Genomic DNA, 61,305 nt, shown 5'->3' with positions numbered 1-61,305 from the left:
TTCTTTTATACATGGACCCCCTGACGAAGTTTTAATACCGACGAAGTTTCACATGGGCCCGACGAAGATTGCTGTTGGGCCAAGGTGAATTAGCCCACTTTTGATCTTTGACGAAGATTGAAACTTCGTCAACCATGGAAGTTTGTCGAAGACCTTAATGAGTCTTCGTTGACCAGTCAACACAAAAACACAAATGTTTGAATTTGAAAAGATTTTGTCTGGTGTTAGATTTATCAAATGCAAAGGACATTTTATGAAGAAGTGAAATCACCAACACATCGATTTCGGGCTTTTCGGCAGAAAACTTTGAGTTTCAACTTCAGCTAATCAAAAACGAACTTTACAACTTATACTAAAACAAAACTTAAAATGCGGTAAACTAACGAGAAGCAATAATAAGCATACAGACACTGTACAAAAGCAAACTTTTTGCGAGTTTCAAGTTAAGAGAATCATTACCAGCTTACGGTCTTTGTCAAAACGGTTTATGATTTCTGTTTAAAGCTTTAGATAAGTATCCTACCACAATTATCGGTATTGTTATCCACATAGGCTCAACTTATCAGATGTAATCATAATTAGGAGATATGATTTATGGTAGAATTATACTTACTTGTCAGTGTTCATCCACTCACGACAGATTCCCGTATCAAGGTATGCACGAGAGTTCATCTTACCGGTGAGTATACCGCTTATTATTCGTTTGACCGTATAAAAGATGTGAGAAACTCACTTATTTTTTATTGAAAACAAGCCCTGTGATAGAATCACTTATTGATGAGGAACTTGATTTTTAGATGCATGAGGGCATAGGAGCAAGTCCGTGAACAGGTTAGCACCAACGTACAGATAAAGAGACGAACTTGACTCCCGCAAAGAATCTGTGATATATTATCACCTATTTTGTTTGGACATGTGATTGTTGATCACTTATTGAGGTCGTATGCAATATGTACACGTATGTATATTATCATGGAAGATCTAGACTAAGTCTCCGTTATATTTCGGTAAAAGATACAACCATGATACCTGGATGATAAGACAACATAAAGACCGCATATCTCAGAACCTCGGCAATCTCTCAAACGAAATTTCGGTACTAAGACCATATGCCAATGAGCGGTTCCCACCTGACTTGAAGTCTGTTAGGTTTATATCATCCTGCATATTTTAGTCTGATTGTGAGTCTACCGATACATCGTTAGTAGAGCTACTTATCATTTTTCAATTTTTTTTTTTGTTTTTGACCATATTGACAGACCACACCAGTGTATATCATCACTTTCCCTTCTTTTATCCAAGAAACTCATTTTTTATTTTCTATTGTTTTTGAATTTTTCAAAATTTTCAAACTTAAGAACATAAAGTAAAAACATATTTTTGGTTTTTTGAATTTTTCACATGTTTTTGTATTTTCTGAAATTTCTCCCCCTAAAATGCGAAAAGATAAATAAACTAAAAATCTTTTTGTATTTTTGAGTTTTAAAGAAAATATTTACGAAAAACGATCTGCCGAAAGAAGTTTTACTCTTGTTTTACCTTAATGCCATTAACCAACAAAAGATAGTCAAAACGAGATTTGTCAAAAGCTTTTGTAAACAGGTCTGCAAGTTGTTCATCGGTGTGGACCTTAATGACATCGATAAGTCTTTTTTCAAAACAATCACGTATGAAGTGATACTTAATTTCGATGTGTTTGGTCTTGGAGTGTTGCAAAGGATTTCTAGTAATCTGTAAAGCAGCATTATTATCAACAAAAATAGAAGTAGATAGGAATTCAATACCGTAGTCGCGTATTTGTTGTTGAATCCACAGGACTTGAGAGCGACAGCTTGAGGCAGCAATGTATTCAGCCTCACAAATTGATGTAGCTACACCAGTTTGCTTCTTGCCCATTGCCATGTGACCAGGAGATTTCCTAAGAACTGACAACCAGCAGTTGTTGATTTGCCATCGATTTTACAGCCACCAAAATCAGAATCACTGAATGCAACTAAGTCAAAGCTATCATCCCTAGGGTACCAGAGACCGGTGTCCGGGAAACCCTTCAAATAGCGAAAAATCCTTTTAACAGCAGCCAGATGAGATGCCTTCGGGTTGGCTTAATATCTTGCGAGCAGGCACGTTGGATACATTATATCAGGCCTCGAGGCAGTGAGATACATTAAAGATCTGATCATAGCGCGATAATAAGAAGAGTTGACACTTTCACCCTTTAAGTCCGGAGTAATCCCGTGATTAGTCGGAAGTGGGGTACCAATGGGTGTCGCTTCTGACATCTGGAACCGGCTCATGATGTCACCGACATACTTAGTCTGATGGATGAATATCCCAGACTTAGTTTATTGAACTTGTAGCCCCAAAAAGAAATTCATCTCCCCCATTGCACTTATTTCGAATTTTTCTTGCATAACACGCTCGAATTGCCTGCACAAAGCATCGTTAGTTGAACCAAAAATGATATCATCAACGTATACCTGTACCAACAGAAGATCTCTATATGTTTCCTTGACGAAAAGAGTACAGTCAATAATACCACTTCGAAAACCATTTTCCAGCAGATAAGTAGATAAGGTTGCGTACCAAGCCCTTGGTGCTTGATGTAAACCATAGAGAGCTTTATTGAGCAACCAAACCCGATCAGGATGGATAGGATCTTCAAAACCAGGAGGTTGTTCGATATACACCTCTTCTTCAACAATACCATGAAGGAATGCGCTTTTGATGTCCATCTGATAGACTTTGAATCCTTTGAAAGAAGCATAAGCTAAAAAGATCCGAATAGCCTCCAGACGTGCAACATGTGCATAAACCTTGTTGTAATCAATTCCTTCAATTTGTTGAAAGCCTTGAACAACTAATCTCGCCTTGTTGCGAATGACCACTCCATGATCATCCTTTTTGCATTTGTATTCCCAACGAGTAACGATTTTCTTGTAATTGTTGGGTTTTTCAACAAGTCTCCAGGCACCCAGTTTCTGGAATTGCTGAAGTTCTTCTTGCATCGCTTCCACCCAAGAATTTTCCTTTAAAGCTTCTTTCCAAGATTTTGGTTCTTCTTGTGAAACATGACACGCGAAGGACCAATCATTTTGTTGTCCCGATTCTCTGATAGCTGAATACATACCAAGATTCTGGTTGTTTCTCAGCTGATTACGTGTCTGCACTCCAGTTTGGACATCTCCTATAATTTTCTGCTGCGGGTGAGTATCATGAATTCTCGTTTCAGAAACATCAAGAACACGAGTATCAACACCCAAATTGTTAAGATTAAGATCAACAACCAAATCCATGCCTTGCATAGACGTAGATGTGGAAGCATTTCCTTCAGCAGCGTCTTCATTCTGCACGTGAGAAGTTTCTTTAGAAGTACCTTGAACAGGAACAACTGGAGCTGAAGAGCCTTCAGTCGTATCATTTACATCATCTTCCGATGATACATTGTAATCAGCGGCACCTTCAACTTCCTTATTTTGAGCAATATTGTTAACCGAAGTAGAAGCTTGAGGGTTAACAACAATTGGTCGAACCAAAGATGAGTCAACTGCATTATCACATTCAAATAACATTTGAGCAGCTGCAGATTCTTCATCAAAGGTTGGCAGATTAAAGGAGTCGAATAGTCCATCATAATCGAACATCCAAGGATCACCTGAAGCTCTTACAGAGTTAGTATACCTTTTAACCCTTACTTCACCCCATAACTCAATCTTTTTGGTTGACAAATTCCACACGCGAAAATTCGGAGTAGCATATCCAAGGAAGAATCCCTTGATAGCCTTTGCGCCAAACTTACCATCTGGATCAATCATAGTACATGGGCCTCCAAAAGGTTCTAAGTAAGAAATGTCCGGTTTCCTTTTGTGTAGTAGTTCGAAACATGTCTTGTCATGCCTTTTGACCGTAAGAACTATGTTTAATGTATAGCATGCAGTAGCCACAGCTTCCCCCCCCCCATAACTGAACAGGAAGCTCCAACTCTACCAACATCGTTCTCGGAGTCTCCATTTATCATCCGATTCTTCCTCTCTACCACACCGTTTTTTTGTGGAGTGTAGCGAGAACTATACTCATGAAGAATGCCCTTAGAAGTACAAAACTCATCCATTATGCGGTTTTTGAACTCGGTGCCATTGTCGCTTCGGATCCTCTTTACTTTCAATGTGTACAAATTTTCTAGCAAAGTAAGAAGATTCTTGAGGATTTCTGGAGTTTCACTCTTGTGCGCCATAACCGATACCCAAGAAAATCTGGAGTAGTCATCAGTAACTACCAGACAATAAGCATCTACAAAGGTCATCTTTTGTTTCATTGGTCCAAAAAGGTCCATATGAAGATGTTCCAAAGGTACGCTAACAGTGTTGACTTTCTTAATCGGGTGGGATTTCTTCGTTTGTTTTCCCTTCTGGCACGAAACACATACATCTTGTAGATGGAAATTTTTGACAGGCACACCATTCACCAGATTGTTCTTCACCAAATGGTTCATTTTTCTCAAGTGAATGTGCCCCATTCGTATGTGCCAAGATATTGACTCCTTCTCTGTGGCTTTTGAGATAAAACAAGTGACTTGTGCAGAAGTTGTAATCGCCTGGCTCATATCAAGAATATAAAGATCGTTAATCCTTGGAGCCTTCAAGAGAATCCATTCTTTTGGAATTTTAAACCCAGGCTTCAGCACATAACAACCGGCATCATCAAAATGCATGGTGAACTTCTTATCGCAAATTTGTGAAACACTCAGAAGATTGTGATCAATTTGTCGAACATAATTGATCTTATCGAAACACACAACACCATTGGAGATCATTCCTTCTCCAGTGATGTATCCGCCCTTGTCTCCAGCAAACGCGACATAACCTCCCCTAATGTTTTTCACATCATACAGAAGTCGTAAGTCGCCAGTCATGTGCCTAGATGCTCCACTATCAACAATCCAATGACTATTAATAGTTCCTTCTGGAACACCCTACACAATGCATTTAGGGATCAGTTGGAGTTGGGGACCCAAGCCTTAGTGGTCTTGGGTCTTCTCTAAGAATTAAGAAATGTAATTTCAATTTCTTGATGGTTCTGAAATTGTAAGCCTCCCTCCGAAACCTCACCTGTCTTAGGTTTCCAAGTATTCTGTTTACGAGAGTTGTCACACCCCGACCACGTAAAACAACAAAACGTGGCGGAAACGTTGGGGAGTGTTGTAACAGAATCATTGTTTCACAACCATGGAATAAATAGTTTCGTTTTATTAAATCAAATGTATTACATTACATTGGAAATTGAAACAAAACATAAACAAATAGTCTTTCGTTGTTATTAAGTCACTAAGGCCTCGTCCATTCCTATGTGAGCATACACCAATATCATCATCAAATATCATCAACTATTGTACCTGAAACACATGTGAAAATACGTCAGCATAAAAATGCCGGTGAGTACATAGGTTTTAGTTGAGTGTCGGATTCATGGCAAGTTTGCATGTTGCAATACTTAATTAAAAACCTTGTTTTTGAAAAGTATAGTATTGCGACAAGATTAACCAACTCAAATCAAGTTGGTTATAATTTATAAAATCCCATAGCCATGATTCTTAACTCCAGAACATTTGTTTAGTTAAACCCAGAATGTAAATCGTTTTTGAAATAAAATCTCGAATAGTATATATATATATATATATATATATATATATATGTATATATATATCGTTAGAAAAACCTTGCAATATAACTTTGTTTTGATAACCTTGCCCAAGTGATCTAGATAATGCGACGATATATAATGTGTTAAAAGAACTTATATATAGGAAGTACCAGCGGCGTTTCCACCATGCTTTTAGCACATTACACCCGGCGTGTTACCTAATCACTTCCCTAACCCAACGGTTCAAATAGATTTCAAACGGTTCATGTCAATCAACAGATACAAACGGTTCACACGGTTCAATAGTTACAAATGGTTCACATAATTCAACGGTTACAAACGGTTCATAAAATCAAATGGTTACAACGGTTCACATAGTCAAATAGTTAAAAACGGTTCAAAATGTAATTTAATGTGTCCATATGCTGGATGAGCATATCAGCAAAATGTAATGAAAAACATTGTACTAAGTATGCACACAATGGACATACATAGCAAAACATAATGAAATCATGTACTACTAGTGTACTAATGAACATAGCAAGTATATGATATGAAAACATGAGAACATGAAAGTAACAAGCAGGCACATGTGTTTCACCCCAAAACAGTTTGAAAAACAGTAAAAGAGGGGACTTTGTACTCACTTGATGGTGCTTAGAAGTCTTGAACAACAACCAAGCAAAGCTAGAGGGATCACGGTGTTGGGTTTTTCACATGTTTATCAAAGTAATTTTATCCGAATAAAATTAAAACGCAGCGGAATAAGGATTTAAAACATGTTACTTTGCAAGATTTAAAACCATTTTAAATGTAAAAACCCAAGATCGGATCCATATATGACATGCATGCTATCAAAATACAACCATAGGGTGTTTAAGAATTCAACCTTTCTTTGGAGCAAGGAGATGAAGATGATGATATTCTTGAATGGAAATCTTCAAAGGAGAAGATCTCAAGCTCGCATACCCCAAGCTTCCAACGAACACCTTATGTTGCTAGGATTTCTACACTTGAAACACAAAAAAATCCCTCTTGATCAACACACTTTGGCCGAAAATTTGAGAGAGTTCTTGTGTGTTCTTGCACTTGAATTCTTGAAAAATGATAGATAGTTACAAGTCTTGGAACACCCTTTTCTTAAAAGGATAGAGTTGCCACCCAAAATGGCCAATCAACAATCATCTATTTATGCAAAATGCATGCACTATGATTGGACCAAAAAAAAAACTTGTGAGTTCCCATGAGGGGGGCGGCCCCTAGCTTTTATTTAAAAAAATTCACAATTTCTTTTTTAAATTTAAGTCTTGTTTATTTTATAACCTTTTATAAAATATAACATCTCATGTTTACAAGACTTATGCAACCTTTTAAAATTGTTATTTAACCCATTAAATAACAAATAAAATATTCTCTCAAAATAAATTATCCATATAATTTACTAGCTTGTCAAGTGCAATTTATTTAGAAAACCGATTTCTAAATATTGTAAGTGTTAATATTTATTTGTTTGATCATATCATAAATAAATATTGTAGGTGTTTGTCTAGCTTGTTATTGGGTATGACCCGACTTGGATCATAACGTACTAGCCACATCAATTTAATATGTGTCTTGGGCATACAGAGTCCAACAATCTCCCACTTGCACAAGATACATAGAAGATTGATGCAAGCAGTAAATGACGCCTAACAACGGTTTACTACCCCTAATACGTATGACGAAGTGCCATTCAATAACATCATCGCCTTCAAGTCCCTTACTTGAACATGATTTAAGTGAATCTATCATTTATCCTTTCGTTACAGATGTCATGTTAAATCCAGAGACACAGTGTGATCATTCTCTGTTGATTTAACTTTAACAGGCCTTAGACATCTTACTCTTAATGAATAAGAGGAACAAATCCCTTCTTGACTACATACGTCTCTCACAATCACCTCGTACCACACCTGAGCTTAGCCTTATGTACTGTCTTATTACAGACAGCGAAGAACTAAGTCAGGGTATAATATTTGGTGAATATCAAGACCCAATATGTATCTCAGGTCAGAGGATACTATGATATTCGCCTTTGCTCAAATTTACTTATGATCAATCACAAGTGATTCCATGCAGTAACTTTTGAGAGCGGGTCAGTCCAATATTTGTATCCCACAAATATCTATGAACTTTGGCAGCAACACTTTGCTCTATATTCATACCTAATGAATATCCACCAATCCAAGTTCATAATCGTCTTACATTCATATTTGTTCCCACAAGTATGATCGACTACGGACATTTAGAATAATTAATTTATTCACGGATTTAAACATGCTAAAATGGAACATAACTCAAAATACCATAAAGAGTTGAAATAACAATTGTTCCAATATCCTAATACAAAATAGATCAAATCCAATCACTAGAATATCGAAGTCCTAAGGCACAAGTATGACCCTCATGTTTTGGCCGTTCAAGGAGCTTCGTGAGTGGATCCGCAATGTTTTGATCGGTGTGAACTTTGCGAATACATATCTTTCCCTTTTCAACTTCATCCCTTATGTAGTTGAATCTCCGCTCAATGTGCCTTGTCTTTTGATGTGCACGAGGTTCCTTGATTTGAGCAATCGCACCCTCGTTATCACAAAAGATCTCTAGGGGGTCTTGAATGGTAGGGACTACCCCTAGGTCGGCAATGAACTTCTTTAACCATGCAGCTTCTTGTGCTGCCAATGAGGCGGCGATGTATTCTGATTCTGTAGCGGACAATGTTACAACATCCTGCTTCGAGCTCTTCCAAGAGACTGCAGCTCCATTCAAAATGAAGACATACCCAGATTGTGATCGAGAACCATCTCGATCAGTTTGGAAACTCGCATCCGTGTAACCTTTTACAACGAGTTCCTCTTCACCAGATCCATATATTAGAAACATGTCCTTAGTCCTCCTAAGGTATTTCAATATGCTCTTAACAGCCATCCAATGACTGTTACCTGGATTTTGCTGGTATCTGCTTGTCATGCTTAAAGCGCATGACACGTCCGGTCTAGTACATATCGTTGCATACATTATGGATCCAATAGCAGACGCATATGGGATTCCTTTCATTCTTTCTTGCTCATCCTTTGAGCTTGGACATTGAGTTACATTCAATATTGTCCCCTTTTGAATAGGTACCAAACCTTTCTTAGAGTTCTCCATCTTGAACCTTTTCAAGACTTTGTCAATGTATGCACTTTGGTTTAAACCTATCAAGCGCCTTGATCTATCCCTATAGATCTTTATTCCCAAAATATAGGCAGCTTCTCCAAGATCTTTAATGGAAAAACATCTTCCAAGCCAGGCTTTTACACCCTCCATGGTTGGAATGTCATTTCCAAATAGTAGAATGTCATCGACATACAATACTAAGAAGGTGACGGTGCTCCCACTAGCTTTCTTATACACACAAGCTTCTTCGCCGTTCTTGATGAACCCAAAATTCCTAATCTCTTCATCAAAACGGTGATTCCAACTTCTCGATGCTTGTTTCAATCCATAGATTGATTTCTTTAACTCGCATACTTTGTTAGGATGTTTTGGATCGACAAAACCTTCAGGCTCAACCATATAGACATCTTCATCAAGATATCCATTGAGGAAAGCCGTTTTGACATCCATTTGCCAAATCTCATAGTCATAATATGCAGCTATGGCAAATAATACCCTAATCGACTTTAGCATTGCCACTGGCGAGAAGGTCTCATCATAATCAACCCCTTAAGTTTGAGTGAAACCTTTTGCTACAAGTCTCGCTTTATAAGTATCCAAGTTACCATGCATATCTGTTTTCTTCTTGAAAACCCACTTACTTCCAACTACTTTGGAGTTAAGAGGTGGCACAACCAATTCCCAAACTTGGTTGTCATACATGGATTGCATCTCTACGTTCATGGCTTCAAGCCATTTGTCGCAATCAGATTTTGACATTGCATCATGGTATGTGGTTGGCTCATCTGAATCTACCACATAGCATCCATCCATGAAAAATCCATATCTTTCAGGTGGATTACTAATTCTACCAGATCTGCGAACGTTTTGTGTATGTTGATCAACCATTTGATCATTTTCAACAACCTCTTGTTGAGTGCTAGTATCAATCAAACGTGTATCGGGTTGTGGTTCTTGATCCTCATCAAGTTCCACTGTTCTATTAGTTCCTTCCATAAGGAACTTATCCTCTAAGAACTTACCCTTTCGAGCAACAAATACTTTTTGCTCTGTTGGATCGTAGAAATAATATCCTATATCATCTTTAGGATATCCTACGAAGATACACTTAATGGATCGTACTTCTAACTTGTTTGGGATGTATTGTTTTACATAAGCATCACAACCCCATACCTTCAAATATGATAATGATGGAACCTTTCCATGCCATATTTCAAAAGGTGTCTTATCCACTTTCTTGGTTGGGGCCATATTTAATATACGAGCCGCGGAGAGCAAAGCGTAACCCCAAAATGATAGAGGCAATGTGCTTCTAACCATCATAGATCGAACCATATCCAATAAAGTTCGATTCCTCCTCTCAGACACACCATTATGTTGTGGTGTTCCAGGTGGAGTAAGTTGTGAGATGATCCCACAACTCCGAAGATGATCTTGAAAAGCATCACTAAGGTATTCACCTCCTCTATCGGAATGAAGAACTTTGATTGTCTTGGTGAGTTGATTCTCTACTTCATTTTGGAAGACTTTGAACGTTTCAAAAACTTCATCTTTGTGTGTTAGCAAGTACACATAACCATAACGACTAAAGTCGTCGGTAAAAGTTACGAAGTATCTTTCACCATTCCTAGTCATTGGCTTAAAAGGACCACATACATCTGAATGTATGATGCCTAATAAATCTTTTGCCCTTTGGTTTGTGCCACTAAAGGGTTTCTTGGTCATTTTTCCTTGTAAACAAGATTCGCATGTATCAAATGAACCCATTTCATTTGTTTCCAAAAGACCATTCTTTTGAAGTGTTTGCATGCGATTTCTGTTTATATGACCAAGACGACAATGCCAAAGATAGGTCTCACTCAAATCCATTTTGAGTTTCTTGGTGTTTGCTTGGTACATCGAATTATCAAATGATGTATTATCATGAACCAATTCATAAATACCATTTGAAGGCGTAGCTTTAAAGTAGAACATGTCATTCATCAAAGCATAAATTTCATTGTTCACAAACTTCAAATCAAATCCATATTGTCTTAAAAGGGAAACAGAAATAATGTTCCTAGTTAAACTAGGAGCATACAAAACATTTTTCAAACATATTTCCAAACCACTTGGAAGTTTTAAAACATAGTCTCCTTGGGCTTCAACTTGAACCTTCGCTCCATTGCCCATGAAGAGACTAGTGTCTCCCTTCTTGTAATGCTTATTTCTTTTGAACCCCTGCAATGAATTGCAAATATGAGTTCCACATCCGGTATCTAATACCCATGTGTTAGAAGAAATAACATTTAGATCAATATGTATCATAAATATTGTACCTGAGGTTTGCCCCGCATCCCTCTTGTTTTTCAACTCTTTGAGATAGGTTGGACAATTCCTTTTCCAATGTCCTATCTCTCCACACTCAAAGCATGGATCGCTTGTGGCAACTTTTGCCTTCTTCTCTTTTGGTTTTGGTGGTTCTGCTTTTGCCTTTCTTTTTCCCTTCCCTTTGACGTGTCCCTTTCCCTTGGCAACATTTGCTTTGGTGTCGGGGTGATGCCCTTTCGTGCCTCCCTCATTGATCGTTAGAACGTGTAAAGCCTTTTTACCCATTCCTGCTTCGACCGTTTTGAGCATTGCATGAAGCTCACCAATGCTCTTGTCCCATCCGTTCATGTTATTGTTCATAACAAAGCTCTCAAATTTCTTTGTTAAGGAGTTGAGGATCAAATCCGTAGCCAACTCTTTAGAGACGAGACAATTGAGCCTCTCGAGGCGATCAATGTGGCTTTTCATTTTAAGGAGGTAAGATGAGACCGATTGGGTTTCCTCCATTCGACATGCATGAAGCGCTCGAACCGTTTCGAAGCGTTCTACCCTTGCTTGTTGTAGGAACATTTCCTTCAATTGGGTAATCATGTCGTATGCTCCATGATGTTCAAAGTCCTTTTGAATCTCGGGAATCATTGTTCCCAACATGAGGCATGAGGCTTGCATGGAGTCCTCGATATACTTAACCCAATCATTGTAGGCTTCTATATCTTCCTCGTCAGGTTGATCGGGAATAGGATCGTCCAATACATAGGATATCTTCTCTTGCTTGAGAACAATTCTCAAGTTTCGAAACCAATCCATGAAGTTGTTATGGTTGAGATGATCCTTTTCTAGGATGGTTCTTAGTGATAGGTTACAGACGGTTTGGGTAATCGGGTTTGCATTGTTAGCGGCCATCTACAAAATTTAACAAAGTTCAATTTTAGTATTTTCGATATTATTAAAATTCTAATTATTAATACCCTTTTAATGTCTCATAGACAATTAATAATTAAAATCTAGAATCCAACGTTACATTTAAATATTGGTTAGGTGACCTTTATCCCATTATTTAAATTAACAAGGTAGTCAACGTTTGACGATTGCAACCCTTTGCAACTTCTAGCTATATGGGATCGGTTAAACATCTTTATGTTTAGTTGGCATGTTTAATCCCATTAACACCTTTGTTCCCCATGCTTCGGTGACCCTAAGTTCATGGTTTCCAAATCAAGTCGTCCAACTTACACACACATGTGAGTTTACACACATAAGTGGTTAGGTGACCTTTATCCCACAAACATGGTGAACCCACCTCAAATATACAAGTTTCCTCAAATGTGGTTAGGTGACCTTTATCCCACAAAGAGTTCCCAAGTAATTCGAGTGTTGTATAAAAGGATGGTGTTTGACTTGTTTTATAAAAGGGATTTTTATTTTTCAAAATTCTAGTTTAGAAAAATTTTATGTACCATATATTTGCATGCATTCAAATCAATGGTACTTTAGTGAAAACCAATTTTCAAGGTTCTTTTAATAAAACCATTTTATTATAAAATCATTAATTTTTAATAAAACCTTTTATTAACCGTTTTAATGATTTTGTAAGAACCAATTTTAGGCTTGTTCCGGATTATTTGTTGTTAAGCATGCATATCCAAATATCATCCAAACAACCATAAAAAAAATAACCATACAAGCACACAACACATATCTATACTACTTTAATAAACATATGTGAAGGACAAGATGGTAATTGAACAAGGTGTTGAAAAAACACTTAATGCACAATGTACAACTGTTAAGGCACAAGAAAACACAAACCCTTTTACCCTTTACAAGGTTATACATCTTCCGTCCAAATGTTTAACTTTCTCACACGGATCAACATCGGGACCGTCCATTTGACTTCACACGGATCACCATATGCTTTCTCTCTCAATGCTCACACATCTCACAAAACAACATCAGATCTTCTCTCTCTCTTCTCTCTTTCTTCTCGGCGATCTAGGGTTTCATGAGATCTATCACCAGATCCGTTTGAATCTATCACCAGATCCGTTTGATGAGCAGATCTATCTATACTACTTTAATAAACATATGTGAAGGACAAGATGGTAATTGAACAAGGTGTTGAAAAAACACTTAATGCACAATGTACAACTGTTAAGGCACAAGAAAACACAAACCCTTTTACCCTTTACAAGGTTATACATCTTCCGTCCAAATGTTTAACTTTCTCACACGGATCAACATCGGGACCGTCCATTTGACTTCACACGGATCACCATATGCTTTCTCTCTCAATGCTCACACATCTCACAAAACAACATCAGATCTTCTCTCTCTCTTCTCTCTCTCTTCTCGGCGATCTAGGGTTTCATGAGATCTATCACCAGATCCGTTTGAATCTATCACCAGATCCGTTTGATGAGCAGATCTAGGGTTTCATGAGATCTATCACAAGCTTTATCTGGCAAGGGATCCACAGATATGAACAAGGGATCCGTTTGATGTTCTGATAAGTTGCAATGAGTGTTATATATCTTACCATGTTCTTTTGTGATTCTTACTTTTCTGGTGAAGCAGTTGACGGATGTTCGAACGACGAAATCTGAGGTTTACGAAGGATTTTCGCATGTGTTTTGTGATGAATCGACTCAGGTTAGGTTCTAAATGTTGATTTACCTTTAATCTTGATGTGGATTTGTTAGTAGATGCGGTTATTTCAAATTAGGTTGAAAGTTTTGTGATATTTGAATTTGTATTTTTGGTGATGATAGTTAGGTTAATTTCAGATATGACATAGTGAAAGGATAAATTGTTTTTGTAGTTTTGATTTTACTTTATTCTGTTATATTTTGATCTTTTCCTTCATTTTTGGGACTGATAAGTGTCATGGTTTTGTGAAAATCTGAGGTTTACGAAGGATTTTCGCATGTGTTTTGTGATGAATCGACTCAGGTTAGGTTCTAAATGTTGATTTATCTTTAATCTTGATGTGGATTTGTTAGTAGATGCGGTTATTTCAAATGAGGTTGAAAGTTTTGTGATATTTGAATTTGTATTTTTGGTGATGATAGTTAGGTTAATTTCAGATATGACATAGTGAAAGGATAAATTGTTTTCGTAGTTTTGATTTTACTTTATTCTGTTATATTTTGATCTTTTCCTTCATTTTTGGGACTGATAAGTGTCATGGTTTTGTGAAAATCTGAGGTTTACGAAGGATTTTCGCATGTGTTTTGTGATGAATCGACTCAGGTTAGGTTCTAAATGTTGATTTATCTTTAATCTTGATGTGGATTTGTTAGTAGATGCGGTTATTTCCTACATCCGATGTTTTAGTAAGGATTTACCTTTTTAATTTTTTGTATGTTTACTTGTTTGTTTATATGTCACATGCAGATTAGTAAGACAAAGGTGTTTCTAAGGGCCGGACAGATGGCAGAGTTTGATGGTTGTCGGACTAAGGTCCTAAGTTATACGACCTAGATGGCTTGGATGTTTCCCAAGTGTTCTATGATGCATAAGCTGAGCCTGTCGACTCTATGATGCATAAGCTGAGCTTGTGTTCTTAATATGTATGAATTGAAACTGTTAAGGCTATGATGCATAAGCTGAGCCTGTGAGGTTACATATGTGTTTCTTGTGCTTAAAACACTTGTACATCTTGCTTTAAAGGTTGTTTAAGTTTAGTGGAAAATTACTCTTGTACATCATGCTTTAAAGCGGGGTTACATAACACAATAGACTGTGATGATGATTGTATTTTGAGGGTACATAGAAGATCCGAGTAGCATCTTGGCGGGGCAATATCCAGGTTGCATAGTTCTCACTTTGCAACCGTGTGTTGCAGCCATGGCTTTACCCGTAGTTGTGTTCATCTCTCAATTACATGTCTGAGTCTTCCAGTTGTAAAAGTATTATCACAGATTCACAGATCTAAAAGTACATGTCTGAAAGACAGCTTGCTTGCTGCAGTCTCTATAAAGTACTATACGATATATCACTTGGATGTTTCCCAAGTGTTCTATGATGCATAAGCTGAGCCTGTGAGGCTATGATGCATAAGCTGAGCCTGTGAGGCTATGATGCATAATAGACTGTGATGATGATCCAGGACAAGATGGTAATTGAACATCCGTCAAGCTCTTCCTCACTGTGATGATGATCGATAGAGAAGATCTGATGTTGTTTTGTGAGATGTGTGAGCATTGAGAGAGAAAGCAATTGGTGATCCGTGTGAAGTGAAATGGACGGTCCAGATCTAGATCCGTGTGATAAAGTTAAAAAAATGGACGGCAGATGTAGATCCGTGTAAAGGGTAAATGGTTTTGTGTTTTCTTGTGCCTTAACAGTTGTACATTGTGCATTAAGTGTTTTTTCAACACCTTGTTCAATTACCATCTTGTCTTTGATATATGTTTATTAAAGTGATAGGAAGAGCTTGACGGATGTTCGAAGGACGAAATCTGAGGTTTACGAAGGATTTTCGCATGTGTTTTGTGATGAATCGACTCAGGTTAGGTTCTAAATGTTGATTTATCTTTAATCTTGATGTGGATTTGTTAGTAGATGCGGTTATTTCAAATTAGGTTGAAAGTTTTGTGATATTTGAATTTGTATTTTTGGTGATGATAGTTAGGTTAATTTCAGATATGACATAGTGAAAGGATAAATTGTTTTTGTAGTTTTGATTTTACTTTGTTCTGTTATATTTTGATCTTTTCCTTCATTTTTGGGACTGATAAGTGTCATGGTTTTGTGATAATTATGATATTTAGGTCATTTTTGGGGATGATAAGTGTTGTAGTTCAATGAAAATTATGATAGTTAGGTCAATTTTAGATATGGAATAGTGAAAAGATAGATTGTTATGTACTTTTGATTTTAGTTTGTTCTGTGGGATGTTTTGATATACTTTTTCATTTCCCAACTGTTAAGGCTATGATGCATAAGCTGAGCCTGTGAGGTTACATATGTGTTTCTTGTGCTTAAAACACTTGTACATCATGCTTTAAAGGTTGTTTAAGTTTAGTGGAAAATTACTCTTGTACATCATGCTTTAAAGCGGGGTTACATAACACAATAGACTGTGATGATGATTGTATTTTGAGGGTACATAGAAGATCCGAGTAGCATCTTGGCGGGGCAATATCCAGGTTGCATAGTTCTCACTTTGCAACCGTGTGTTGCAGCCATGGCTTTACCCGTAGTTGTGTTCATCTCTCAATTACATGTCTGAGTCTTCCAGTTGAGTGTAGTTGAGAGTTTGTAAAGTGTGAGTAGAGTGTAGATATCTCTGAATTATTTATAGAGACTGAAGCAAGCATGCTGTCTTTCAAGCATGCTGTCTTTCAAGCATGCTGTCTTTCAAACAGTGTATGGAAGAGTGTTGATATATTATAGAGACTGCAGCAAGCAAGCTGTCTTTCACACAAAAGTAAAGTGTTGCTTTTTCCTGTTGATTGTACTTCCCTGCTTTTGGCATCCCTTTTTGTGAGATGTGATGTTGTTTTGTGAGATGTGTGAGCATTGAGAGAGAAATCATATGGTGATCCGTGTGAAGTCAAATGGACGGTTTACGTAACACCCAAGCTATGACAGGTCATCATTCCAACGAGCTATCTTAGCAACCCAGTGTTAAAGGTCTTCCTTTTAAAAGGTCAAAGAACAGTTCAGGCTTGACCATAGATGCGGTCTCACCATCCCATGTCAGATTCAACAACAGTTCAGGTATGTCACTCGCAACTCGCAAGGAAACCTTTTTTTAGGATCTGAATTTAATTAGTTATACCTTTGGTTAACGACTATCACGATCACTATTATTACAGAACAAGCTCACTCCGATCTTCTGGCTGCCGGAGAAAGTGTATCTGCTTGGAGAGTCTCGGAATCGGCTTTAGTGACGCTGAACGCTGCTTCATTCGAATCGATGGGGGCTTCATATGCAGAATGTTCCCTCACTTAGTGGTCTCATGCTCACTCAAGCAGAGGTAAAGTAAAGTTTATCATCATTCATCAATTTTCTTTTCTTTTTTTTTTTAGAATAAAGGTTTTTATATTTGCAACTTGACAAAATGTGATTTATATTAAATTTATTTTAAGTTAATAGTGTACTGGTTATAACTAATATCAAATCTTTACTAATACTTGATTTCTTTTTATGATGGTTGACTTTGCGAGAACTAACGGAGCTTGTGTTCTTAATATGTCTGAACTGAAAGTGTTTGAGGCTATAATGCATAAGCTGAGTCTGTCAGGTTACATATTTGTTTCTTGTGCTTAAAACACGTGTACATCATGCTTTAAAGGTTGTTTAAGTTTAGTGGCAAATTACTCTTGTTGTGTACTCCGGATTTTGTGTTCTTAATCTGTCTGAACTGAAAGTGTTTGAGGCTGTGATGCGAAAGCTGAGCTTGTGTTCTTAATCTGTCTGAACTAAAAGTGTTGAGTCTATGATGCATAAGCTGACCTTGTGTTCTTAATCTGTCTGAACTAAAAGTGTTTTGAGGCTGTGATGCAAAAACTGAGCCTGTGTAATCTATCTGAACTGAAAGTGTTTGAGGCTGTGATGCAAAAACTGAGCCTGTGTAATCTATCCAACAACTCAAGCAAATGTTTTCTTTGCATTTTAGGGGGAACATGGGTGCTTCTCTCCCAGGGCATACAAAACATAGGTTATTGGCGGCAGCTCGCCATATTTAACATATAAAAAAACTTTATATGTTAAATTTGGCGGACTGCCGCCAATAACCTGTGTCTTGTATGCCCTGTGGAGAGATCCACCGATTCGAGGCAAACGGCTCACTTATAAAAAGAGTTAAAGCCTGATTTGCCAAATGATATCCTTAAAAGGGACCTGGCAGTTTATGTAACACCCAAGCTATGACAGGTCATCATTCCAACGAGCTATCTTAGAAACCCAGTGTTAAAGGTCTTCCTTTTAAAAGGTCGAAGAACAGTTCAGGCTTGACCCTAGATGCGGATTTTGTTGTTCTTAATCTGTCTGAACTGAAAGTGTTTGAGGCTGTGATGCGAAAGCTGAGCTTGTGTTCTTAATCTGTCTGAACTAAAAGTGTTGAGTCTATGATGCATAAGCTGACCTTGTGTTCTTAATCTGTCTGAACTAAAAGTGTTTTGAGGTTGTGATGCAAAAACTGAGCCTGTGTAATCTATCTGAACTGAAAGTGTTTGAGGCTGTGATGCAAAAACTGAGCCTGTGTAATCTATCCAACAACTCAAGCAAATGTTTTCTTTGCATTTTAGGGGGAACATGGGTGCTTCTCTCCCAGGGCATACAAAACATAGGTTATTGGCGGCAGCTCGCCATATTTAACATATAAAAAAACTTTATATGTTAAATTTGGCGGGCTTCCGCCAATGACCTGTGTCTTGTATGCCCTGTGGAGAGATGCACCCATCTTCCCCCTAAAAACATAGAAAACATTTGCTTGAGTTGTTGGACCGAGCGAACCTTGCATAATGCGTCAAGGGAAACTATTGGTCGAGCGAGACATTTGTTCAGGTATCCTTATTTCATGATAAAATGATTATGAATAGCTGTGCATAAACTAATCGCAAGTTTGTTTGGTATATGCAGGGTAATAGGGAACAGAGGTTGAACCTGTGGTTTGACGCAACAAAGAACTTCCGTACTTACTCTATTCTATGACTACTGCAGTGACACCGGTCGGCTTGAATCGAGCCCAAATCAGTTTTCTGGATTTGAAATGATAGCCATTCAAGTTTATAATAAAAAGCAATCATGCTGTAGTGAACTACTTTTAAAAAAAAACAGATGTATGTATGTATGCATGTTCTGATTATATATTAGAAACCACCTACATATTTCTGATGCTTGAATGGGAACAACTATTGGACCAACAAAAACAAGATAATTTCATATTTATGATGCTAGCTACCAATATGTATTCATAATTGATTATCTTGTATACACTTGTACGAAGTGTCATGCACAGCAAAAGGTAAAGTTATTCTTTGTGTGCATTGCCACTCAAGTTCATTGTTTGGGTCCTAACGGGTCAAAATAGGCTTTCGAACTCTAAAAATGGATCTTCGGAATCAGTTAGTTGTAGCAAGAAAATGGTTGGTTGGGTTATGTGGTTAACTTTACTAGATATGCCATCACTTCATCTGTTATAAAACACAATATTGACCCATCGGTTGGCAGGTTTCAAATCTTGACTTGACCTTTAGAGCATATGTATTGGTAAATATCTGCCAACGTGCAGTAAGTAATCAGACAGCGTTACCTTTTCAACACTTAACATTTTAATGTTGTTTTTGTAGTTATGTTTAATACAAGTATAAATAGTTGGATAAAGGAACCTAAAATCTTGACCCGGATTACAATTTAAATTACATAAGGTACTAATAGATCCTACTTGACCCGGATTACATCTCTAAACAATGAAACCCTAAAATCTTGAGCCATTTTTCTCTCTAAATTCACTTGCTACAATTTATCGCGCCATATTGAAATCGAAGAACAACAAACCTATAGGTGATAAACTAACGGTAAACGAGTATCCTATTGTAATTCGTCACTCCCGCCAAACCTATAGGTGATAAACTAACGGTAAACGAGTATTCTATTGTAAATCGTCACTCCCGCCGCATCGCGCGGGTAAATGGCTAGTGATAATAGGTGCATAACCATAGCCAACTATTTTGACCACACTTGTTAGCCGAAATAAGTGTGTCAAAAGGTTCTTCCTAAAGGGTGAAGATAGACACAAGAGGGGTGTAGGTGAACTCCCACTTGATCCCGCATCCAAATGCTCCAAGTCTTCATCTTGTGTTGTGATTTCTTCACATTCTTTGAACTTCCAAATGTCTTTAATATTCAGCTCCAAACTCCTTTGGATTTCAAAATGTGTTTTGGTTATCGGGCTAAAATCCCGTTAAGAACTATGAAGTCCTTTATGCCCGAAAATGGCAAAACCCAAAACCGCATTTTTGTGTGCATCTTCTTTTACATAAAAGTATCCTAATACATTTTTCTAGTAAAATAAAATGCATCTAATCTGTTTACTTACATACCAAATGAAAATAAATAAATTACATATTTTTACAAATGGAAGACAAAAAAATAATTATTACAACCCATTGAATAATTAACTAAAATCACAAACACAAACATATTCATACAAGGTCATGGCTAGGTTATGAACACCAAAATATATATCCGAATATATATAAATTTCAAGAGCAAAATGGTTTCCTTTTACAACCTATATTTTTCGGCCAAGAATGAAAAACCGAAATATGTGGGTTTTTGTCCAAACAAAACAAATCATCCATATGACATAATTTTTTCAAGATTCCTTTATGCATGTAGGAAATAAATCTTGAAAAAACAAAAGGAAAACCATGGTTAAATTTCGGCCATAGGGTTTCTACAAACCCGAAAACCCGAAATTTTAAATCCGATGAAACAAGCACTCATATAAGCGGCTCTAGATGCCATTGTTGGGTTTTTCACATGTTTATCAAAGTAATTTTATCCGAATAAAATTAAAACGCAGCGGAATAAGGATTCAAAACATGTTACTTTGCAAGATTTAAAACCATTTTAAATGTAAAAACCCAAGATCGGATCCATATATGACATGCATGCTATCAAAATACAACCATAGCGTGTTTAAGAATTCAACCTTTCTTTGGAGCAAGGAGATGAAGATGATGATATTCTTGAATGGAAATCTTCAAAGGAGAAGATCTCAAGCTCGCATACCCCAAGCTTCCAACGAACACCTTATGTTGCTAGGATTTCTACACTTGAAACACAAAAAAATCCCTCTTGATCAACACACTTTGGCCGAAAATTTGAGAGAGTTCTTGTGTGTTCTTGCACTTGAATTCTTGAAAAATGATAGATAGTTACAAGTCTTGGAACACCCTTTTCTTAAAAGGACGAGAGATAGAGTTGCCACCCAAAATGGCCAATCAACAATCATCTATTTATGCAAAATGCATGCACTATGATTGGACCAAAAAAAACTTGTGAGTTCCCATGAGGGGGACGGCCCCTAGCACTTTCTCGAAAAACATCCTTGCCGCATCACTTTCTTCAACGGCTTCAAGATTGATCGAATTGAAAAAGTCATCGTACTCAAACATCCAAGGCTGACCAGGACATTTGACTGGCAAAGTGTGCCTTTGTACTCTGACCTCAGACCATTCCTCGACCCTTTTAGTCTCTAGATTCCAGACTCGTAAGTTAGGGGTGGCACCCCCAAGAAAGTATCCCTCAATTGCTTTTGCCCCAAACTTTCCATTAGGATCGATGATTGTACATGGAGCTCCAAACGGTTCAAGATAAGACAAAACTGGTTTCCGTTTGTGAAGAAGCTCAAAGCAGGTCTTGTTGTGCCTTTTTACTGTAAGGACTCGGTTCAATGTGTAACATGCAGAGGCCACAGCTTCAGTCCAGAATGGAATGGGCAACTGCGACTCTACCAACATTGTCCTAGCAGTCTCGATCAGTGTGCGGTTCTTACGTTCAGCGACGCCATTCTGATGAGGAGTATAAGCTGCACTAAACTCATGAAGAATACCCTTTGAAGTGCAAAACTCCGCCATGGCATGATTTTTAAATTCAGTACCATTGTCGCTACGTATCCGCCTAACCTTCAACTTATACAAATTCTCAATCTGAATGATCAAGTTTTTGATAATACCAAAGGTTTCACTCTTGTGTGCCATGAATGCCACCCAAGAAAATCTTGAATAGTCATCAGTAATCACGAGACAGTATTGATCATTCCGAATACTCTTGTGCTTGACAGGACCGAACAAATCCATGTGCAAACGTTCAAGAGGAACTGCCACCGTGTTGATCTTCTTAGTAGGATGTCGTTTCTTCGTTTGTTTTCCTTTCTGGCACGAAACACAGACGTCTTGAAGATGGAAGTTTTTAAGAGGAACACCATTCACCAATTCATTTGAAACCAAATGATTCATTTTGCGTAAGTGAATGTGACCCATGCGTCTGTGCCAAGAGATAGAGTCTTTTTCTGTGGCTTTGAAAACGAAACAAGTTGCTTGTGCAGACGTAGTAATAGCTTGGCTCATATCAAGGACGTACAAATCATTTATCCTTGGAGCTGACAAGAGAATCCATTCTTTTGGAATTTTGAAGCTGGGTTTCAGCACATAACATCCATTAGCATCAAAGTGTACTAAGAATTGCTTGTCACAAATTTGAGAAACACTAAGAAGATTGTGATCAAGTTGTTGCACAAAGTTGATCTTGTCAAAGCTGACAATCCCGTTGGATATCATTCCTTCACCCATAACATAACCACCCTTATCTCCAGCAAATGCAACATAACCTCCTCTAATAGATTTGACGTCGTAGAGAAGCTTCATGTCGCCTGTCATGTGCCTGGATGCCCCACTATCAACAATCCAATGACTACTGATAGTTCCTCCTGGAACACCCTGCACATGAACTTAATTGATTAGTTGGAGATGGGGACCCAAGCCATTGTGGTCTTGGGTCTTCCATTTTCATCAATAACAATAACTTCTTGTCTTTGATGATTGGTAAATTGTGATGGTCCCCCTGATTCAGTAACCGTTTTTGGTTTCCAGGTCTGTTTTGTTTTACCGGTGTTGTTATTTAAAATGTTAACTTCATGGTTGTCTGAAGTTTTTGAATTGTCTGGTTTGACAGAAACAAATGTTTTGTTAACCACATCGGTTTTGATTGCCCTTTCGATTTTCTTGACCTGTTGGCGTCTCTGTTTCATTTCCCTTTCTTTTACAAGGCGGGGATCTTGTTTTACCGAAACAGTTTGTCTGCGGTCAGTTTGGTCACGGGGAACATCAACTTTTCCTTTTTGTTTATGAAGATATGGACAATTTCGAATTATATGTCCAATTGTTCCACACTCAAAACATGATCTTCGTTCAACAAACCCCGAAGTATCATGTGATCGTCTTGCCGATGATTATGAACTTTGTGATCCCGAGGTACTAGGTTTTGAACTACTTGGTTCATTTCTTTTCTGTACAGTTGCTTTCTTAACAAAATCTAAGTTAGATTTGTTTTCAAACGTTTCGATTTTGTCCGTTCCCGTCGATTTCACAAAGTTTACATTTTTGTTCTTCTTTTGATTCGGCTTCTTTTGTGCTTGAGCCGGTGATTTTCCTTTTGGCTTGATGTGATTTTGCTGTTTTTGCACTGTTGGTAATTTCTTATTGCCATATTGTTTTCGAATTTCGGCCTTTGGAATAGGAGGACACTGTGTAACTGTAACACGTGGTCCTGTCTTTCCTAAAAACTTACTTGTCGAATTTTCAAAGACTTTACTTATTAAAGATTGATTAACATTCTTAATAGGAAAATCTTTGTCAGAGTAGATTTTATCATCACCAACAAGAGTGTACAGCAAGTTCACACTCTCTGACTCTTTTGCAGACGAGGACTCGATTGCAACAGTCTTAGCGAGTTTTGCAGGAGGATCACATAGAGTGTAATTCTCGAGAGGTATGTCCTCATCTTTGACTACCGCATCAGACTTTGCTGGGACAGCATCATCAGAGGAATCAGCATCCTCAGTAATGACTGGAGGATCCTGATTCAGTTCAGCAGAAGACACACATGTATCTGCTGATACATCTGAATCTGATGATACTTCTTTCTTGTATCCGAGCCCTTTAGCAAACTCCTTTACATCTAGAGGAACAGATGGTTCAAAGAACACTCTATCCTCCTCGTCAGGCATTGCATCATAATTGTGTCTCACTGGTGGTGGACATTTCTTGTAACCTATGCATGTGACATCCCGTTTCTCTTTCTGAACGTCAATGATGTGATCCAACACATAGCTAGAGCTCAAATAACTGTCTAGCTTAAGTTGGATCGCCTCACTTTCGGTTTTCACATAAGCCATCTCTTTTTGCATAATCTCAAGGCGAGATATATACAAATTAATGTCAGTTTGTTTTCTAGAAACCATTTTAGTTAGCTCGGTTTTATCTTTCTTTAACTTTTCAATTACCGATTTAAACTCCTTTTCATGGTTTTCATAAAACATATTGGCTTCAGTGCATTTTGAAAGATCCACGGTCAACTTTTGATTGTGGATGAATGTCACATCATACTTCTCTTGCAAAGCCTCGTGTTTGCTTTGCAATTCACACCACTTGGCATTCAAAGAAACATGTTTGTCTTGCAAGTCAAACAAACTAGCTTGTAAAGCATCATGTTTGCCTTGCAACTCAGACATGTTTGCCTCTAAATCAGCACATTTAACATGCAAACTATCACAATTATCACAATTAATAGCAGTGGGTTCATCGACACATACCTGACTTGATGAACTGTCGATATTAGCCATAAAGGCTGAATGGAGAGAAGACGAAGAATAAGCAGCTTGATCCACTAAGATAGATTTTCTTTGAGTTCCTGCTGCAGCTTCCTCCAAAAGCTCATCAATATCTGCATCGACTGATGCATTTGATGTCTCACCCATATGATCATCGCCTGAACTTGAGGATTCTTCATCTGAACTCCTGCTATATCCCGAAGAGTCTTCATCCTCAGAAGATTCACCACCATTGGAGGAAGATTCTCCACCACTGGTGTGAACTAAATCCTTTACAATCTTAGCAAAACATGTTGTTCCATCTGGAGCATCACCACTCAGTTGTATTGACCAATCACAACCTTCATTAACTTGAACCACAAGTGCCTGGTTGGCATTTGATGGTCCCGCTTGGCTCTGGTTGTTAATAGGTACCAATGTACGCTCGTTGTTCCTCACTTGGTTCTGATTTGCCCTGTTGCCTTGACCTCTGAAGGGATTCTGGTTCCCATGTTGTGCTGGCCTTGTGCATTCCCTTTTAAAGTGACCCCGTTCACCACAATTGAAACACTTTACTGCCTGTTTATCGAACCCATACTTGGTGTCTTTCTTACTCTCCAAGCTGGTTCTGCCAGTTCTTTCCATGAAATCCTTTGCCCTTCTTACAGCACTAACAAAGGCCCACTTGATGTCCATCAACTCCATCTCTTCCTTGTCAATCTGCTGATAGTCTTCTTGTGTCAGATTAATGTTGCCAATCTGACCTTCCACTAACCCACAGTACGCGCTCACTAAAGTGTTAAGCAGCTCCATGTGTTCCCTTGCTACTTCTACACTGACCTTAGAGAAGCTTGAAGTGTCGAGCCGTACTGTATTTGGTTTTGATTGCTGACCAGCAGATGATGTCCCTCCATAACATGCTTGTTGTTGAGCAGGAGGAGGTGGTTGTAGTGGATTTCCATACATGTCTGTGGTGGGAGCCGGCTTAACAGGAACTTGTACTGGATTGCCATACATATCCGTGCTTGTGACAAACGCCGTTTGAAGTGGAGCATGTGGACCGGTTCTTGCAGACGAAGAACTGGAAGTTCCATAATACATCTCTGGGTTGCATGGCACAATGGATTTTGAAACAGAGGTACTAGGAGTTCCATAATACATTTCTGGATTTTGTGGCACTGTAACTCTTTTTGCCTTTAAGGTTTCCTCCTGATCCTTGTTTTCTAAAAGCTGCACGAAGTCGTTGATGTTTGTAGTACCCAAAACTCCATTATACTTCAAGATCTCCAAGAAACTATTCCATTGGGGAGGCAATGCATCAGCAAACTTCTTCACCACCTCTGCTGTAGTTGTCACTACTCCAAAATTGTTCAACTCTGTAAGCAAGTGATAAAACCGGCTTGTCATATCTCCCAAAGACTCCTTATCCATACACGTGAAACCGTCAAATTCTTTCTTGAGAAGATCATGACGCAATTGACGTGTTGCTTCATTCCCTACCCCTCTGGTCTTCAACGCGTCCCACAGTTTCTTCATTGTCTTGAAACTGACAAACTGGTGGTAAATATCCTTGCTTAATGCCTGAGTGAGAATGGCGTATGCTTTCTTTTCCAAATCATACGTTTTCTTTTGATCTTCTGGAAGATCGGCAAACGTAGCAGTAGATGAAGCAGCAACCTCTATAGCTTGATCGAAATCTGTGGTGAAACGTATCCACAGTTCGGTGTTTTGACCAAGAACGTATGTACGGAATCTGTCAACCCAACCCGGATACTCGTTTAAGTGCATCAACTTTGGAGGTCGATTCAAACTTCCGGTTTCGCTTTCGCTTAAGAGAATACTTTGAATACTTGGAGTTTGATTCGATACGAATGCCCATTGACCGGTTGATATGGCATTAGTTTGTGAAGATGTCGACACCGGAGATTCGGCCCATGATGGAGATAAACTTGTATTTGTGTACTTTCCACTATCTGGAGCCGGAGTTCCCCACCAACTTGGGTTCATCTTTGATGTGATAAAATGAATTCTATGTTAATATCTCGAATGATAACAACCAGCCGAAGGATCCCTGATCGAAAGACCTGAAAAACACAAACTTGTTAAACCTAAACAGACTAGGATCGAAGGATCAATACTTGTTCGAAGGATCAACAGTGTTCGAAAGATCACTGTTGAATTTCGAACAATGATTTCGAAAGATTCTCCAATTGAAAGATCCTTATCTTTCGAATAAGAACTGTAGATCGAAAGATATATCCTTCGAAAAGATTCCGTGGATCGAAGGATAAGTCACAGACTTCGAAGGATGTTCGAAGGATGATTATCTATCGAACTTCCTTTGATCGAAAGATGATCTTTCGACTTCGAAGGATATCTTTCGATCTGTACTGACACAGCTAACACAGAGTGACAGGTTGGTGAAAAGGTGATTGGTTGGTAGAAAGATTTCGGTAGAAAGGTATGTTCAGACCATACCCTTTTACCAAACCAGATTTGACCAATAAAATATACTTAAAAAAGAAGGTTCTTATCCAGAAAACCGGTCACCAGAGTAAGCCGGAATTTGGCCGGAAATTACCAAACTTCTTAAAAACAAGTTTTTAAGTTACCCAACCTGTCCTTTAACACACCCGGTTAGTTTAGAACACGTTTTTACGTCTAGAAACGCGAGAAAAACACTAAAAACGGGTGCTAAACCATGTGAGTTTTTGTCCAAACACTCCAAAGTCTTGTATAAACTCGGTTTTTAACAAGGAAAAGAGCCACGGCTCTGATACCACTTGTAGGTCCCCCGGAGGTTGAGGTTAAACCTTATCCTTGTTATGTTTAACACACTAGCAAGTGCGGAATCCAAGCTAGAATGCAAACCGGTAGTTTATATGAGAACACAAGCTACAAAGAGAAAGGTAGACACACGAGATATCAAAGTTTTCTCTTGTATTTCAGTGGACACGGTTACAGCCCTTGACCAAACTGAAAATACACTCTCTCTACAAGACTAAGTTCACTCACACACACTCTCAAGTGAACACATTACATGAGTATATATATACCCATCACAGCTCGTCTGGTCGAAGGATCAGGTAGACTGATCGAAGGATCATCTATCGATCTGAAACCTATCGAAGGATCCACATATACCTCGAATGATGATATCCTTCGAGGTCCATCAACATCCATTGAAGGCTTATCCTTCGAGCTCATCGAAGGATCTAAACAATCCTTCGATGACTCATCCTTCGATGACTCATCCTTCGACAACTCATCCTTCGACACAAACATATTACAATCAGGTTCTAATTGTTTGGCCAAGTCAAACCAGGAGGATGGTTGACTTGGTCAAACTTACAAGACTAACAAAAGACATCGTTTTATATCATGACAAAATACAGACAAAGTACAGACACAAGTGCACCAACACAAAGAATAGAAAAGAGAGGTGATAACGGAGTGGTGTTGCCCTTAGGATAGTCGTTTCGTCTACTAAAAGAGAAAGGTCGGGGAAAGAGAGCAACGATGAGATGCGTTACATGTTATAGTCCCTGATTGATGATGAGCCACTGATCCAATAGTGGGCAGGGTAGAAAGGGCCCACACATAAGTTGGGATACGATTGGAGTTACGAGGCTCATTACGAACGAATGTAAAGGTCTCGACGGATCAGATCATGTTGCAAACGCCATATTCTGATATTTTAGGACTTATTTGTTTGTCGTACAAAAAAAGTTTTTGAACTCCCGGTTTCCCTAATGACAACGTTTTTAACGCCACCCCACATCCTTTCCTTTTCCAAATATTTTTACGAATACGCTTTTTGATATTGAAGTACATTTTTTTTGGAACTGCCATGGTTTGGCCCAACTCTTAGACCCAAATTTCTTGATTTAAAACTCCAATTTGGCCAATTAAAATATTTCCCAATATGGCTATCAGTATTTTCCATTTTTACCCTAAAACATGTAGATCACTTATTAGCACAATTTATGCATCTATTTAGAGCTTTATTATCTAGATTTCTCTGTAATTTGTAATTTTGAAAAGTTGGCAAACCTATCAAATTAAGAATTAGCCTATCGTATGGCACATGGTGTAGTACTTTATTCTTTCATAATTTCAACAACTTTTGTTGAAATTTATTTTATGTGTTTTTTTGGTTTTTTTTTTGCTTTGGCTCTATGTCATTTGGTATCAAAGCTCATTAGCAACTTGATTGTCAATGATGGAGGAGTTCAACAACCAACTAAAAATGGTGCACGGGTGGCGTAGAAGGGTCGTGGAGAGCAATGGATGTTCTCATTGCTAAGTTTGACAAAATACTCACAGCTATTGAAGAACTACATACCATGATCGCATATGGTTGTAATGGTCATGAAAATTTTGTAGGTCCGTTTTTCTCAGAGGATCTATTACGAAACCTAGTCCCTGTTTATCACAAACACGGTCACGAGTGTGGAAACTACGTGACGGTTCAAACCAAACAAAGTAATGCTGGCAACACAATAGATAACCAAAGATTCACTTTAGATTAAAAGGACGAGAACAACATCAAACATATACACACAATGCTTGAATGATAAACTCTCAGTAGTCTCTCTATGCTCTCATACCTTAACTGTTAAACACACTAAGCTATATATACTGTCCTCAGACGAACCTTGATTGACGAAGATTCATGTGTGACGAAGATAGAACCTTCGTCACACACAAACAATGACGAAGATTGAAGGTTCTCCAAGCATGGGTTTGACAAGGATTGACTCTTCGTCAAACACTAAACAAGGACAAAATATATGACTAAGTTAACAGAAGACATAAGATAAGACTAACTATATGTAAACATTATGCACACAAGCATGTGTTTAACATACATTACAAAATACAGAGACAAACATCATACCAAGTAGGATAGGAGGATATCCGACTAGGTAGATTTCACGAAACTTACAGACTCGATAATAAAAGACTAAATAACATACAACGTAAACAAGACAAAGTTATAGAGACATAAATGCACCAACATATTTTGAGGGTGGTGACTACGTCAACAATCAGCGTCAAACCACAAACCAAATGGTCAAATAAAGATGCTCCATCGCACACTTGGTAATATGATTCATTGTCTATGTGTAGTAGCCAAATAGGAGGGATGCAACACTTTCCCAAGCTGAATTTGCCTATAAAAGTGTGGTTCACAGCCCTCTATAAAAGGTTCACCCTTTTCGTTGTTGGGAATCATGTTCATATGCAGCGGATGTTTGTGGTATACTCGAATCAGTGTTTGTCACACCCCAACCGATGGCGGAAACATCGGGATGAGACGAAGTGTGTATAGATTGCAAGAGACGTCATAACACTATGTGACAATATTTAATTTAATTCAAATTTCATTGCAATACTAAATGTCATACAATATCAAAACAAAATACAACATTGTTTCAACAAATAACATAACATTAAAAGATAAATAGATTAAAGGTGTGTATCTAGTCCACCCTAAACTTGTTTCATCAATCATCCATACTTCATTAGTCAACCTGCAACATGTATTAAAATAGAGTTTCAATGCAAAGGCAATGAGCGAGTATACAAATTTGTTTACATAGCATAATAGAATAAAAAGGCTCAAATCCAACATGAACATAATAAAATAGTTTCAGCCATGCTAGTTCACGCAGTCCAAGTGATAGCCCAAGTTTCCAATGCGTTAAAGTACCTGTCCCAAAGTTTCACAGGAGGTTAACATGTCTCATCCTAACAATACCCCTCGACTACAAATGGGGGAGGTGCATTACCCCTATAGCGCTACTATTGTTAAGGCGGAACTACACACAGGGATTAAACGTTCACATAGCACAAAATAGTCTCAAGTATCACAAGTTTCATGTTTAAATGGATAGAGCATGTTTCAAATAAGTTTCAAGTGTCACGTGTTTGAATATAGAATACATGTTGCATCCCAAAAGTGTTTAAAACAAAAAGGGATCGAGTATACTCACATAATTGCTAAGTCTTCCGATTATCCAAGTGTTGACGAGTGTAAGAGATTAGGGGGTTGGAACACCGAGGTCACCCTATATGGGCAAACGTAGGTGTATGAGTAATCGGGATTACAATGGAGGATTTGATGTCACACCCCCAAAATCCACCTGCGGAGTATCACCGCTTGGGAGCGTGACTGACCAGGATCAAGCCACCAATCATATTGAACATGCATTTAATATTAAATAAAGTAAATGAAAACCATCCATTCAATACAAAAGGTGTTCAAACATTAAATCGTTTCAAAAGTGTTGCGGAAGCATAGTAAATAAACCAGTATCAATAGTTTTAAGTATCACAATAGTAAAGCGGAAGAGCCACGATCCTTGTCCACAACGACCCGCATCTCCAGTGCAAGCTCCAAGTACCTAGCGATCTGCAAGGCATGCAACAGAATGATCAACAAACTAGTTGAGCGAGTTCACATACAGAGAATGCGTAATAGTAAGTTCATTTGTAATAGGTGGCTCTACTGGGCCGTTTGTATATTTTACTGTGGTGGGTTCCACGTTTTCCTGTGGTGGTGTTCCACGTTTTCCTGTGGTGGGGTTCCACGTTTTCCTGTGGTGGTGTTCCACGTTTTCCTGTGGTGGTGTTCCACGTTTTCCTGTGGTGGTGTTCCACGTTTTCCTGTGGTGGTGTTCCACGTTTTCCTGTTAGTTCGCAACCATAGTCTTTACCGACCAGGGTGTGTGCGAAGGCAATTTATCAGTTCGTTCGCGACCATAGTCTTTACCGACCAGGGTGGGTGCGAAGGCAGTTGAGTAGTTCGTAAGCATCAACAGTTTAATCGTTCGTTACAGTATCAAAGTATGCACAATTAATCATCCAACCCATTCCCACCCTGGGAACCCATGCCTTGGCTGTGTGAACTCACCTTGGTTTGCTCGGTATGCTAAGTTATGCGCTCACTAGTAATTAATCACGTCCTACTGTACGCACGTATAACAAATCAGTTCATGTTCACAATGATTCGCATGCAATATAATGTTCACGTAACAGTCAGTTTGTACATCGGCGCAACACGTACCATTTCCTAGTTACTCATCAGCTAGTGCACACAATTACAAATGTAAACATTCATCATCAAGCATGGCATGTCAAATAGTTCATGTATACATTCCATCCTTCGAAGGATGTTTATAAATGCTACTATCCTTCGATCCACTGTTAACTTTCGACACATCAGTGATCTTTCGACACTTACAAGTTTTCACAGTTATCTTTCGGACTAGTTGGTATGTTTCGTACCATCAGTCATCTTTCGACCTAAGGTATCTTTCGGTCAACTTAATTATGTTTCGGTCATATCTATCCTTCGGTCAATGCTATGTTTCGACTACAAGCATCTTTCGATCAATCAACAGTTACGTTTTCACAATCAGTTACGTTTTCACAGGAACAGCAACCCTAATCATCTGTACAGCCGTCATCATCATTACCAAAACATCAGAATCATTTAGCACATCTAATCATAACGCAATCATCCAGAAATCATTGTCTAGCATGAACCTAGTTTAAACGTATCACGAAACCGGTTAACGCACATTAACACATCATCAAACCCTATGTGAAATCTATATCGATATTCAATCGTATTCAAAATCATAATATTCAGGCATGTATCAGTTCAGGTTACATCAACAATCAAGAACACACTACACGTGAACACATACGCATATAAACGAACGATCGAATCAAATAGATTTTACTAACCGAAATGAGGGTTTGGTCGCAAGGGTCTCCTGTGGTTACTAGCTTGCCGTCACAGTTTGGAGAGCTCTAGGGTTGGGAATATGATAGAAAATGACAGCCGATACATGCTGATACGTATTTATACGTATTACAGAAATGGGCCAAGCCCATCTGAAAGACTGGGCCGAAGGATCTGGGTTCCAGTCGAAGGATATGGTCTTGGTTCGAAGGATATGTTTCGAGATCCTTCGAACCGGCAGTTGATCCTTCGAATCGAAGGATATCTTTCGGGGTCCTTCGATTGGCATAACATGTTTCGATCTAAACTAAGTGTTTTAATAATATTCTAATAATAACTTTAATACCACAGCAAGTAATCACATATGTGCAACACGACAATTCATTTCATCAAAACACAACGTGTACAATTACAAGTCCATAATCCAAACAACTAAACAGTCAAAGTCAACGCGCATTTAATGCGAAAGTGAAAGTCAGAAACTCGAGTTGTCACATTATCCCCAACTACTTGGAAATTTCGTCCCGAAATTTGGTATGCACTCACTGAGGAAGCTAGGTAAGCTGTATCGTTTACTGGTTTTCCTGGGGTGTCACATCATCCCCCCGTTGATTTGGAATTTCGTCCCGAAATTCAGTAGTAGTAGCTTCAGCCTCAGTAGTGGTTGCATTGGTTCCGAATAACTGGGGGTACTTTTCTGTCATCCTATCTTCGCGTTCCCAGGTGTACACTGGGCCACGTTTGGAGTTCCAACGAACTCGAACAAGAGGGATTCTCTTGTTTTTGAGGACCTTCACATCCCGGTCCGTGATTTCTACTGGTTCCTTGACGAACTGTAACCGCTCGTCGATAGTGGGTTCCTTACAAGGAAAGATAAGGTTTTCATCTGATAGGCACTTCTGTAAGTTCGATACATGAAAGACATTGTGAACTGCCCCGAGTTCAGTTGGTAGATTCAATCTATAGGCTACCCTGCCTATTCGTTCTATGATCTAGAATGGTCCGACATACCGTGAATTTAGTTTGCCCCGTTTGCCAAAACGTACTACATCCTTCCAGGGTGAAACTTTTAGTAAAACCCGGTCCCCGACCCGAAATTCCAATGGCTTTCTACGCTGGTCCGCGTAGGCTTTCAGAAGGTCGCGTGCTGCCGCCATGCGTTGTATCTGTGAAATCTTTTCTGTGGCGTCCACTACAATCTCTGGACCCGTGATTTGACTATCCCCCACCTCTGCCCAACAGAGAGGTGACTGGCATTTACGCCCGTACAATGCCTCGAATGGAGCGGCTTGAATGCTGGTGTGATAACTATTATTGTACGAGAACTCCACCAAAGGGAGGTGCTTTTCCCAGCCGTTGCCGAAATCGATAACATACGCTCGAAGCGTGTCTTCTAGAGTTTGAATAGTTCGCTCAGACTGCCCATCCGTCTGAGGGTGATATACTGTGCTCATGTCTAATTCTGAGCCGAAGGATTTGTGCATCGCTTGCCAAAGCTCTGTCGTGAATCGTGCATCGCGATCCGAAATAATAGAAATGGGCACCCCGTGCCTCGAAACAACTTCCTTGAGGTAGATATCTGCGAGAGTGGAGAACTTATCCGTTTCCTTAATAGCTAAGAAGTGTGCAGACTTGGTGAGTCGATCCACGATCACCCATATTGTGTCGTTCCCACGCTGAGATCTCGGTAGGCCTGTAACAAAGTCCATGGAAATTTCTTCCCATTTCCACTGTGGTATCGTAGACTGTTGAAGTAGGCCAGCTGGTTTCTGATATTTGACCCTGACTCTCGCACAGGTCAAGCATTTTCCAACGTACGTAGCAATGTGGGCCTTCATACTAGGCCACCAATATGCAGTGCTGATGTCGTGGTACATTTTATCCGACCCTGGATGTACCGAGTAACGAGACTTGTGTGCTTCGTCTATTACGAGTTCGCGTAAACCGCCATAGAAAGGGACCCAACTCCGGCCCGTGACATAGTAGGCGCCGTCCGCCTTTTGTTCCATTTGTTGTCGTGAGCCGCGTAAGGCTTCAGCCTTGACGTTTTCGGGCTTCAGGGCTTCTGTCTGAGCAGCTCGTATCTGAGCAGGAAGGCTAGACTGAATCGTAAGCTGTAGCGCTCGCACGCGCCGTGGTAAAGTGTCCTTTCGACTAAGGGCATCCGCCACAACATAGCGCATTCGTAATCGTTAAGTAACTCGACCCATCGTCGTTGACGCATATTCAAATCCTTCTGCTTAAGGATATGCTCGAGACTCCTGTGATCGGTGTAAATCGTGCACCTGGTACCGTACAGGTAGTGTCGCCATATCTTAAGCGCGAAAACAACAGCTCCCAGCTCTAAATCGTGCGTCGTGTAGTTGCGCTCGTGAACCTTGAGTTGACGAGAGGCGTAAGCGATAACCTTGTCGCGCTGCATTAACACACATCCCAGTCCCCGAATGGATGCATCACAATAAACCACGAAGTCGTCTGTGCCCTCTGGCAATGAGAGGATAGGTGCACTGCAAAGTCTATCCTTTAGGTGCTGAAAAGCAGTCTCCTGGGGCTCTCCCCAGCGATAGGTAACACCCTTCTGTGTCAGTAGCGTAAGTGGTTGCGTGATCTTTGAAAAGTCCCTAATAAACCGTCTGTAGTAACCTGCCAGACCCAAGAATTGACGTATTTCTGTCGGTGTACGCGGTGCAGGCCAGTTTCTGATCGAATCTACCTTGGATGGATCGACATGTATCCCATCCTTGTTCACTACGTGGCCTAAGAAGTGGACTTCACGAAGCCAGAAGTCGCATTTTGAAAACTTTGCGTACAGTTGCTCCTTTCGAATAAGTTCCAAGATAAGACGTAAGTGTTGCTCGTGCTCCTCCTGACTCTTGGAGTAGATCAGAATGTCGTCGATAAAGACAATAACGAACTTGTCAAGATAAGGTTTGCGCACCCTGTTCGTAAAGTCCGTAAATACGGCAGGTGTGTTCAATAATATCAACCCATCCATCACATCAAGCATAAAATATAGTAGTTAAAATAATTCATAAAACCCAAGACATTTGATGTTCAAACCAAACTTTGTTCGAATAGCGGAAACATAATAATGAAAAAAAAAACCCAAAAAGAAGTTATAAGTTCAAATATCGTTCATTGCGTCTCCCTGACCAATCATGTACACGCTGCCCCGGCGTCATGGTTTCCATTGCTTCCCCCAACACTTTCCCCGTTGTCATCCCTGTTTCCATGGTCGTGGTTTTGAGTCTGATCCTGGTTTAATTGAGGGCAATCGCGTTTAAAATGACCTTCAGCCCCACACTGGAAACATCCCCCGTTTCCACGCTGTGGCTGCTGCTGTGTGCTCTGTGGAGCTGGTAGTTGCAGTTGCTGGTTCTGTGAAGGTTGAGGCAGTCGTTGTTGTTCTTGGGTTACAGGACGTGAGTTTCGACAATCCTTTGCTTCATGACCAATCTTGAGACACCGCTGGCAACGACCCCTGTTGCACTGGCCACCGTGGTGTCTGTTACATTTGTTGCACCATGGGTGAATTCCTCGATATCTTTTCTGCCCATGACTACTAGAAAACTGCTGTTTGGGGCTCTGGTAGTCATCTATCTCTTGCTGCTGCGTCAGAGGTTGGACCAAAATTAATCCCGTGCTCAGGTTTTCATCCCACTTGCGTTTGTTATCTCTAGAAGCACATGCAGTATCAGTCTTAGCTCGTTTCGGTAGTTTGTTCTGTTCTACAGCCTGGTCTGTGAGACGATGAGCCAATCGAGTGGCTTGCTGGATAGTGCCAAGGTTAGCTGTGGTCATATGATTCTGAATTTCGGGCACCAGACCCTTGAGATACAGTTCGATGCGTTTGGTGGGAGGGTCTACCATAGTAGGACAAAATGTGGCTAATTCATTCGATCTCCTCGTATAAGCTTCAATTTCAGACCCCACCATCTGTAGGTTGAGGAACTCTACCTCTAGTTTGTGGATGTCTTCACGACTACAAAACTCTTCCTTAATCAGTTCCTTGAACTCGTTCCAGGGGGTGGCATTAGCAGCTGCCAGCCCTAACATCTGAACCTGTGCTTTCCACCAGGTAAATGCAGCACCTTCGAGTGCTCCAGCAGCAAACTTTACCCTACGTGACTCAGGGCAATCATGCACCTCGAAGTCAGTTTCGAGTCTCTCGAACCAATGGAGGAGGCCTTCAACCCCCTCAGTTCCGCTGAAGGTACAAAGCTGGCAATCCTTGAGATTTTTGAAGGTGTAAACAGGGGACTGAGCGTGTTGACCTCCCGCTTGTATGGCTGCAAGTGCCGCAGCAATTCGTTCGTTAATGAGAGCCGTCAACTGGGCTTGTGTCATGTTGATATATTCGGCCATGACCTTTATGGCAAATGTAACGTAAGTGAGAATGGTTCGCGAGTAGGGCGATGACAGAAAAGTGTAAGCACATAAGTATTCTCATGCAATGACAAGTTGTGAGCAAAGTAATGTAAGCATACTACGAGCAAAGTTCTATGCAATTCTAGCATGTAGGCAATAAACATAAACCTTATTACCTAGGATGTCGAGTCTTGCACGTGGAGCGAAGCGTCGTTGTGGATCGTTGAGAGCACTGTTCTGGTTATAGTCTGGTTTTAATAAAAACGTTTTCCCATATTAAAACCAAGTTCTCTATAACCAATGGCTCTGATACCAATCTGTCACACCCCCAAAATCCACCTGCGGAGTATCACCGCTTGGGAGCGTGACTGACCAGGATCAAGCCACCAATCATATTGAACATGCATTTAATATTAAATAAAGTAAATGAAAACCATCCATTCAATACAAAAGGTGTTCAAACATTAAATCGTTTCAAAAGTGTTGCGGAAGCATAGTAAATAAACCAGTATCAATAGTTTTAAGTATCACAATAGTAAAGCGGAAGAGCCACGATCCTTGTCCACAACGACCCGCATCTCCAGTGCAAGCTCCAAGTACCTAGCGATCTGCAAGGCATGCAACAGAATGATCAACAAACTAGTTGAGCGAGTTCACATACAGAGAATGCGTAATAGTAAGTTCATTTGTAATAGGTGGCTCTACTGGGCCGTTTGTATATTTTACTGTGGTGGGTTCCACGTTTTCCTGTGGTGGTGTTCCACGTTTTCCTGTGGTGGGGTTCCACGTTTTCCTGTGGTGGTGTTCCACGTTTTCCTGTGGTGGTGTTCCACGTTTTCCTGTGGTGGTGTTCCACGTTTTCCTGTGGTGGTGTTCCACGTTTTCCTGTTAGTTCGCAACCATAGTCTTTACCGACCAGGGTGTGTGCGAAGGCAATTTATCAGTTCGTTCGCGACCATAGTCTTTACCGACCAGGGTGGGTGCGAAGGCAGTTGAGTAGTTCGTAAGCATCAACAGTTTAATCGTTCGTTACAGTATCAAAGTATGCACAATTAATCATCCAACCCATTCCCACCCTGGGAACCCATGCCTTGGCTGTGTGAACTCACCTTGGTTTGCTCGGTATGCTAAGTTATGCGCTCACTAGTAATTAATCACGTCCTACTGTACGCACGTATAACAAATCAGTTCATGTTCACAATGATTCGCATGCAATATAATGTTCACGTAACAGTCAGTTTGTACATCGGCGCAACACGTACCATTTCCTAGTTACTCATCAGCTAGTGCACACAATTACAAATGTAAACATTCATCATCAAGCATGGCATGTCAAATAGTTCATGTATACATTCCATCCTTCGAAGGATGTTTATAAATGCTACTATCCTTCGATCCACTGTTAACTTTCGACACATCAGTGATCTTTCGACACTTACAAGTTTTCACAGTTATCTTTCGGACTAGTTGGTATGTTTCGTACCATCAGTCATCTTTCGACCTAAGGTATCTTTCGGTCAACTTAATTATGTTTCGGTCATATCTATCCTTCGGTCAATGCTATGTTTCGACTACAAGCATCTTTCGATCAATCAACAGTTACGTTTTCACAATCAGTTACGTTTTCACAGGAACAGCAACCCTAATCATCTGTACAGCCGTCATCATCATTACCAAAACATCAGAATCATTTAGCACATCTAATCATAACGCAATCATCCAGAAATCATTGTCTAGCATGAACCTAGTTTAAACGTATCACGAAACCGGTTAACGCACATTAACACATCATCAAACCCTATGTGAAATCTATATCGATATTCAATCGTATTCAAAATCATAATATTCAGGCATGTATCAGTTCAGGTTACATCAACAATCAAGAACACACTACACGTGAACACATACGCATATAAACGAACGATCGAATCAAATAGATTTTACTAACCGAAATGAGGGTTTGGTCGCAAGGGTCTCCTGTGGTTACTAGCTTGCCGTCACAGTTTGGAGAGCTCTAGGGTTGGGAATATGATAGAAAATGACAGCCGATACATGCTGATACGTATTTATACGTATTACAGAAATGGGCCAAGCCCATCTGAAAGACTGGGCCGAAGGATCTGGGTTCCAGTCGAAGGATATGGTCTTGGTTCGAAGGATATGTTTCGAGATCCTTCGAACCGGCAGTTGATCCTTCGAATCGAAGGATATCTTTCGGGGTCCTTCGATTGGCATAACATGTTTCGATCTAAACTAAGTGTTTTAATAATATTCTAATAATAACTTTAATACCACAGCAAGTAATCACATATGTGCAACACGACAATTCATTTCATCAAAACACAACGTGTACAATTACAAGTCCATAATCCAAACAACTAAACAGTCAAAGTCAACGCGCATTTAATGCGAAAGTGAAAGTCAGAAACTCGAGTTGTCACATTTGAAGCGGAATATAAAGTGTAACTAGTTAATATAAATCTGTATATATATAAATACAAATACGTATATTTTATATAGTTTAAGTAATATCTTAAAATTAATTCTTTCAAAAGTATTGTTGAAATATTGTCCAAAAATAAATATAATTATGCATTTATATCTATTTTATATATAAAAAAAATTAGTCGAATTGATAGGTTTTGTTTTTATAAAATTTACACGTTTTATTTCACGGATCTTACGAAAAACGGGCAGAGTTTCCTCTATTTTTGGATGATCCCGACAACCAAAGTGTCGATATAAATTTCAAAATTCAACAACAAAACAACATATAATTATACATACTTCTATGTATTCTTTTATAACAAAAAAATATATAAAGCGGTTTTGTGATAACGAGAGGTATAAAACAATATAATTGGAATATTTACGTAGTTAAAATACCGAGTGCACCGAGACCTCAGTCGACCAAGTTTGACTAGGAACTGGCTCCGAATACGAACCAAGCCAGCTGTTGACCAACGTTGACTGGCCCGAATGGAACATGAGCCGCAACTGAATTAAAACAAACCTCCCTTAAAAATCATTATTACAACTAATCCAACAGTTGCAAGAATTTAGTTATGTTGTAGTTTGAAGGATTTTGAAGTCATTTAAGCCCTTTAAAGGAATCATGTCCTTTTATTTTAAAAAGAACACCGATCAGACTTGAACAACCCAAATAAAAGGTTTTTGCTTTGATTTTGTTTGTTGAATGTATTCTTCATCATGTTTATTTAAACAAGAAAAGAACGAAAAGGATTTTCATAAACAACGAAACTCAAATGAAATAAGGAAGATTATATACCGACGATGTCAACACGAGTTCCGACAACCGAAACTTGAACCAAACTGATGTCGACGACGGAGAGACGTGACCCGAACTAGAACAAGCCCGAACCATAGTTGAACCAAAGCTCGAATCCACTGACCCGAAACCCGAGTTACGGCTGACCCGATTCTGAACCCGTTGACCCGTTGCAAGAATTTAGTTAGTCTAACCCGTCGCACCGAACCGAGACGACTCTTGAAACCCGGACCAAACTTGAAACATCTCCGTTGTAACCGTGAGACCTGTCGGATCGAAACGCCATCGTCGAAAACGTCATTCGCCGCTGTCGACTCCTTTATCGTTCTCCCTTTCTCCGCGTCTCTCCTCTCTCCCGTCTGTACACGCCCCGCCGCACACCACCGGGAAATGGTGGTGGCCGGCCATTAATTTGAGTAACAAGGGGGTGCTGGGTGGTGGTTTAGGATGAAGAGAACGAGGGGTTGTAGGTTGATTGTGAGTGGTGCTCAACCGGAGCTATCGCCGGTGTTAACTCCGACCGCCGGAGTTGAAGGGAGGAGATAGGGAGGTGGAAGGTCAGATGATGTTGTGTGATGACTGCTCAAATAAACAAGAGGGTGAGGGAGTGGCTCATGATCTTGTGTGAGCTTGCAGTATATAGATCGAGAGGGAAGAGGAAAGTGAAGATAGAGGGGTTAGTCTGTGTTATGTATGCGGCTAGTGTTTGAACACCCTTTGTTTTAACTGCTATTAATAGATCCAGAAATTGCACATTCAGTCCCTGTGTTTTAATTAGTTTGGTTAGGTTTTGCTATTTTAAAAAGAACCAACTTAAACAACAGAACTAACTAGGTTGGTTTACTAACTTTAAAATTTTACGAGACTACCTAGTTTATTATGTAAAGATAAATAAATAAATAAATAAACTTTTAAATAATAAAAATTTATTAATTTAATTAATTAAACAAAGTATAGATAACCATGTTTGTAACGAATTAGATTAAAGAAATATTTTTGACGAGACTAATACATGGACACAAGGTTTCCAAAGATAGGAATATGAATAATGGTTTCTAAATATGGAAAGTTATGAAAACGCTGGGCGTTACAGTCTCCCCTCCTTTAGGAAATTTCGTCCCGAAATTTATTTAGAAGGAAGACTTGAAAGGGTTTTTGGCAAACAGAAGATGTTTGTTTAAAATAGAGTCTTTGGAGTTCGAGACAACAGAGTATAATTGAGGTACAAGGGTGAACGATTGATCTAATAACGATTATTGAGTATAAGAATAGCATAAGTATCGGATAGACAAGAGTAGTGTGTTAAGAATGAGGTCTCGTCGTGGATAATCGGATATACTGCCTTTGTGAGTTGTTTAAAGTTTGCATTAGGTCCAAAAAGGTCTGCAAAACACTGAATTTCTCATGGCACATTTCACGAAAGTTTGGTAACGTGGTGAAAACACTTATATATAGGATGTACCAGCGGCGTATCCACCATGTTTTGACCATGTTAGGTCCGTTTCGTTATTCGTGTCATGTTACGTTCCATGTCTTACCATACACAATAGTACACTCTATGGTTCTCATACGCCTATCACTATAATCCCGTGTGCACCCGCGATTATATTGACCGTCGCATGATCCGCATAGCTTGTACTAGTTACGTATGACTCAAGGTATACATAAATTTTGAAAACAAGGATGCGTGAGTATAGAAATGTAGCATATAAGCATGTTTACGTTCCAAATAGTATAAGTCCAACGTAAGCGAATCCTTCGGGTTTCGCCCGTGTGTACATGTGCGAATGTATAAATTTTGAGTAAAAAGCATGAGCATAGTATAAGTTTAAATTTGAACACGCACGTGAGCATAAACACAAAACGCATGCCAGGAGTATGAGTAAAAGTATAAGCGTAACGTGTATTAAAAATGAGCATAAATGTGAGCACAATTTGAGCACAACGAATGACGTGAGTATAGACACAATTCGTATAAATGAGAGTACAAACAAAAGTACGAGTATAACAGAAATCTTATAAACGTGGGTATAAATGCGAGTACGAATATAACGTAAATCGTATAAACGGGAGTATAACTGCGAGTACGAGTATAACATAAATCGTATAAATGAAAGTATAAACACGAGTACGAGTATAACATAAATCGTATAAATGAGAGTATAAATGCGAGTACGAGTGTGAATACGAGTATAAATATGAGTATAAACACAAGATGCATGAGTATGGATGTAAATGTGAAAATTAAGTGTAAAACATGAATGTTTAAGTAGAATAAAATACATGTGTATGAGTATAAGTGTAACAAAGTTGTAAAAGTACAAATGAAAACATAACTCGTATGAATATGAATACGAATGTAGTATAGACATGAATGTAAGGACAACGTAAATGTATAATTGTGAGTGTGTGTATAAACGTAAAACGTATGAATTTTGAATCATGAGTATAACATAAATGTGTAAGTGTGAACATAAGTAAAGGCATAAAATGTATAAATATGGATATAGGAATTAATGATTTTGTTTACAGTATAAATCGAAATACACAAGTTTATGTGCGTAAAAGATTAAAAGTTTTGAGCATGAAAGAAAAAAAAGAACGAGTGACGTGCGTGTGATTGTTGTGAGATATTGATTAAAACGTGTAAAATGATATACATATATAGTTGTTTGCGTAAAACGCGAAGTTAAAATAGATTGAGTTGTCATGGAATCTAAAAATCTAGTTTGTGAATGTAAGGAGAATATAAAAGAAAACATCTTTTGATTATGCGAAATGATACTTTGTAAAAGAATGGAAATGCTATTATGGTTTTAAAAGAATTTACATAGTTGCGAATTTGTCGGTTCTTATGAAGTTTCCTTGCCCACGTGTTTTGAATTTAATTGGCGTATCGAGCGAGGTTTTGGAAAGTTCTTGTGATTAACAAGCTTGCATCGTTTTAAGTAACTTTTATATTAGAAAGTTTTGAAGTTTATAGATTCTTGAGGAAAAGTTGATCCTTAGAAAAAGGAATTTGGTATACGAGCTTAGTGATTGTTAAAAAAAAATGTTTTATTGGTTTTGAAAAGGAGTTTTAGTAAATGCTTAAATAATACTGGTAATATTTTATAGGTGTGTGCGAAAAAGTTGATTTGATTCTCAATTAAAAATAGAAAGTCTCTAGTTTAATGATATGTGATGAGCTTGTTCTAATAGTTATGTTGAATACAAAATTCGTGGACAATGGTTTTGTTAGACCGACTAAGTTGACGGGTAGTATTTCGTGAAATTCTGAATGTCGAGAAACAAGTGTCTACGGAAAAGTTAAAAAAATTTCACGTGTGTAAGCTATATGAAAATATAGATTGTAGGATAAGAAGTTCATTCATATAAACAATGCATTTTGAAATAATTAGATATTTGACTAACGATAATCGATTTAGATGTATAAATGATCGTGTTTACATAACATAGTCTATTAAAAGGAAGTATCGGTAACGATCACCTAGATAAGGGAATCACCCCAAATCCATTGATGATGTCGTTGTAAGATGAGAAAAGAAGCGGAGTTAATCATCAAGTTAAGGAAATCACTCCTATCTCGATGATATGTCTCTGTTCGTTGTTATAAAAGGGTAAATAAAATTACATGAATTCATGCATGCTAATAATGTACAATCGTATGAAAAGTAAGAGTATGATGTTGCGCAAAGATGAAATCTCGAAAAATTGTTCAAAAGTGACAAAAGATCGAAAATAATAAAGCGTAAGTTCGAATAAAACTTGGATGGTTCCAAACGGAACATTGACTAACCAAAGTGATCGAAAGATCTTTTGGAATTAAGAAACATGCTTTGGCCTAATAGGTGGAATACTCTCGCCGATATCTCGGTTAACGGTATTCACCCTTCCAGTTATTACATGTTCCCAATCCATCGAAAATTTCGAGACTTGGCGGGATTTTTGAAAATCAAGGAGTGGGACTAGTCGACGAGGTGCGGGTTTCACCCCTAGCTTGACGACTTCGTACCCTAAGTGTGGTTGGTACTCGTTGGGTCAAAATTTAATTTCGACACGTTAACGAGGGTCCACTAGAAATTGAATTTGAAATTTGAAATTTGAAATTTCCATTAAGATGTGGATTTCACTCCTAACTTAATGGTGTAACTTCGTGCAACAAAATGAAATCAAGCGGGATGAGAGTTGTTTACCAAATTGTGGGTTTCACGCCTATTTTGGTAAACTCGTCACTTTTGTACAATACGAGTTGTCGGATTTAGATTAATCGAGTAAAATGTATGAGGAAAAGTATATGTCAAGGATTAGACGAACAAGTATAAACATGTCAAGAATGGCACCTAAAGAATGGAATAATGAAACAATTATTAACTCATAAAAAGTATGTCACAAATAACACATGAATGAGAGAACAATGAAGCAAATATTAACGCATAATAAAACAAGTATAGCATGTCAAGCTTTAACACACAAGTGGCAAATCATGCTTAAAAGATCAAAAGAGAATCAATAAAAGCAAATAATGTAGCATGCAAGTAGTTTCAAGCAAAACATACGAATAAAGCTCTAAAACTATAGACTAGGTTAAAGCATTCCTACTTTTCCTAATTCCCTATAGTTATGGCTCTGATACCAATCTGGTATCAGAGTACTCCTACTATAGACTAGACAAAAGTAAGGCAATCCTACCTAATTCCCTATAGTTATGGCTCTGATACCAATCTGTCACACCCCAACCGATGGCGGAAACATCGGGATGAGACGAAGTGTGTATAGATTGCAAGAGACGTCATAACACTATGTGACAATATTTAATTTAATTCAAATTTCATTGCAATACTAAATGTCATACAATATTCAAAACAAAATACAACATTGTTTCAACGAATAACATAACATTAAAAGATAAATAGATTAAAGGTGTGTATCTAGTCCACCCTAAACTTCTTTCATCAATCATCCATACTTCATTAGTCGACCTGCAACATGTATTAAAATAGAGTTTCAATGCAAAGGCAATGAGCGAGTATACAAATTTGTTTACATAGCATAATAGAATAAAAAGGCTCAAATCCAACATGAACATAATAAAATAGTTTCAGCCATGCTAGTTCACGCAGTCCAAGTGATAGCCCAAGTTTCCAATGCGTTGAAGTGCCTGTCCCAAAGTTTCACGGGAGGTTAACATGTCTCATCCTAACAATACCCCTCGACTACAAATGGGGGAGGTGCATTACCCCTATAGCGCTACTATTGTTAAGGCGGAACTACACACAGGGATCAAACGTTCACATAGCACAAAATAGTCTCAAGTATCACAAGTTTCATGTTTCATGTTTAAATGGATAGAGCATGTTTCAAATAAGTTTCAAGTGTCACGTGTTTGAATATAGAATACATGTTGCATCCCAAAAGTGTTTAAAACAAAAAGGGATCGAGTATACTCACATAATTGCTAAGTCTTCCGATTATCCAAGTGTTGACGAGTGTAAGAGATTAGGGGGTTGGAACACCGAGGTCGCCCTATATGGGCAAACGTAGGTGTATGAGTAATCGGGATTACGACGGAGGATTTGAAGCGGAATATAAAGTGTAACTAGTTAATATAAATCTGTATATATATAAATACAAATACGTATATTTTATATAGTTTAAGTAATATTTTAAAATTAATTCTTTCAAAAGTATTGTTGAAATATTGTCCAAAAATAAATATAATTATGCATTTATATCTATTTTATATATAAAAAAATTAGTCGAATTGATAGGTTTTGTTTTTATAAAATTTACACGTTTTATTTCACGGATCTTACGAAAAACGGGCAGAGTTTCCTCTGTTTTTGGACGATCCCGACAACCAAAGTGTCGATATAAATTTCAAAATTCAACAACAAAACAACATATAATTATACATACTTCTATGTATTCTTTTATAACAAAAAAATATATAAAGCGGTTTTGTGATAACGAGAGGTATAAAACAATATAATTGGAATATTTACGTAGTTAAAATACCGAGTGCACTGAGACCTCAGTCGACCAAGTTTGACTAGGAACTGGCTCCGAATACGAACCAAGCCAGCTGTTGACCAACGTTGACTGGCCCGAACGGAACATGAGTCGCAACTGAATTAAAACAAACCTCCCTTAAAATCATTATTACAACTAATCCAACAGTTGCAAGAATTTAGTTATGTTGTAGTTTGAAGGATTTTGAAGTCATTTAAGCCCTTTAAAGGAATCATGTCCTTTTATTTTAAAAAGAACACCGAACAGGCTTGAACAACCCAAATAAAAGGTTTTTGCTTTGATTTTTTTTGTTGAATGTATTCTTCATCATGTTTATTTAAACAAGAAAAGAACGAAAAGGATTTTCATAAACAACGAAACTCAAATGTGTTGGACTCTGTATGCCCAAGACACATATTAAATTGATGTGGCTAGTACGTTATGATCCAAGTCGAGTCATACCCAATAACAAGCTAGACAAACACTTACAATATTTATTTGTGATATGATCAAACATATAAATATTAACACTTATAATATTTAGAAATTGGTTTTCTAAATAATTGCACTTGACAAACTAATAAATTATATGGATAATTTATTTTGAGAGGATATTTTATTTTGTTATTTAATTGGTTAAATAACATAATAAAGATAACATAAGTCTTGTAACATATGATTTTATATTTTATAAAAGTTATAAAATATATATACACATGTAAGACTTAAAATAGATAAAAGAAAAAATTGTTTTTTTTTTAAAGCTAGGCCGCCACCCCCCCCCCATGCTCTTACCAAGAAATGTTGGTCCAATAAGGTTTCATGCACTTGCATGAGATTTCATTGGGTGGTCTTCCCTAAGTTCTTTGGCCAATCACATTGCATGCAATTGCATGTGTTAGATGATCTCCTATTGGGCAATGTGGGTGGCAAATCTCTCATGTCTTTATAATTCATTTTTGTATGAAGAAAGAATATGATGAACTTGAAGAAGTAGGAGAAAAATGGCTGAATATTTTCGGCCATAACATACCCATCCAAGAGAGTTTTTCAAGTTGAGAAATCAAGTGTAAGACTCTCTAAAAAATCGGGTCATGTATGGTTGATCTAGTAGGCTTTTTCAAGTTCATAAATAAAGTGCAAGAACTCAACAACCTCCTCTATATTTTCGGCCATATGATGGTTTCAAGAGGGTTTCAATTGTGAGTTTATAAGTGTAGAAATCCTAGCTAAACATAAGGTGTTTTGTTGGAAGGCTTGGGGTATACAAGCTTGAGGTCTTCTACACTTGAAGGCAACCATTCAAGAAGCATCATCTTCTTCATATCCTCTACTCCTTGGAAGGTAGTATTCTAAACACTCTATGGTTGTGTTTTATTTTGATAGCATGCATATTCGTATATGGATCCGGGGATTGGGTTTTACATATATAAATGGTTTTTATATCTTGAAAGTAACATGTTTTAAATAATATTTTCCGCTGCGTTTTTATTTTATAAGGATAAAATACTTTGATAAACATGCTAAAATCCCAACAGTGGTATCAGAGCCGCTTATATGAATGCATGCTTCATAGGATATGAAATTTTCGGGTTTCGGGTTTGGTTAAAACCCTATGGCCGAAATTTTATATATGGTTATCCTTTTGTTTTTCAAGATTATTTTAATACATGCATAAAAGTATCTTGAAAAATTATGTCATTTGGATGACTTGTTTGTTTGGACAAAAACCCATTTTTTCGGTTTTTCATTCTTGACCGAAAAGTAGGTTGTTAAAAGGAAACCATTTTTGCTTCTTGAATTTTATATATATGGATATATATATTTTGGTGTTCATAACCTAGCCATGACCTTGTGTGAATATGTTGAATATTTGTGTTTGTGATTTATATTTAATTATTTCAATGGGTTGTAATAATTATTATTTTTGTTCTTCCATTTGTAAGATATGTAATTTATTTATTTTGGTATGTAAAATAAATAGATTAGGTGCATTTTATTTTACTAGAAAAATGTATTAGGATTTTTTTTGTAAAAGAAGATGCACATAAAAATGCGGTTTTGGTTTTGGCTATTTTCGGGCCTAAAGGACTTCACGGTTCTTAACGGGATTTTAGCCCGATAACCAAAACACATTTTGAAGTCCAAAGGAGTTTGGAGCTGAATATAAAAGACATTTGGAAGCCCAAAGAATGTGAAGAAATCACAACACAAGAAGAAGACTTGAAGCATTTGGATACGGGATCAAGTGGGAGTTCAACGACGCATTACTTGTGTCAATATTCACCCCTTAGGAAGGACCTTTTGGCACACTTGTTTCGGCTAACAAGTGTTGTCAAACTAGTTGGCTATGGTTATGCACCTATTGATATGTGTGTTGTGCTTGTATGGTTGTTTATGTTGTTTGGATGATATGTTGGTATGCATGCTTAACAAACTAATAATCAACAACAAGCTTAAAATTGGTTCTTTAAAAGATCATTAAAATTGGTTAATAAACGGTTATTAAAGATTAATGATTTTATAATAAAATGGGTTTTATTAAAAAGAACCTTGAAAATTTATTTTCACTAACGTACCAAGGATTTGAATGCATGCAAATGTATGGTACATAAAGTTTTCTAAAACTAGAATTTTGAAAACACAAAATCCCTTTTATGAAACAAGTCAAACACCATCCTTTTATACAACACTCGAATCACTTGGGAACTCTTATGTGGGATAAAGGTCACCTAACCACATTTGAGGGAACTTGTATATTCGAGGTGGGTTTACCATGTTTGTGGGATAAAGGTCACCTAACCATTTATGTGTATAAACTCACACGTGTGTGTAAGTTGGACGACTTGATTTGGAAACCATGAACTTAGGGTCACCGAAGCATGGGGAACAAAGGTGTTGATGGGATTAAACATGCCAACTAAACATAAAGATGTTTAACCGATCCCATAAGGCTAGAAGTTGCAAAGAGTTGCAATTGTCAAACGTTGACTACCTTGTTAATTTAAATAGAGGGATAAAGGTCACCTAACCAATATTTAAATGTAACGTTGGATTCTAGATTTTAATTATTAATTGTCTATGAGACACAAAAGGGTATTAATGATTAAAATATAATAATATCGAAAATACTAAAATTGAACCTTGTAAAATTTTGTAGATGGCCGCTAACAATATTACCCAAACCGTCCGTAACCTATCATTGAAAACGATCCTAATCCTGATGAACATCTTATGGAAGATGAGGATGCCTATAACGATTGGATTAAGTATATCGAGGATACTACGCAAGCCTCTTGCCTCATGTTAGGAATTATGATTCCCGAGATTCAAAAGGTTTTAAACATCATGAGCATACGACATGATTACCCAATTGTAGAAAATGTTCCTAAGGGTAGAACGCATCGAAATGGTTCGAGCGCTTCATGCATGTCAAATGGAGGAAACCCAATCGGTCTCATCTTAAATCTTTAAGATGACAAAGCCACATTGATCATCTCGAAAGGCTCAATATGAATAAAAGGGTTTTATCCATTCTAACGATCAATGAGGGTGGCAACTAGAAAGGGCATCACCCCGACACCAAAGCAAATGTTGAAAATGGAAACGGGTAATTCAAAGGGAAATAATTAGAAAGACTAAAGCGAAACCACCAAAACCAAAAGAGAAAAAGGCAAAGGTTGCCATGAACGATCCATGCTTTGAGTGTGGTGAGATAGGGCCTTTAAATAGGAATTCTCCAACCTATCTCAAAGAGTTGAGAAACAAGAGGGATGCTAGGCAAACCTCAGGTACAATCTTAATGATACATATTGACCTTAATGTTATTTCTTCTAACACATGGGTATTAGATACCGGATGTGGAACTCATGTTTGCAATTCGTTGCAAAAGGTTCAAAAGAAATAAACATTACAAGAAAGGAGACTATGTTTTGAAACTTCCAAATGGTTTGTAAATTGTTTTAAAATGCCTTGAATGCTCCTAGTTTGACTAGGAACATTATTTAAGTTTCCCTTTTGAGACAATATGTTTTGATTTAAAGTTTGTAAACAATGACATTTATATTTCGATGAATGACATGTTTTACTTTAAAGCTATGCTTTCAAATGGTATTTATGAATTGGTTCATAATACATCATTTGATAATTCAATGTACCAAGCAATCACCAAGAAACTCAAAATGGATTTGAGTAAAACCTATCTTTGGCATTATCGCCTTGGTCATATAAACAGAATCGCATACAAACACTTCAAAAGAATGTCTTTTGGAAACAAATGAAATTGGTTTATTTGATATATGCGAATCATGTTTAAAAAGTAAAATGACTAAGAAACCCTTAAGTGGGAAAGGGCAAAAGATTTATTAGGTATCATACACTTGGATGTATGTGATCCTTTTAAGCCAATGACTAGGAATGGTGAAAGATACTTCATTAATTTTACCGACAACTATAGTAGTTATGGTTATGTGTACTTGCTAAGACACAGAGTTAAAGTTTTGAAATGTTCAAAGTCTTCAAAAGGTGAAGTACAAAATTAACTCAATCAAAGTTCTTCGTTTCGATAGAGGAGGAATCAAATTCTATTTGGATGTGGTTCGATCTATGATGGCTAGGAGCGCATCATCTCTATCATGTGGGGTTACGCTTTGCTCTCCGTGGTCCGTATATTGAATATGGCCCAAAACCAAGAAAGTGGATATGACACCCTTTGAAATATGGGATGGAAGGGTTCCATCATTATCATATTTAAAACTCAAGGGGTTGTAAAGCTTATGTTAAGCTATACACCTCAAATAAATTGAAAGTCCGATCCACTAAGTGTATCTTCGTAGGATATCCTAAAGATGGTATAGGATACTAATTCTACGATCCAACAGAGCAAAAGGTATTTGTTGCTCGAAAGGCTAAGTTCTTGGAAGCTAAGTTCCTTATGGAAGGAGCTAGTAGAACGGTGGAACTTGATGAGGATCAAGAACCACAACCCGATACACGTTTGGTTGATACTAGCACTCAACAAGAGGTTGTTGAAAATGATCAAATGGTTGATCAACATACACAAAACGTTCGCAGATCTGGTAGAATTAGTAATCCACCTGAAAGATATGGATTTTTCATGGATGGATGCTATGTGGTAGATTCAGATGAACCAACCACATACCATGATACAATGTCAAAATCTGATTGCGACAAATGGCTTGAAGCCATGAACGTAGAGATGCAATCCATGTATGACAACCAAGTTTGGGAATTGGTTGTGCCACCTCTTAACTCCAAAGTTGTTGGAAGTAAGTGGGTTTTCAAGAAGAAAACTGATATGCATGGTAACTTGGATACTTACAAAGCAAGACTTGTAGCAAAAGGTTTCACTCAAACTCAAGGGATTGATTATGATGAGACCTTCTCGCCTGTGGCGATGCTAAAGTCAATCATGATATTATTTGCCATAGCCGCATATTATGACTATGAGATCTGGCAATTGGATGTCAAAACGGCATTTCTCAATGGATATCTTGATGAAGATGTCTATATGGTTCAGCCTGAAGGTTTTGTCGATCCAAAACATCCTGACAAAGTATGCAAGTTAAAGAAATCAATCTATGGATTGAAACAAGCATCTAGAAGTTGGAATCACCGTTTTGATGAAGAAATTAAGAATTTTGGATTCATCAAGAACGGCGATGAAGCTTGTGTGTATAAGAAGGCTAGTGGGAGCATCATCACTTTCTTAGTACTGTATGTCGATGACATTCTACTATTTGGGAATGTCATTCCAACCATGGTAGGTGTAAAAGCCTGGCTTGGAAGTTGGTTTTCCATTAAGGATCATGGTGAAGTCGCCTATAGGAATAAAGATCTATAGGGATAGATCAAGGCGCTTGATAGGTTTAAGCTAAAATGCATACATTGACAAAGTCTTGAAAAGGTTCAAGATGGAGAACTCTGTGAAAGGTTTGGTACCTATTAGAGAGAGGACAATATTGAGTACGTCTCAATGTCCAAGCTCAAAGGGTGAGCAAGAAAGAATGAAAAGAATCCCATATGCGTCTGCTGTAGGATTCATTATGTAATGATATGCACTAGACCGGACATGTTATGCGCATTAAGCATGACGAGAAGATACCAGCGAGTAACAGTCATTGGGTGACTGCTAAAAATATATTGAAATACCTTAGAAGGACTAAGGATACATTTCTAATATAAAGATCTGGTGAAAGGTACTCGTTGTAAAGGGTTACAAGGATGCGAGTTTCGGAATTCGTTATAAAGGGTTACATGGGTACGAGTTTCCAAACTGATCGAGATGGCTCTCGATCACAATCAGGGTAGCATTGTCCACTACAGAATCATAATACATCGCCGCTTCATTGATTCAGATAATTCATATGGATCTGCCACTTGAATTATTGCCGATCTAGGGGTAGTCCCTGCCATTAAGGCCCCTAGAGATCTTTGTGATAACGAAGGTGCGATTGCTTAAATCAAGGAACCTCGTGTACATCGAAAGACTAGGCACATTGAGCGGAATTTCAACTACATAAGGGATGAAGTTGAAAAGGGGAAAAGATATGTATTCGCAAAGTTCACACTGATCAAAATATTGCGGATCCACTCACGAAGCTCCTTGAATGGGCAAAGCATGAAGGGTCATACTTGTGCCTAAGGACTTCGATATTCTAGTGATTGGATTTGATCTATTTTATATTTGGATATTGGAACAATTGTTATTATAACTCTTTATGGTATGTTGAGTTATGTTCCATTTTAGCATGTTTAAATCCATGAATAAATTACTTATTCTAAATGTTCGTAGTCGATCATACTTGTGGGAACAAATATGAATGTAAGACTATTATGAATTTGGATTGGTGGATATTCATTAGATATGAATATAGAGCAAAGTGTTGCTGCCAAAGTTCATAGATATTTGTGGGATACAAATATTGGACTGACTCGCTCTCAAATATTACTACATGGAATCATCTGTGATTGATCATAAGTAAATTTGAGTAAAGGAGAATATCATAGTATCCTCTGACCTGAGATACATATTGGGTCTTGATATTCATCAAATATTATGCCTTGACTTATTTCTTCGCTGTCAGTAATATGGCAGTACACAAGGCTAAGCTCAGGTATGGTACAAGGTGATTGTGAGAGACGTATGTAGTCAAGATGGGATTTGTTCCTCTTATTCGTTGAGAGTAAGATGTCTAAGGCCTGCTAAAGTTAAATCAACAGAGAATGATCACTCTATGTCTCTGGATTTGACATGACATCTGTAACGAAAGGATAAATGATAGATTCACCTAAATCATGTTCAAGTAAGGGACTTGAAGGGGATGATGTTATTGAATGGCAAATATAGTCATACGTATTGGGGGTAGTAAACCGTAGTTAGGCGTCATTTACTACTTGCATCAATCTTATATGTATCTTGTGCAAGTGGGAGATTGTTGGACTCTGTATGCCCAAGACACATATTAAATTGATGTGGCTAGTACGTTATGATCCAAGTCGAGTCATACCCAATAACAAGCTAGACAAACACTTACAATATTTATTTGTGATATGATCAAACATATAAATATTAACACTTATAATATTTAGAAATTGGTTTTCTAAATAATTGCACTTGACAAACTAATAAATTATATGGATAATTTATTTTGAGAGAATATTTTATTTTGTTATTTAATTGGTTAAATAACATAATAAAGATAACATAAGTCTTGTAACATATGATTTTATATTTTATAAAAGTTATAAAATATATATACACATGTAAGACTTAAAATAGATAAAAGAAAAAATTGTTTTTTTTTAAAGCTAGGCCGCCACCCCCCCCATGCTCTTACCAAGAAATGTTGGTCCAATAAGGTTTCATGCACTTGCATGAGATTTCATTGGGTGGTCTTCCCTAAGTTCTTTGGCCAATCACATTGCATGCAATTGCATGTGTTAGATGATCTCCTATTGGGCAATGTGGGTGGCAAATCTCTCATGTCTTTATAATTCATTTTTGTATGAAGAAAGAATATGATGAACTTGAAGAAGTAGGAGAAAAATGGCTGAATATTTTCGGCCATAACATACCCATCCAAGAGAGTTTTTCAAGTTGAGAAATCAAGTGTAAGACTCTCTAAAAAATCGGGTCATGTATGGTTGATCTAGTAGGCTTTTTCAAGTTCATAAATAAAGTGCAAGAACTCAACAACCTCCTCTATATTTTCGGCCATATGATGGTTTCAAGAGGGTTTCAATTGTGAGTTTATAAGTGTAGAAATCCTAGCTAAACATAAGGTGTTTTGTTGGAAGGCTTGGGGTATACAAGCTTGAGGTCTTCTACACTTGAAGGCAACCATTCAAGAAGCATCATCTTCTTCATATCCTCTACTCCTTGGAAGGTAGTATTCTAAACACTCTATGGTTGTGTTTTATTTTGATAGCATGCATATTCGTATATGGATCCGGGGATTGGGTTTTACATATATAAATGGTTTTTATATCTTGAAAGTAACATGTTTTAAATAATATTTTCCGCTGCGTTTTTATTTTATAAGGATAAAATACTTTGATAAACATGCTAAAATCCCAACAAAATGAAATAAGGAAGATTATATACCGACGATGTCAACACGAGTTCCGACAACCGAAACTTGAACCAAACTGATGTCGACGACGGAGAGACGTGACCCGAACTAGAACAAGCCCGAACCATAGTTGAACCAAAGGTCGAATCCACTGACCCGAAACCCGAGTTACGACTGACCCGATTCTGAACCCGTTGACCTGTTGCAAGAATTTAGTTAGTCTAACCCGTCGCACCGAACCGAGACGACTCCTGAAACCCGGACCAAACTTGAAACATCTCCGCTGTAACCGTGAGACCTGTCGGATCGAAACACCATCGCTGAAAACGTCATTCGCCGCTGTCGACTCCTTTATCGTTCTCCCTTTCTCCGCGTCTCTCCTCTCTCCCGTCTGTACACGCGCCGCCGCACACCACCGGGAAATGGTGGTGGCCGGCCATTAATTTGAGTAACAAGGGGGTGCTGGGTGGTGGTTTAGGATGAAGAGAACGAGGGGTTGTAGGTTGATTGTAAGTGGTGCTCAACCGGAGCTATCGTCGGTGTTAACTCCGACCGCTGGAGTTGAAGGGAGGAGATAGGGAGGTGGAAGGTCAGATGATGTTGTGTGATGACTGCTCAAATAAACGAGAGGGTGAGGGAGTGGGTCATGATCTTGTGTGAGTTTGCAGTATATAGATCGAGAGGGAAGAGGAAAGTGAAGATAGAGGGGTTAGTCTGTGTTATGTATGCGGCTAGGGTTTGAACACCCTTTGTTTTAACTGCTATTAATAGATCCAGAAATTTCACATTCAGTCCCTGTGTTTTAATTAGTTTGGTTAGGTTTTGCTATTTTAAAAAGAACCAACTTAAACAACAGAACTAACTAGGTTGGTTTACTAACTTTAAAATTTTACGAGACTACCTAGTTTTTTATGTAAAGATAAATAAATAAATAAATAAACTTTTAAATAATAAAAATTTATTAATTTAATTAATTAAACAAAGTATAGATAACCATGTTTGTAACGAATTAGATTAAAGAAATATTTTCGACGATTATAACAAAATGACTAATACATGGACACAAGGTTTCCAAAGATAGGAATATGAACAATGGTTTCTAAATATGGAAAGTTATGAAAACGCGGGGCGTTACAGTGTTCATGTTTGGAAAGGAAGTGTGCAGAAATAACAATGAACAACGGGTATGATAAGAATGAGAGGACAATTCTTGCTTCGATTTAAGAGCTTCGGCCAACCTTTGAACCGCAGTGCTTGTTTCTTTAAAACGATTCATCTCAATACCACGAACGTTATTAGCAGCTCGCATTTGCGGCAATTGGCGTCCCCTTACTTCATTAGCAGCCTTCAATCGTGCATTCTCAGCCTTAAGTTGATCAATTTCAGCTTATTGGCATGTAATATTAGCTTGTTGTCTTTGAACAGTCGACTTCAACGTGTTCATCTCCAACTGTTGCTTGATTACGTCGCTCTTTATAATGTTCATGAATGCTGATTGCCTATCGATCTGACCTGCAGCAGCTTACAATTGAGAGAATAAGAAATCTACCTTTTCGTCTGGCTGCATTTCAGAAGATTTTCTTTGTCGGCGTTCTGATCTATGTTGAGAAGTAGTTTCTCGAATGGTGGATGCTATTGTGCGTGTAGGTACCGCTTGTGGAGTGATAATCAGCGTTTCAGTAGCTGAAGAAACCACAGTAGGTGGTTCAGTTGATTGAGGAGGAGAATATATTATAACAGAAGCTTCTTCGGCCGTGAGACCAAGATTTGGATCCATTTCTGCTTCGTGAACAGTTTCTTGTTGTGACACAGTTGGCTGAACAGATGACGTACCAATATACTTCCTGCTCTTTCTCTTTCTTCGAGTAGCAGTTTCTTTTCTCTTTAAATGTTCAGCCTCAGTATCAGACGGAACATAATCAGCATCCTCCTCCTGTCTAATTTTTCTCACCTTCCTTTCACCACGATCATCAATATAGAACTCATATCCTGGCTCTGGCTGATTATCGTCAGACTCAGAATCATCTGTATCACCTCCAGCTGAACTAGCACCAGTTGTGCCGGTAGCAGATGTACCAGTAGCACCAGCATCTCCACCATCACCACCTTCGTCATTACCGTCACTATTGCTTTCAGAAGAATCCAACTTCTTGTGTCCAAACTTATCTTCCATCATCTTCTTCAACTTTGGCTCTTCGTCGTCCGATTGGCTGTCGTCGTGACGCCATTTATCGTTTGCAGGAGCGACATACTCTGTGTTGTATAAGGCTCCAAACATCTTCCTTAGAGGATCAGATTCTGTGTATCTCTTTGCAGAAAAACCCTTGAATATCCGTAAAGACTATTAGAACATAACATCAATTTTGAGAATATCATTATCTGCCTTCGGAAGCCCTGGATGTTGAACATTCATAATCATCTGCATGAATCTGGGATACATCCAGAATTTATTCCCGGAAGTACGAGAACCTGTTCTTCTTAAGTTTTCTTTCATGTTTGCGAAGATGAACTTTGAAATGCTGAACGACTTGTTTAAAACTAACGCGACCATCAATCCGATGAGATCATTTCCAGCCATATCATATCCAGCACGACTTTTACTTATACATTGAATAAGAACGTGCAGCAAGAACTTGTATCGTAGCGGCAATCCAGCTTTGTTGATCTGCCCAACAAAGATATCACCAGTGCACTTCATTCTAAGTAGACAGCCACGCGTGCACAGGATCGGAATAGCATCTGGAGCGCTTGCATCATCTTGAAGTTCCAAAACAGAGTTTAAAATCTCCGGAGACACATCTACGTTCAATTGATTAACCTGCCCTCGAATAAGCTCCTTTCTGTCAACTTCTATGATATTAGCAGTTTCCTAGAAGCCCTTAATCAACGACTTGTACACCGGTGTTGAGAATGTAACGGCTTTGTTTATCCTTGATTCCCGTAGCCATTGAGTAATTTCTTTGTAATCATCAAGCTTTCCTTCAGGATCTAAGAACGCTACTATATTGTGTTAAGGTTCGGACATGATTTCTTCTTCCGTTTTGTTAGTTTTCTTGGTGGCCGGCTTATGTTTTTGTGCTTTCGGAGCCATTCTGGATACGACAAATAACCGCAATAAGACAAAAATACATAACACTTATAGAGTACATACATGTATACACTTTTAATGTACATTGTGAACATTAATCATGTATAGACATACATACTGTATAAAGTGTTAAGCATGGACACATATGAAAATTTTCTAAGTGTTGAACAGACGAAGATTGGTCCCTTTGACGAAGATTGATTCCTTAATGATGAAGATTTAATATTCGTCACCTTAGCTGACGAAGATTCATTGGTCAGCAAAAGTCAATTATGGTCAACTGTTATGACGAAGATTGAAACTTCGTCATTTTTAAAGTTCGTCATTTTAAAGTTCGTCAATTTAGGGTTCGCCATTCCAAAATTCAATTTAGGGGTTTTGTCATACAGGATTCTTCGTCAAAACAGGTTGAATTCCAGTTGATTCAACATCAATCAACATCCAAATAGCCAATATAAGGAACCCAGAACCCAGAATTTTAACCAAGTATTATGCAATCAACATCAATGTCCAACACCCCCAAATTACAAACAAAACATCAATAACCCCAAACACCCCTGTTTCAAACGATTTAAACATTTCAAATGAAAGCACATACTATAACAACATTTTAATCAACAAACCAAAGCAAACATCAAACAAAACTTTAAACATATGTCAACCTAATACCTTGTTCAATACGTAAAACAAAACCCAAATAAATCATCAATATTCACACATAAGACCTGTTACATTCTAACACATCAAAACATAAACAGATAATAAATGCAAGAACATGAACAGTTGTATATGAGATATCATCAATCAACAAATCTCAAAGAGTTTTCACAGTCATCGGACACAAACAGTGGGTTTGATGAGGTTATATCATGATTTTGGTGTATTTTGGTACCTTGGATTTGTTAAAGAAAATAGGGGTTTAACAAACGGTTTGAGTCCGTGAGGGGTTTCGGCGAAGAAGATAAGTGAACAGTGTTGGGTTTTTGAAAAAGTAAAACCAAAATTCCACATGGTCCTTCTTTTATACATGGACCCCCTGACGAAGTTTTAATACCGACGAAGTTTCACATGGGCCCGACGAACATTGCTGTTGGGCCAAGGTGAATTAGCCCACTTTTGATCTTTGACGAAGATTGAAACTTCGTCAACCATGGAAGTTCGTCGAAGACCTTAATGAGTCTTCGTTGACCAGTCAACACAAAAACACAAATGTTTGAATTTGAAAAGATTTTGTCTGGTGTTAGATTTATCAAATGCAAAGGACATTTTATGAAGAAGTGAAATCACCAACACGTCGATTTCGGGCTTTTCGGCAGAAAACTTTGAGTTTCAACTTCAGCTAATCAAAAACGAACTTTACAACTTATACTAAAACAAAACTTAAAATGCGGTAAACTAACGAGAAGCAATAATAAGCATACAGACACTGTACAAAAGCAAACTTTTTGCGAGTTTCAAGTTAAGAGAATCATTACCAGCTTACGGTCTTTGTCAAAACGGTTTATGATTTCTGTTTAAAGCTTTAGATAAGTATCCTACCACAATTATCGGTATTGTTATCCACATAGGCTCAACTTATCAGATGTAATCATAATTAGGAGATATGATTTATGGTAGAATTATACTTACTTGTCAGTGTTCATCCACTCACGACAGATTCCCGTATCAAGGTATGCACGAGAGTTCATCTTACCGGTGAGTATACCGCTTATTATTCGTTTGACCGTATAAAAGATGTGAGAAACTCACTTATTTTTTATTGAAAACAAGCCCTGTGATAGAATCACTTATTGATGAGGAACTTGATTTTTAGATGCATGAGGGCATAGGAGCAAGTCCGTGAACAGGTTAGCACCAACGTACAGATAAAGAGACGAACTTGACTCCCGCAAAGAATCTGTGATATATTATCACCTATTTTGTTTGGACATGTGATTGTTGATCACTTATTGAGGTCGTATGCAATATGTACACGTATGTATATTATCATGGAAGATCTAGACTAAGTCTCCGTTATATTTCGGTAAAAGATACAACCATGATACCTGGATGATAAGACAACATAAAGACCGCATATCTCAGAACCTCGGCAATCTCTCAAACGAAATTTCGGTACTAAGACCATATGCCAATGAGCGGTTCCCACCTGACTTGAAGTCTGATAGGTTTATATCATCCTGCATATTTTAGTCTGATTGTGAGCCTACCGATACATCGTTAGCAGAGCTACTTATCATTTTTCAATTTTTTTTTTTGTTTTTGACCATATTGACAGACCACACCAGTGTATATCATCACTTTCCCTTCTTTTATCCAAGAAACTCATTTTTGATTTTCTATTGTTTTTGAATTTTTCAAAATTTTCAAACTTAAGAACATAAAGTAAAAACATATTTTTGGTTTTTTGAATTTTTCACATGTTTTTGTATTTTCTGAAATTTCTCCCCCTAAAATGCGAAAAGATAAATAAACTGAAAATCTTTTTGTATTTTTGAGTTTTAAAGAAAATATTTACGAAAAACGATCTGCCGAAAGAAGTTTTACTCTTGTTTTACCTTAATGCCATTAACCAACAAAAGATAGTCAAAACGAGATTTGTCAAAAGCTTTTGTAAACAGGTCTGCACGTTGTGGACCTTAATGACATCGATAAGTCTTTTTTCAAAACAATCACGTATGAAGTGATACTTAATTTCGATGTGTTTGGTCTTGGAGTGTTGCAAAGGATTTCTAGTAATCTGTAAAGCAGCATTATTATCAACAAAAATAGAAGTAGATAGGAATTCAATACCGTAGTCGCGTATTTGTTGTTGAATCCACATAACTTGAGAGCGACAGCTTGAGGCAGCAATGTATTCAGCCTCACAAATTGATGTAGCTACACCAGTTTGCTTCTTGCCCATTGCCATGTGACTAGGAGATTTCCTAAGAACTGACAACCAGCAGTTGTTGATTTGCCATCGATTTTACAGCCACCAAAATCAGAATCACTGAATGCAACTAAGTCAAAGCTATCATCCCTAGGGTACCAGAGACCGGTGTCCGGGAAACCCTTCAAATAGCGAAAAATCCTTTTAACAGCAGCCAGATGAGATGCCTTCGGGTTGGCTTAATATCTTGCGAGCAAGCACGTTGGATACATTATATCAGGCCTCGAGGCAGTGAGATACATTAAAGATCTGATCATAGCGCGATAATAAGAAGAGTTGACACTTTCACCCTTTAAGTCCGGAGTAATCCCGTGATTAGTCGGAAGTGGGGTACCAATGGGTGTCGCTTCTGACATCTGGAACCGGCTCATGATGTCACCGACATACTTAGTCTGATGGATGAATATCCCAGACTTAGTTTATTGAACTTGTAGCCCCAAAAAGAAATTCATCTCCCCCATTGCGCTCATTTCGAATTTTTCTTGCATAACACGGTCGAATTGCCTGCACAAAGCATCGTTAGTTGAACCAAAAAGGATATCATCAACGTATACCTGTACCAGCAGAAGATCTCTATATGTTTCCTTGACGAAAAGAGTACAGTCGATAATACCACTTCGAAAACCATTTTCCAGCAGATAAGTAGATAAGGTTGCGTACCAAGCCCTTGGTGCTTGATGTAAACCATAGAGAGCTTTATTGAGCAACCAAACCCGATCAGGATGGATAGGATCTTCAAAACCAGGAGGTTGTTCGATATACACCTCTTCTTCAACAATACCATGAAGGAATGCGCTTT

General features: G+C 38.1%; 2 long non-coding RNA genes across 2 annotated transcripts; one reads left to right on the top strand and one right to left on the bottom strand.

Moving 5' to 3' along the window:
• The first annotated feature begins 18,597 nt into the window (after positions 1 to 18,597).
• LOC110896526 lies at positions 18,598 to 18,928 on the top strand. Its single transcript, XR_002567965.2, has 2 exons — positions 18,598 to 18,658; positions 18,734 to 18,928. It is a non-coding gene; the product is annotated as an uncharacterized LOC110896526 (long non-coding RNA).
• An 11,052-nt stretch (positions 18,929 to 29,980) lies between these two features.
• LOC110896527 lies at positions 29,981 to 45,501 on the bottom strand. Its single transcript, XR_002567966.1, has 2 exons — positions 45,335 to 45,501; positions 29,981 to 30,007 (listed from the first exon to the last, which is right to left on the bottom strand). It is a non-coding gene; the product is annotated as an uncharacterized LOC110896527 (long non-coding RNA).
• Between the last annotated feature and the right edge of the window lie 15,804 nt (positions 45,502 to 61,305).

Source organism: Helianthus annuus, chromosome 12 (genome assembly GCF_002127325.2).
Source record: "Helianthus annuus cultivar XRQ/B chromosome 12, HanXRQr2.0-SUNRISE, whole genome shotgun sequence".
Classification (NCBI taxonomy): Eukaryota; Viridiplantae; Streptophyta; class Magnoliopsida; order Asterales; family Asteraceae; genus Helianthus; species Helianthus annuus.
This window is presented reverse-complemented; position numbering and strand designations above follow the sequence as displayed.